This window comes from Protopterus annectens, chromosome 1.part2 (genome assembly GCF_019279795.1).
Source record: "Protopterus annectens isolate FY-2018-M chromosome 1.part2, PAN1.0, whole genome shotgun sequence".
NCBI lineage: Eukaryota > Metazoa > Chordata > Ceratodontiformes > Protopteridae > Protopterus > Protopterus annectens.
The window spans coordinates 946,996,974-947,068,874 of NC_056727.1; the positions used below are offsets into that span (position 1 = coordinate 946,996,974).

A 71,901-nucleotide genomic window follows, 5' to 3' on the forward strand; every position below is an offset into this window, starting at 1 on the left:
GGAGACATCTATGCTTCCGGCTGGGAGCCAGTCATTACCAATTCCGAGCTCTGCCCTCTGGTTTCACTACAGCCCCCAGAGTGTTTACCAAATGCATGGCAGTAGTCATGGCTCACCTGAGGCGACTAGGATTCCAGGTGTTTCCATACTTAGATGACTGGCTCCTGACCGCCACCACTGAGCATTCTGCTAACCAAAGCAAGACACATCACCATTCATCTAGGCTCGGAACTGGACATTACCATAAATTAAAAAAATCTGCCTTGTTGTCATCACAGCATATTACATTCATAGGAGCAGACTTAAACACAAAAAAAAAATGGTAGCAAAACTGCCTCACGACAGGCTACAGACACTGCACCATCAAGTGTCCATCTTGATCTTGAGAAATAAAGTACAGGTGAAGTTTGTTCTAAAGGTCTTGGGCACCATGACAGCTGCTATTCCTTTAGTACCTCTAGCACGTCTACATATGAGAGTCCTACATTGGCAACTCTTCACTCAATGGTCTATGCAGGAGCTACTCATAGGTTCATAGGTAGGTACTAGGCTATCAGCCCAAGGGCCTACATAAGCCTAGCCAACAAGGTTCCCCTAGCTTACCCCACCCAAGAAAGTTATTTTCCTGTGCCAATGTCAAGCAGACACAGAAGTGATCCCTGGGGTGCATTTCCTATTTCCCATCCACTCATCAAGATTTTTCTTGAAGAGTGCTAATAAAGAACTTTGCTTGCCATAGATGGGTAGCCTGCTCCAGAGTATGGGAAGTCTCTGGGACAGGAATCTATCCCTCTAGCATGTCCTGTTTATTGTGCTGGCAAGGTTTAGGTCCCTAGACTGTGTAGCTCGGAGGGACTGGGATTTCTTTAGGTGTAGCATGTCGAACAGCTCTGGGTTTGACATAGCTTTATATGTTAGGCAGAGATCACCTCGGAGTAGACGATATGCTACAGAGTAAATCTGGAGTTTTTTGAGACGGTCAGTGTAGGACATCTGTTTGAGGCCAGTAATCCTTGCAGATGTCTTGTGAGATACATTCCAAAAGGGGAGTTGTACTCTAGAATGGGTCTAATGAGTGTCGAGTAGAGGGGAACTATGACCTCTTTTTTTCCTGGATGAGAACCCTTTTATGATGAGGTGTGCCACGTAGAAGGACTTACTGATTACTGTGGCGATGTGGCTATCAAAGGACAGACTACTGTCCACCTGGATCCGAAGGTCTCATCACACATTCACTGTTAAATAGACTGCTTTCTATGTAGTAGTTCATGGGTACAGAGTTATTACCAAAGGGGATGACAATGCATGTTTTGGCATTGAGCTTGAGGCGATGGCTCTGACACCAAGCATCTGTCTCAGCGAGGCCCTTCTGTAGGATTTCCACATCATTTGGGAACTCGACTATGGTTCCTACTTTGCAGTCATCTGCAAACTTCGCTAGTCAGTGACCTTCTGTGTTAGCCTGTACTCAGAGAAGTAGATACCAAACAGGAATGGTCCTAGGACTGAACCCTGTGGTACTCCACTTGTCACTGGTTTGAGGTCAGATTTGGAGTGTGCAGCTTTTACAGTGTGGATTCTGGCAGTGAGCTAGTTGGCAACCCATCTTGTGATGTAGGGATTTATACCTAGTTTAATGAGTTTAGCTATAATTCCAGAATGGGGGATGGTGCCGAAAGCCTTGGTGAGGTCAATAGGCTGTGTGAACCACCTTACACTCATCTACGGTTTTGGTGACTGCCTCAAAGAAGTCAATCAAGTTCAGGAGGCATGATCTGCCTTTCACAAACCCGAACTGGGTGGGATCCAGAGTTTGGAGGTTACCAATGTCTTTAGGAGTTCAATGATGATACATTCCATGGCCTTGTAGACCAGACTCGTCAGGCTAATAGGGTGATTGTTCCAGGGATCAGTGGTGGCTCCCCCTTTGTGGAGTGGGATAACTGTTGTGGTACACCATTCAGTGGGCACAAAGCCTGATGTGAGGCTATGATTGAACATGGTGCTTAGGTGGGGAGCCAGTTCATTCTGAAGTTCATGTAAAATGCAGCCTGGGATGTTGTCCGGTCCCATGGATGCTGTGTTTTTGGCTTTAGAGTGCAGCTTTTACCTGCGTAGTTGTGATTACAGGGACTCTGCATTCTTCCTGTATAGATATGGGCGCTTTAGGGGGTGGGGGTTAAAGTTAGTACTGAACCTATCTGCCAGGATGTTGGCAATATCAGTTGGTTCTGTAATTTTCGTGCCATTGTGCTGTACCTCAGAGCAGATCTGGGTGTTGCCATTGAGATTCTTGATATAGCTGTATAATGCTTTGTGGTTGTCCTTAGAATCAGTGGCGATTTTGTTTGTCCCACAAGATCTTCATTACAGACTCCTGCAAGAAAGACCTATGCTAATGGCTTCAATCCACTCTGGGCAGGCCGTTCACTCTCTCTCAAACAGTAGCCACAGTGACCATGGACGCTTCCCAGATAGGGTGGGGGGGCATTGTCTTGGAAAGACCTCCAGGGAACTTGGCAAGAACATGAGTACCACTTTCACATCAATGTCCTAGAGATGAGAGAGGTGCTTCCGGCGTTATAGGCATTCCAGAACTCTCTTCCTCCAGGTATGATTGCAATACGGACAGACAATATGTCAGTAGTGTGGTATATCAACAAACAAGGTGGAACCAGATCCTACTCCCTGTGTCGAGAGGCTCAAAGATATAGCAATGGGCAGTCTCTTCTCAACGTTTTCTGATTGCGGGGCATATTCTGGGGAAATCCAACCTGATAGAGGAAAAATTGAGCAGGGCAATTCTAATGCCTCATGAGTGGCCCCTAAAACAGGAAATTGTGAACCAGATTTTTCGCAAATGGGGCCAGCCTTGCTGCGACCTTTTTGCCACGTCCATGAACACCAAATGCAGCAGCTACCTTACCCTAATCCCCCCTGCCGGGGGACTCACCAAGGGATACACTCATTCATGATTGGCCCCCCGAGACTCCTTTATGCCTTTCTCACATTTCCACTAATCCCCCAAAGTTCTACAGAAAGCCAAATCATTGAGTTGCAGGTTAATACTGATCGCTCCATACTGGCCTCATCAAATCTGGTTTCCTTTCCTATAGCCCCATATCCTAGAAGAGCAGTGGAGTCTGGACCTGCTACCAGATCTTCGGACTCATCAGTCAGGAACACTCCATCTCTCTATCCAAACCCTAAAACTGATAGCTTGGCTGCTCCACTTCCAATCTTAGCCAGGCCTCCAGACATATCCCCTGCAGTGAGACACATTCTAGTTTCATCTCATAAGACAACTAGAAAGCTTTATGTTAGCAAATAGAAAAGGTTTTCTTGTTGGGCTTCTAAGAATCACATAGACCCCTTCACAGCCCCCTAAGTACAAGTTTAGATTTCTTAGCAGAAATTTTTAATGAAGGCGCAGCAGCAGCTACCATAAGAGTACAATTAGCCACCATATATAACTACCACATAGGCGACATGGGTTCAAAAATAATGTCTCACAGATTGTGCAAAGCTTTTCTGAGGTACATTTTTACTAAGGCCTCCAATAAGGGAACCACCACCTTCTTTCTTGGGACCTCAATTTGGTACTGTCTACTCTGATTCTCCCACCACATGAACCATCTTCCTCTTGCCAACTAAAATGTCTAACCTGGAAAACAGCCTTTTTGATAGCCATTACTTCAGCTACGAGGGTTTCAGAACTTCAAGCTCTGGCCATACGCCCTCCCTATTTAGTTTTTCACAAAGACAGTCTCTCTCTCTTAGAATGAATCCTTCATTCCTTCCCAAAGTATGTTCTGAGACCACCTTGACTCAATCCATTGACCTGCCTATTTTCTTTCCAAACTATGGCAACAAGGCAGAATATACACTACACCAACTGGATGTCCACAGGCAGTTACACTTCTACTTACATAGAACAAATGAATTTAGAAAATCTGACCAGTTATTCATCTCCTTCTCAGATAACAGAAAAGGTGACCAATATCAAAAATTACATTGTCAGAATGACTTACTGACACTATTACCCACACATATAATTCTCAAAATAAACAATTGCCAAGAAAGTTTGGAGGCCACTCAACAAGAGCTATGTCAACTTTGGCCACCTTTCAGGCCAGATTACCTATGGACTCAATTTGTGCTGCAGCCACGTGGGTCAAACCTCATACCTTTATTACTCATTACAAAGTAGACGTGGTCTCCCAGAACAGAGCTTCCTTTGGTTCCACTGTTCTGAAGAGTTTATTCCCTTGGGCCACCCAAGAAAGAAGATGCTAGTGACTCTGTCCCAACCAGCATGAATGAAAGCGAAATTGGACAACGTAACAATAAAAAATTTACTCACCATAACGTTCCATATTTGCTGTCCATAATCTCACCTTCATTCTTGTGTCCCACCCTCCTTCCCCCAAATCTTCGCTCCTGTAGGATCGAGCAGAACTTTTTATTGGTTGTGAATTGTGTTTTCTGCTTCCCTTCTTGCCTCTTGAGACATAGGCTAATAATAACTATTACCATTAGGGTTTTGTATATGATTTCAAATGTGTTAGTATTTTGCAAACAAGATCTGGATTGTCTTCCCTAAGCATGATGGGTTAGGGTATAGCCTTGAGCCAGTGGAAGCTCTCGACTCGAGCTTTAGTAATTGGCCGAGTCAGAACTGATAGCGAGATTATGGACAGCAAACATAGAACGTTACGGTGAGTACATAACTTCTTATTTTTGTCTCATTTCCCTCCCTTTATTTTTTATCTTGACTGACTGCATGTCATCTACTGAGAATTTTCTGAGATTACAATAAACTGTCTGAAAGAAAATGTATTTGGATTGTCATTTTGTTAATTGCGTTCGTTAACTGAACTGGGTTAAATAAGTTTGCGCCCACGTAATAATAACCAGATATTCAACTAATTTCGTCATTAGGAAAACCGGTGACAAGGCTAGACATAAGGGGCGGTCCCAAACTGGCGGCAAGTTTGAAATGTGTAGTAACCACTTTTGAAGCAAATGACAGCTCCTATTTCTTCATTTTCTTGCACAATATTATTTCAGTATTGTAAGTATAACATGCTAAATGTAATTTGAAAATAATCCCGAAATCAGTTTTGCATCACTAGTACATAATCTATGAAAGGGAAAGGTGATGCCGTACTGCCCTACGTTTGTTGGTTCCTAAGCAGAACGAATCAACTTACGACATGGACTGTAGCTCATTTCAGTAAAAAGATGCGTACAGTAGAAATATTACTGTTTTATTAGTCAGGCAGCATAACTGCACGTATTATGAACCATTACGAAGAAATTCTCTCTCTTCAGAAAGAAGAAAAACAGGAGGAGCAATGTGTAAAGGAACAAAGGTTTCAACGTTTCGCCAGCCCTTTTTCTTTGTAACGTAAGCCAGTCTGTCCGTTGATTGGTTATTATGCAACAGCGCGCGGAACTCAAGTCCTTTATAATGCTGCCTGTGCTGTCAATACATTACTTTTTTTCTTTTCCCTCTTATTATTCTTTGCCATCGAGCAGTCCCCGTAATCTGTCTTGTATTTCCGTAGTTTGTTGTAGTGTTTTCATTTACGCGGGAAAGTTTCACCTTATAAGTTGTATTTTTAAATACAAGTATTTGTGTGCAACTTTTCGTCTAGATCTATCTGTTTTCATTCATCATTATTATACAGTTTTGCTCGGCATTAGCTTCCTCTGTCGCTTTCTCTCGCCCAAAACAATCATGACTCTTCGCACACCCCTAGGAACAAAAGATATAAACGTTATGTCTGCAGTCTCCGCTGATGAAAATACGGTAAGTCTTCATTATTACTATTTATACACAATTTACATCATTTAAATACATGTTTGCTAAGCTATCATGTTGGCTCTTCGTAGTTTAGCGAGTACTGTTTTTTAGTTTTGGCACTAAATCTGAATAATTTGTATTGGATTATTGTCAACTTTATATAGCTTTTTCTGAAACGTTGAATTCTAGACATCTGGCTAGAGTTGCTGTATACAAGACTGTACAAATGAATAATTTTGTTTTGCAGCCTCCATTTATGAGTATGACACGAACACTTGCCCTGAAAACGTCCCGTCGGATTCTAAAAGAAGCGGTGAGTGTTAGCATTTAGGCTACTATAGCGATTAAAATAGGTAGTGTTAATCGATAATGTTTTATTGTGGTAACCTAACCTAATCATATCACTTTATTTTCTTTCAGGACTCTCCTAAAAAAAAACAAAAAGAGTTAGCTGAAAAGGTAGGCTTAATTTATTTACAAAACAGTCTTAATTTAGGATGACTTGTCTCCTAGTCCCACAGCATAGGTAGCATTTGTGCATTTGAGTAATGGTACAAATTTGGTAACAGCTATATTTGAGTGAATTTTACTCTGGCAGTTGATTTGTGTGCATTACCACATATATTTGAGCAACCGGTATCTTTCGCTATTTGTCTATAAAAAAAATCTATGCAGTGATCTGTTTCAGGCGATTGACTGCTCACAGTAGGCCAGCTTTTCGCGCGGAGTGGGCGGGGTTTGGTAACTGACAGGGTTGGTAGTCTTAAAGAACTGCTATAAGCCACCTTCCCCACCATACTTCCCGGGTATCCTCTAGTTTGACTGCATCTTTAATTCCATCTTCAGCGGTGATATATAAAATGGTGCAGGGAGTGCCACGTCTACTTTCGTGCACCTCTGGATATGTATTGCACGATGTCATATACGAACGCCTGTCATTTTGACATTGTCACATTCAGCGCGCGCAGTTCCGAAGCTGGTGACCTTTCCGGGGTACCAGTGTTGGAGTCCGCTCTGACCGCGCACCTTAGGTCTGACCGAAACGCAGCTTCAGGCAATTCTTACTTATAACAAGTATGGAAATGCGCGCTGAATTTTATAACCTCTGTAATTTTTTTTTTGGGGGGGGGGGGTGCGCAGCTGCTTTTACAAGGCTATTAATTACAGTATAACTTGTTCTGTGTTCTTGCTAGTTATTGTTTCTTTTTAGTAATGGGGGGGAAAAAGTGTTACAAATGTCTGTGTGGAAATATGGGCCACGACATTTTGGCATTATTTAACGTACAGTTACCAAAAGGTGCAGTGTTAACACTGGCGTGGTATTCCTACCTTTTTGTGATTGCCCTGGCGCGTTTTTTAACGCACCAATAACACTTCACTGGTGTGTTGCTGACTTCAACCTTTGGGCGGTACAGTGGGTGGGATTTACTGCTGCTCGTCTTTCGGTGGGTCTTTAATACTGTATCCTTTTGGTAATGGGCTGGGAAGCTTTCAGATGTACGCAGTTTTTCTTTCACTGGTTATGCCCCACTAGACTGAAGTGCACGTAGCCACCCGGGCGTTATCTTATAGTTTCTCTGTCATAATTTGTCTACTGTGAGGTTTAGTTACTACAGCTTTAAAATCAGTATTTTTTATGCTCGCTACAGGAAATTAAGTAACTCATTGAACTCTAGGGTTGCCACCTTTTCAAATGGCCAAAGTGGGACATTTTCAGAACACACATCAGATTTTATAGGCCGACACATACCCACTGTCAGTACAAAGGATAGAACTTTACTTTTTTGCCTAAATAAAAGCTTATTCTTGTAGCAGTTTAGTTGCTTTTTCTGTTTCTTGTAACATTTAGGTATTTTAGATACAGAAATAATTATTTTATGCAACTATTACATAACATATGGGACATAATTACGTCCTACAATCGCAGGACATTTGCCATTTTTTATATTTTTTGTCAGGACACAACTGCCCAAAGAGGGACTGTCCCTCGCAAAGTGGGACAGGTGGTAACCCTATTGAACTCGAGTATTTTGTTTTGCCGGGTGTGCAGCTGTACAAAAATGGTACCCTCTTTCTTGAATGGGGGTACTTATTTACGCTCGAGGATGGGTATAACAGCCTGCTAGAAATATATAAATGTAATGATACTATGGACATGTATAATCCGGGTGTTTTAACTTTATGGGAGTTGTGTGGGTGCTTAGTGCTCTGAACGCCTCTCGTTTAATTGGGTTTTTTAAAGTACTTCTATGGGATGAAAACAAAACAAATGAATTTGTCTTGGATTGCTAGAGTGATTGCCTCCCCCATACGTGGCAAATGACAAACTGCTAAAATAGTTTTTTCCGCAGATGGGTGACTTCTTTATATGAGTACCATTAAAATAAGTGCACTTTTCACCCTTCTGTAACTACAGCCATTGTACTAGGTGGCAAACAATAGCCTGTCCTACCATGAGTAGGAGCTGGTCTTGCACAAAAAGCTGTAAAACTTGTCAGCCGTTCTTGCACTAGGTTTGGGTGCACTACTACATCTGTTTGTAGTTCACACTGTAGCCTTGTGTTTTAGGCACACTGTAGCCTTGTGTTTTAAGGTAGTCTATGTTGTGACTGTACATCGTAATTCTCAGCAAGTGAAATGCACAGTTATTTACAGAAAATAAGAGTATGGGTAGAGCAAGACTACACAGTGGTTAATGAGCTAGGGAAAAGACCTGACAGAGAAATACACAAGTATTCTAAACTTGTCCATGGCATTGTGTAACTCATTCAAGTTTGCTGGGATTGGTCACCCATCCTAGTATGCAGAGTACAACTATTGATAGGTGACCTTTTGTACTAAACACCCCACTTGGTCTAGGTCAAATGTACCCAGTCAGTAACGATGAAGGTAAGAGTAGGGCTACCTCTAACCAGCCATAGATGTTTCTTTCTGTTCTGAAGCAAGTTATGGATGTGTAGCACTTTTTTTAGCAGTGCACCAGTGCTAATCTGTTTTAACACTATCTTTTGTTAGCATCCTGTCCCGTGTATGAGGAATGTATTGCGCACCCAAGAACTGAGGACCGTGAAGTACTTATCTCCTCTCAATCTTGACAAAGGCCCATGAAAAAAATTAACCGCTTCTACATTAATATTACATAACTCAAAATATAACTTGAACAAAACTGTGAACATTTGGACTTGTATAAAATATTCAACTTTTAGAAAACTAAAATGCAATTTTCTTTTTTGAGAGAGGTGTGAGCCTGCAAGAATAGAAGCAGTTTGCGGCGTTATAAGGAACCAAAATTTCCCTTTATAATTTTGGATTCATTCTATATTTAGGTTATGAGGCCCTTTCCTGCCAGAAAAAATCTATACCTGATAATTCAGAAGCGGAGTTCTGATCCAGTGATCAACTTTAGCTAAAGTGAAGGACCTGAGCACATACTGCACAGTTAACCAGTTTGTCCATTGTGGCATGCCAGCCTGTAAAACAGTTGCATTGAGCTGGGTTGCAAACACAGAGCACTGTTAGTCTGAGAACTTTCTGTTGCAGGAAGCTTAAGAAACAACTTTATGTGATAACAGAAAATTATTCTAAGAGACTACTTTTTCTTGACTGGAACTTTTATAAGCAAGCCCTTCTCTATTTAAATAGTGCACAAAATGTGTACACAAGAGTACCCTCCCTCAGTTCTACCTTTTCTCTTGTGTCTCCCTCACAAAATCAGACACATGGGTCCCTCCATACACCCCCCCCCCCCCCCATCTGCAGCGATTCCAGTATTCCGTTGATTGGCTATTTCATTTACCATAAACACGTGCATACTGCTTTACTTCTACAGTAATTATTTGGATTTCATTTAAAGCTTGCACAAACACTAATGCACATCTGCTAAACAAAGCAATTATATATGGTAATAACAGATTTAGCATTAAAACTGTCCTTGAAACTCTCATTCATTGAAACCCATGTTCAAAGAAAAGGCACCTGGATAGTGGCGGATAAAGGTTATATTTGGACTGTTTTCAAATCCTAGGCCACTTGCACATGTACTTAGGACCATGTAAACATACATGCGTTTTCACTTTCTTGATTGTATTAAATTATATTCCTCGTAGTACAGCACAGTTGTTTTGAACATTTTTCCAGTAAATGTATGAACTGACAAACTGCCCAATTCAGACCATTTCCACCCAATTCAGACCATTTCCATCATAAGCTTCTGTCATTGCTAGCAAACAACTTTATTTGTAGATGAAACAATGAAATATAAGGCCTCTTGCCCTTGAATTGCCTGTTACGTGGCTAGTAATATTACAATAGAGGCCTCTTGCCCTTGAATTGCCTGCTACGTGGCTAGTAATATTACAATAGAGAGTGGCTGGCAATCTGACAGTTTCATAGTTACTAGGTAGGTATCCCCTCCAAAGGAGAACATTCTCAGGACTGCAGCAAGTACAACACAGTACATTATCAGCAACCCATCTACATACAGAGTGGAATCCACAGACTTCTGAATCGGTCTACTACCTGTTGTGCTGATAATGCAAACAGACTTGTGTAATCTTAAAGAAAATAGAATTACATGCGTTTCGGAAGACCAACTTAAATGGGTATAATTTAGTGAATTCAGTTCTCGCTAATTTGCAGAAAATATTTTGAGGAATGGACCAAAAGTATGAGCCAAACTGTCTTGACAATCTGGACAGTTGAGGGATATGGACTGTATGGGTAGAGAATTCAGGCTCTTGCTTCTACCAAAGGTACAAAGTTTTGAGCCTGAGTAACCCTAACTGAAGCATTCTTGCAAACTGCAGTAAAAACTTTAATCTCTCTTGGCAGCAACAGTCAAGGCAGTGTACATTTGCTTACTTTATTGGAACACTCATTGCTGCCAAAGAAAATTGCTGTATTTAAAATTATGTGGGTCGCGGGTGGACAGGATGTGCGTGCTTGATGTGATTCTACTGGAAAAAATTGGAAGGGGCTGTTGCCTACACAGCGCGCTCTAAGGTAACAGCTTTTTTTATTAATCCAAAAGTGCAAACTACAAGCACAGTAAATTGGCAGGTCCTGGTCATATTTTTAATTTTAGTATTATACAACATTTAACATCTAATTATAGAGGAGGTGATTTAATCAACCGGACCCTGGAATGTGAACTCAGGTGGATCATCAGATGGAGAGCTGATGACCCACCGGGCCTTAATGATAAAGTTCACATTAAACCTTTTTTGAAGGGTAGAAGGATCCCTAGACCAAGATAATAATTTTTTTAAATATTAATACACTACTGTAAAGGTAGTTATTTATAAATGAGCTGTAACATGTCTATAAGCTTGTTAAAATTTTATATGCTACATTTTAGTATAGTTTATTTATTAATATGGTTTTAGATATTTATCAGTTTGTTATTCATGTTTGTTGGGGCGCTTTAAAGCTTCAATTAGTGTCCACCTATCATTGAATAGGGCGGACTATTTAAATGACTGCTACTGAATGTAATTTGTAAAGTCTGATGAAGCCTAACGGCGAAAGCGCTCACTTTTTTATGTATCCTGTGAATAAAGCTGTGTTCTTTATACTCGACTTGGATTATTGACTACCATTTCCTGGATGGGAGTAGTATTGACTGATTGTATTCCATTTTTGTATTGCTGACTACGATTTCCTTTATTGGGAGTAGTATCTGTGACATCTGGAACAATATACTAAGCCTTCCTGAACTGTGACTACAAGGTGTAGCCGCTTGCGACAGTGTTTTATGGTAACTGAATTCCTGTATCTTGCTTTTTTTTTTCCTTCAAGCTGCTCATCTCATCTGATATCAATCTCTTGCAATTGGGGAAAATTCTGTCCTGTGTTAGTAGCCTAGATCATGGGACTTCTGTCTGACTTGTAATATTTTCAAGCATTTACTTATCCCCTTACTGTAGACATTGTCGCCCTGAATTATTTTAAATTTTGCTTCTGGTATGTGTATACATCATTGTTTTAAATATTTCTACACTTGGTGTGTCTCTCTAGTTCCAACAAACTTCTGTCTGTCCTTTTGATTTTTTTTTTTTTTTTCCCCTCAAAATTGCCAGTCTTTAAAAGTGCTTTCTTCTTTGCTGCTTCCCTTGCCGTGATGAGCTTCCTACCAAGTTGTACCCCCCTTCCTCTAAAAGTTTGTGATCTGATGTTGCATTTCCTGTATGGGCAGTGTTTTTTCTTTCTTGCCCTTAACATTTTTTATGGCCTTGACACTATCTTACCCATGTTTGGCCTGTACATCAGTTTTCTCTTTGTGCTTTTTGAATTTCCTGTAACCCCCTCACCTGTGTTTTCTCATCACACCCCCACAATTCATAGGTTCATACTAGGCTATCTGCCCTAGGGCATTTATAAGCCTAGCCAGAATGTGTTTGGCTTTCGCCACCCATATTTATTTTGCTATGCCCTTTTTCGAGGTTAGTATACTGTGCCTCTAACAGTATCACAGAAGTGATACCCGGGGTAAACCTACAATCTCCCATCCACTCAAGATGAGAGTCAATGAGGGACTCTGGAATAAAATCCCAGTCCAGGTTAGGCAGAGTGAAGGGAGCCTCTGGGTTAGGAATCTGTCCCTCCAGCATGTCCTATTTATTTCAGTGCTGAGGTTCAAGTCTCTCTAGTGCGTAGCTCAATGGGATTTGGATTTTCTGAGGTGCAGCATGTCCATTAATTCCGGGTTGGACATGGCTTTATACATCAGGCACAGATCGCCTCTGAACAGGCGGTATGCCCCTGAGAAGAGCTGGAGTTTCTTTAAATGGGCAGCATATGGCATCTGTTTGAGCCCTTTGATCCTCTTGGTGAGGTACTTTTGGGGTCTTTCCAGTTGCTGCAGGTGTCTGGTAAGGTACATCCCAAAAGGGGCATTGTACTGAATTATGGGCCTGATGAGGGATGAGTAAAGAGGCACGATGACGTCCCCTGATCTAGATGTGAATCCCTTCATGATTAGGTGGGCTATATAAAATGTTTTTCTAACCACTGGCCACGTGGTTGTCAAATGAGAGATTACCATCAACTTGGGTCCCCAATTACTTCTGTACTTAATGGATTACCACCTATGTGGTAATTTGTGGGCGCTTTGTTTTTGCCAAAGGGGATGACTGTACACTTTTTGGCATTTAGCTTGAGGCCATGGCTCTGGCACCAGTTGTCTGTTTCTATGAGGCCCTTTTGGAGGATGCTTGTGTCGGCTGGAGAGATTATCGCGCCCAGTTTGCAGTCATCTGCGAACTTGGTCAGCCACAGTCCTTCCGTGTTGGCCTGTATCTCCGAGAAATATATACCTTCTAACCATGTGGGTTCTGTCCTTGAGCCAGTTTGCAATCCATCTAGTGACATAGGGGTTTATATTTAAGCTGGTGAGCTTATCTATAACGCCCGAGTGGGGTATCGTATCGAAGGCTTTTGCGAGGTCCAGGTAGGCTGTGTGGACCACCTTCCCATAGTCAATGGCCTTGGTGACTGTTTCAAAGAAATCAACCAGGTTTAAGAGGCAGGATCTGCCCTTAACAAAGCTGAACTGGGTAGGATCCAGTGCTTGTAGGTCCCCAATATCTTTGAGGTCCATGATGATCCTTTCCATAGCTTTGCAGACCAAGCTAGTTGGGCTTATGGGGCGATAGTTTCCAGGATCTGTTGAGGCACCACCTTTATGGAGAGGGACCACTGTTACTGTACGCCACTCTTTGGGCACATATCCTGTAGTAAGGCTGAGATTGAACAGTAGTTTTATGTTTGGGTTTAGCTCTTCTTTGAGTTCATGTAGGATGCAGCCCGGGACACAGTCTGGTCCCGTTGATGCTGTGTTTTTCCCTTTGGAGAGGGCGGCTCTTAGCTGAGCATCTGAGATGTCAGGGTGGCAGCACTCTGCTGGGATAGATATTTGCCCTTTTGGTGGGGAGGGGGGAGAAGTTTGCGCTGAACCTGTCAGCTAGGATGTTGGCAATGTCTGTGGGTTTGGTGTATTTTTTGTCATTTTGGACTAATTCTGAGCATATCTGGGAATTACCACCCAGGTTCCTAACTAAAGAAAGCCTTGTGATTATCCTTCGTGTCTTGTGCAATCTTTCTCTCTAAGCTGGCCTTAAAACAATTTTGTGTGCCCGTAGTTTTTTGCTAATACTGATCAGTGATGCCTTCCCTTTTTGGGATTTGCTCTATTATTTAGTAGCTTCCTCCTTCTATTGTATAGTTTGTTTATGGCTGGGGTTCACCAGACAGGATGTCTGCCTTTGGAGGATTGGGTCTTGGTTTTATCTGGGATCGCATGATCCATGCATTCCTGAAGGTGTAAGGATTCTGTGGTCTGGGCCGTATTTTCCACAGGCCCGGGGGCTTTGAAGGATTCCACCTCAGTTTTGAGGAGTGTGAAATTTGCTTTAGAGAAGTTTTTCACTGGCTTTCTGGGCAGGGGGTGGGGTCGGGATGTGAATATCCAGTGAGATTAGTTTATGGTCTGATCTTACCAGTGAGGTATACACTTCTGGTCTGCAGCATAGAGTCCCCATGTTGGCTATTATCAGGTCCAGTATGTTTTCCCCTCTTGTGGGAGTGGTAACAAGTTGTTCCATAGCATGTGAGTTTATAAATTCTAGGAACCTTTGGGCTAGGGTGTTGGAGCTAGAGTAATGCTCCCAGTCTGTTTGGGTAGTTGAAGTCTCCCAATATAATTGTGTTTGGAGAGACCTTCATATTTTCCAGTGTTCTCAGGAAGGCCGAGTGGGGTTCCTGGGTTTGGGAGGGTGGTCTGTAGCAGGCTATAAACTGGAAAGCAGTTTTACCCACTGTTAGTTGCACATGGATAGTCTCTGATGCTTCGTGCTTTGCCACCAGCCTGGAGGTGTGAGTATCTTTGAATATTGATACTCCCCCTCCTTCTGTGGTTCGGTCCAAGTTTTGGGGGCCGAAATGCATGGTATGAGGTATAACCTGGTAGTGCTGGGGTGCTCTCGGGAGCCCTGAACCAGGTTTCTGTTACTGCACAGATATCTATGTTCTCCATGGGTTTCTGTTACTGCACAGATATCTATGTTCTCCATGCTAAGGAGAGTTTCGAGTGAGTGCATCTTGAGGTTTAGACTTCTGGCGTTGAGTAGCATTACTCTTAGTTTCTTATCCCTTGTGATACATATGGAAGTGGGTTTGTCTTTTGAGCCTTGCCTAAAAAAGGCACTATGGGGGTAGCAAGAGCCTTTGCCAATATCTGAAAGCCCAGGGGTGACTGGCGCAAGCCGTCCCTAGCGAAGCATCATGGCTTGTCGAGCATATCGTCCCAAGCTGACAGGCATTGGATCCCCTTTGAATGACACCAGTACTTAAGCCAATTGTTGAAATTGATCATCTTGTCTTCATATTGTGGCATCATTCTTGGTGAGGGTAAGATGCTACTCAAGGTCAGGGTCATACCGGCCTGGGCTACATGTTCAGAGAGCTTCTTTATGTCTCTCTTCATGTAGTCCAGGGAGGTACGTCTCGGGTCATTCACACCAGCATGGACAATGACGGAGTCATATTTGTACTTGCCTTGGAGTGACCCGAGTGCTTGTGTTATGTGGCGGATCCTAGCACCTGACAGGCTGCTCACCGTGACCCTTTCCTTGTTCAGCCTGGTGAGCGGGGCGTCAGTGTGCTTGACGATAGTCCACCTATTACAAGTGTATCAGGTGTGTTTAGTCCTAAGGGCTGTGACTGTCCGGCACACTGGCTTTGTGAGATGTGTTGCACGTGTTTTGTTTTGGGGTAGCGGCTGCTTGGGTGTCTGCTTTGGAGGTCTCTGCTGCTTCGGCAGATCTTTATTTAGAGCCTCCGAGTATGTTTTTGTGTGATTTGTGTTTGGTTTGCTGTCGTGGTAGTTAGGTCTATGGAATTGTAGTGTGTGTGGTTTCCTTTTCCTCCTGACTGGTTACGCCAGTACTGAGGTTGAGAGAGCTTAGCCTCCAGTTTGGCTATATGGTTGCATCTCTCACGTGTTGGAATTTGTTGGGAGGAGAAGGTTGTCTGTGTACATGAGGCAGTTGTAACATTGCCTCAAGACTCCCAGATTCACCAGCTGGACCAGAGAGGAGATTGACAACTGACCTTTGGACATGCTAGAATAATGTTGGGAATTCCTTAATTGAAAACCAGGGCCAGTGGGGAGTGAGGGTGTAGTGTTTTTAATTTTTAGTGCTGACTTATATAATTGCTTTAGTGAGCAAGTGCCAGGTTAAGTGCAATGTGTTACTGGTAACTTAAATGAAAAAAACGACACAGTAACTTTCAAGTGAAACAAGGAAATAAGTACAGTAAGCAATGCAGATATCACTAGCGCTCCACAGAAGCGCTGAGAAGCCGTGTATTAGGTGGAATTAGCGTTCCAGGGAAATAACAAGCAAACAACAAGCATATAAACAAAGCTAGGTTCAGCAGGCCTGGATCTAGTCTATGCTACAGCAAACAAGGTGTACCAATTTCAGTAAGATACAGTTCAAATATTCAGGCACTATAAGTCTTTAACCAGAAATTCCCAGCTCAGAAGGGCAGAGTCCAGCCTCTTGATTATGTTTTATACATATTTTACAAGTGTCTTATTTTTTTCTTGCGGTGCATGGCCTTACATTTAACCCCTCTTCTGTCATTGAATCCGTGTGCTTCTCTGCACCTACACTAGATATTTCTCTGTGCCTACTGTATATTTATAACTGTCAACCAGCACACAAGCCAAAGCTGGAAATAAAACTGTAAAATACAGCAAAAACCAGCAAGGCTACCATGAGTATGAGCATATACTTATGAAATCCAGTAAAATGGATAAGTGCTTTCATGTAACTTTCTCTTTATCGGATCCATACATAATATTGCTATTTTTTTTTTTTTAATTGACAGTCTCATTAGCAATTCAATTTACACCCTTTCATATGTATGGCCACATAAATGTGTAGTTTTAAGAATTGTAATCTTTGTAACTTAAGACAACTGCAACCTCCTTGAGAGGGTAGTTACTTTCCCTTGGGCATGTAGAGCCTTTTTAGTAATATTGAAACTTGTCAACATCTACTGTAATTTTATTTTTAAACTTAGCAGTGCATGTTTTCTACTTGGCTAATTGTGACTGTTGTGGTGAAAGACTGAATTTAAGGCATATTTGACATAAAACTCAAAATATGAAGAATGCACTGGCTAAACATATACACGTGAAAATTTAAGATCCTGCAGTGTGTGAGAAAATATTGGGGGAGGTAACCTAAATAACCATATAGAGAGGGCTGAATTGCAAGTATATGCTCATGGTTGTGGGTAGCCTTGCTGGAATTTTTACTGTAAACCTAATTTACAAAGGTTCTCTCCCTTGGTGTCCATGCTCCCGAATGGCATAAGATTGAACATTGTACTTTTCCTATCCTCTCGGAGCTCTCTCATATTTTTATTTGGGATTCTTTTAATATTTACTACTGGTTCAAACCCATAAGGTCAACGTTTTTTTAGACTTGTATTTTTGTCTGTGTATCCCAGACTATCTCTGCTATATGCACCTTCTGTATATGTCGGAACCTATGTCTGTATTCCTTAAACATAAGGGAATGTTCTTTGTTGTGCTACTGTCTCTTTCTTCTCTTCTCTTCTGTGCTGCTACCTCTCCTGTCTATGCAATGGTTTGCAGGCTTCTATAGCCATGCCTCTTATAGGTTCATAGGTAGGTACTAGGCTAATGTACCCTGGCTCTTGCCACCCACGAAAATTATTTTCATGTGCCCCTGTCTAGCAGAGCCACAGAAGCGATCCCTGTAGTGAATTTCCCATCCAATCCTCAAGATTTTTCTTGAGTGCTAATGAGGAGCTCTGTTACATAGGTAGTCTGTTCCAGAGTATGGGAACTCTCTGGGACAGGACTCTATCCCTCCAGTATGTTCTGTTTATTGTGGTGACAAGGTTTAGGTCCCTAGAGTGTGTAGCTCGAAGGGAATGGGATTTCTTTAAGTGGAGCATGTGCAACAGCTCTGGGTTTGACATAGTTAGGCGGAGATCGCCCCTGAGTAGGCGATATGCAATTGAGTAAAGTTGTAGTTTTTTGAGACTGTCTGCATAGGGCATCTGTTTGAGGCCAGTAATCCTTTTTGAGGTATTTCTGTGGTCTTTCCAGTTGTAGATGTCTTGTGAGGTACATACCAAGTGGGGCGTTGTACTCATTATATAATGGGTCTAATGAGTAGAGGGGAACAATTACCTTTTTTCTGGATGAGAATCCTTTTGTGATGAGCCACGTAGAAGGATTTCCTGACCACTGTGGCGATGTGATTATAACTCGGAGCAGATCTGAGTGTTCCCATTTAGATTTTTGACTTGGCTATAGAATGCTTTGTGGTTGTCTTTAGTCAATGGCAATTTTGTTTTCATAACTAGCTTTGGAGTTTTTTTTTTGAGGATAACATCTTGGTTCTATTAGGGATAGCATGATCCATGCACTCGTAAGTGCTTATAAAGTGCATTTGTGTAGGATTCGGCAGTCCTACCTCTATTGTCAGTCTGCATGGGTGTCGTGAAGTTTGCCACTTCTGTCTTAAGTGTGAAGTTGGCTTTGTAGAAGTTTTTTTACGATGTTTCCCTAATTAGGGATGGATGTGGATGTCTAGGCTGATTAGCTTGTGGTAGAATCTGACCAATGAGAATTGACCTCTGGTGTGGAACACCAGTTTCCCATGTTGGTAATGACCAGGTCTAGGATATTGCTGTCCTTGGTGGGGGTGTGAATAAGTTGATCCAAGGCATTGGAATTTATGAAGTCTAGAAAACGTTGTGCAAAAGAGTTGGTACATGAGTAGTTTTCCCAGTTAATGGTGGGGTAGTTGAAATTGCCCATTATTAGGGTGTTGGGTTGTACCCTAATACTTTCAGTGCATCAAGAAATTGAGTGAATCCTGGGTCATGGTGGGGGGGTCTGTAGCAAGCTACAATTTGGATTACGGTCTTGCCCAGAGTTGGTTGCACTTGGATAATCTTAGATGCATTATGCTGTGCAACTAGCCTGGAGGTGTGGATATCCTTAATGAATATGGACACGCCTCCACCTTTAGTGCTTCTTTCTGGGTTAGGTGGCTGAAAGGTGTGGTATGAATTGAAGCCTGGTAATGCAGGGGTGCTTGAATTGAAGCCTGGTAATGCAGGGGTGCTCTCGAGCTTTAAACCAGGTCTCTGTCACTGCACAGATGTCTATGTTCTCCATTTTAAGGAGTGCCTCGAGTGAGTGCATTTTGAGGTTTAGACATAAGAGTAGCATTACCCTCAGATTTTGCTTGCTTGTACCTGTTACGGTGGTGAATTTGCCATTTGAAGCTTGCCTAAAAAAGGCACTATATGGGGTGGCAAGAACCTTGGCCAGTATCAGGAATCCTAAGGGCGACAGGTGCAGGCCATCTCTGGCAAAGCATCGTGTCATGTCTTCCCAGGAATACAAATACTAGATCCCCTTAGAATGACACCAGAAGCTTAGCCAATTGATGTCAATCATTTTGTTCTTGTACTGTGGTATCATTCTGGGTGATGGCAGGATGCTACTCGGGGTTAGTCATAGCTGCCTGGGATACAAGATCGGAGAGCTCCTCCCTGTCTCTTCATGTAGTCCAGGGCGGTACGTCTCAGGTCATTCACACCAACATGGACAATGACAGTGTCATATTTGTGCTTATTGTGGAGTGAACTGAGTGCATGCGTTATGTTGTGGATCCTGGCACCTGACGGGCAGCTGACAGTAACTTTCTCCTAGTTTAGTCTAGTGAGTGGAACATCAGTGTGCCTGACTAGTCACCTATGACTAGAGTGTTGCGTACGTTGTGCCTTGTGGGCTGTGGTTGAGTGGCACGAGTTGTGGGCTATGTGTCATTTTGGGTTGTGTTGGGGGGTGGAGTTTGCTTGTGTTTATGCTTTGGATGCCCCTGATGCTTGGACAGGTTTTTATTGAGAGCCTCCACGAATGTAGGTGTGTTTGTTGTGTTTCTCTGTGTGTTTGGTGGTGTAGGTGTTTACCTTCTCTTGACTGTCTAGTCCAGTCCTGGGTGAAGAGAGCTTTGCTTCCAGTTTGGCTATAAGTGCATCTCTCACAGGTTGTAGTGTTGGGTGGTAGGAGGAGAGGGTTTGTCTGTGTACATGCAGCAATTGCTGCATGCCCCAAGATGCCCAAATTCATCAGGTAGATGGGAGAAATCACTGGGAGCTGACCCTTAGACATGCCTAGATAAGTGCTTATTTATTAAGTACTAAAAACTGCTTTCCACTAGACAAGTAAGGAAAGTTGAGTGCTGTAGTATTTGCAGCGTATGTAGTGCTTACAATGAGTTCTGAACAAGTGCTGAGTTTAAATGAAACTAAGCTAGGCTTCCCTCCAACACAGAAGGGCTTGGGGGCTCAGAAGCCTACAAACAGTCTAGACCACTTAACAGGAAAGGCAGGAAACGAGCTTAAATTTTTTGTTCTCTTTCCCAGATGCTCTCTCTTTGTACGCAGTAGGAGTACCTGAAATTGGAATATGATCTCACTGCACTCAGTTGAGTGAGCAAATGAGATGGGCCCAGAAAGTTACTGTCCCTTGGGCATGTATTTGGCAAGCTAGATTATGACACCACACCCTGTTTGCATTAGTTCTTCCTTGACTGCAAGTCTCTTCATTTTCCTTTATAAAGTTTTGCAAAATATGCTTGGTCCTAGTAAAGTATTCGCCTGAATAACTTGCATCACCTACCTACTCTGACATGGCAGTAGGGTTGAGCTTTTGAGTCTAATAGAACTGGCTTGCTGTTAAGAGAGTCCATGTCATTACTCTTGTGCTGTGGTACATTGGTTGAATTTAACTCCACCCCATTCACTTAACTTATCCACTGGAGGACTGACTGTTGCAAGAATTGGGCTGGAAACAGACTTGCATTTTTCTGTGGAATAGTGTGTCCTGCCCTTGATGGCCTACTTTTAAGGAGGTTGCTCCAGTTGAAATGGTATTTCTGTCCCCTTGTTGCATGTTATGGGGTTCTTAAATTGTGCAGAAAGCTTGGTATCCTTGAAGATAACTGAAGTATATAAAGTGACCACTATAGAATGATCAAAGAAAATAAGATTTCAAGGTTTGCACCACCGTTCCACCAAGTGGATAAAGTAGAATTGGAGGAGGTTCTCAAGATCTAGAGGAAGTAAAACTGCAGGAGGGTCAAAGTGAATGGTGGAGAGGCTCTTTGATAGGTGGGATGTTGATTTATCCTTGGCTGCAATGAAGGAAACTAGGCAGCTAAATAGTGGCTCTAAAAATGCACTGTCTGTCTTAATGTTTATTAACAGTAAGTGAAAATGTTTAATCTACATTTCCTCCCTTAGAAAAAGGAAGTAAATGGTGTACAGGATGAGCCGCTGTTGCGGGACAACCCTCGTCGTTTTGTCATCTTCCCCATCCAGTATGAAGATATTTGGCAGATGTACAAGAAAGCAGAGGCATCCTTTTGGACGGCAGAAGAGGTTTGTTCTAAATAGACTTCGTGATGTCTCATTGGCTATTGTGGGTCTTCCAGTGGTGTATCTCGCCCCCCCCCCCCCACCTTTCTCCATTTACCACTGTACTTTTGATTAGAAGCAAAAAGGGATAGCTAGCGTTTACATTTTTTGTAATGTAGATGTGCTACAACAGAGTGGACTTGCATAACAGTGCAGTGACTGCAACCCTGTGGATGGGCAGATCACTAGTGTCTGGTGTTCTCTGTTGGTCTGCACTGGTGTTCTGACACTTCTGAATCTTGATATGAATCAGACTCATTCTGTTTCCAATGGTGGGGTGTTTTGGAGGAAGGCTTGCAGCATGAGCAAGGTGGTTTGCACCACGTGCCGTAGCGTGGAAACTTGACTGTTATTACTCTGTGGCATTGGTGAATCACACTTGCCTCACATTTGTTAGAGGATTGCATTGCAGGTGGGTTTAGACTTGCATAAATTGTGGAGCTTTTATTATACTGTAATATGCCATATACACTTGTAGAGCTTTGAAAAGGTAGAGGCAATTTATTGTAGATTTGTGGAGGAAGGGTTCTAATGACTGCTTATGTAAGGCATGCATTGTAGTATAGCATCTTGACCTAATGCCTCCTTTTTGCACTCTGCCCTTTTCAGGTTGATTTGTCCAAGGATGTCCAGCAATGGGAGACTCTGAAAGACGAAGAACGTTATTTTCTGTCACATGTTTTGGCTTTCTTCGCTGCTAGTGATGGCATAGTAAATGAGAATCTGGTATGTTATTGTGAAGTGTGCCATTGCCCAGATAAATGGACTTCTAGGCTTTCACTTTTTTCCCCCACCATATGAGCTCAAGTTTCTAGTGTTTGCTTCACAAAAATTTGTGAAGCAGGCTGTGATTTTTCTTTTGTAGAATACATGAGTATGAAAGTAGAATATAGCAGGGAGTAGTATAATTAACTGCTAAAGTCCTAAACGCCTGTTGAGGCTCTTTACTTTGAAAAGATCACTGCAAGTTAAAACCGGGGGTATTTGCAAACAAGCCAAACTTGTAATCTTTTTACCCAGTTGCCTTCATAGGCTGCATAATGTGCTGTGAAGCCACAACTATGATGCTTTCAGATCAGTCCTATCCATGTAAACTGGAAGCAGTGATGCTGGCATTTTTACTGAGAGTGCTCTATGTAAGAGGAGAAGTGGAAGTGTGGGGGTGAAGTGACAGTTGTCCTAGCCCCGCAAGGAAGTTGGTTGGGTGCTGTTGCTTTTTGTGGCATAATTCACACCCACTCCACTCTGAACCCCCAAAAGGTCCTTTGTGTTGGACCATGTTGCAAAAGATTGGAGGCTAATTGAATTTGTTCTGTTTTATCCTTCGGCTAGAAATGAAGCAGAAGTTATTGGTATTTAATGCTTAGTGTTGCAATAAAGGCAAATGTCTGACACTAGATGTGCTGCAGTATAGAGAAGGTGAAAGTGACTTAACATTCTCTCACACTTTAACATGACTTCTGGATTTAATTTTTTTTTAAACTAATCTGTAATGAGTTCGTAATTGCATCGGAAACTTTCAGGGTGCTTGTTGGAATGTGCCTTTCTTTTTAAGAAGGACTTTTACTGCGATTCTTATTGCAGGTGGAACGCTTCAGCCAGGAGGTTCAAGTAACAGAGGCCCGTTGTTTCTATGGGTTCCAGATTGCAATGGAGAACATTCATTCTGAAATGTACAGCTTACTGATTGACACTTACATCAAGAATCCTACAGAAAGGTAATTTTGTGGCAGTGACATCAGCATTATATAGTGCGTTGCTCTGCAGTGTTTACCAACTGCAGTGTAGCATAAGGTGATTGCATGCTTCTGCACTCCTGGGTGTGCAGTCATTTCAGATGTGACTTAACATGCCTAAATTGGTCATTGCTCAAGTGGATGCAAAAGATCCTTTGGCATTTACCAAAGCAGTGAAGTTTCCTGGTGCCCTGGGTAAATTTTCCCCGAGTACAAGTGCCACCTTGGGTCTTGCCTGACAAGGGGCGGTTGGCCTAGTGAGACTAACCTGCCTAAAGTGCTTGGCAGTGGGTAAACGTGTCTGGGTCTCTAAATCTACATGTAAAGACATTTTAACCACATCAAATCATGGTAACTTTATTTTTTTTTTCCTCCCTCCAGAGAATTTCTATTTAATGCGATTGAAACTTTGCCATGTGTCAAGAAGAAGGCTGAATGGGCACTACGGTGGATTTCTGATAGAGATGCTACATTTGGTAAGTGTCTAGTGCTAAAGTCATAAATACTTTGACTCATGTAATTCACAGCCATGCAATAACTTGCTACATTTGGTAAGTGTCTAGTGCTCAAGTCATAAATACTTTGACTCATGTAATTCACAGCCATGCAATAACTTGCATACTGTATTTTCTTTGAAAGGTAGGGTGGCATTCTGAATTCCTTAACTTGATATCGACGTTCCTGGAATATTTTAGTATGCTATTCAAGTCTGAACCTGTTTTTCTTCATCTTGTAAAAAATTCTCACTGTGCATAGTGCACATCTTGTAATAAAATGAGTTTCCTGCTTAGGAATAAAGGTTTCTGGTTTAGGTTGCTTCTGGCAGTTTATCTAGAATGCTGTATCCTTTCAGCACCCTGTATGTCCAGGCTTATAGCTACCACAGTTATACACAAGGATTTATTCTTGCAGGGTTGCTACTACTGCATCCATTGTCAGATGGATTTTGGGCCCAACCTTGGCAGTACAAATAGGTTTCTATTCAAATTAAAAGGCATAGCACTGATTTTTTTTATCAACTGTGCAAAGGTGCCAGAAAAAAATCTCAAAACAAAAAGCGATGGATTCCATGAGAGGAGCATATAAAAATTGGTGCATTCTCTGTGAGGGAAAAACTTGATGTGCATCATAGTTTGTTTTGAATCTGACCTTAATATCATTGGATTTGACCTTTTTAAAAATTGTGTTGCCAATCATTTGCTATTGCCTGCAAGGTCACATGCTGGTGTGGTGGGGATTAAATCAAGTTCTTCCACTTTACATTTCAGTACTGTAACATCCTGTAGTGCTGCCTTGTATGAAGTGTACTTTAACGGACCCCTCCTGCATAAAAGGCTCAGTTAAGGGAAAGTCCACATTAGAGCTAAAAATGTTCTATCTGTGTTGTCCATTTTTCAACATAATGGGTTAAATTCCGATGTCTAATCTGACTCTGCTCTTCTACAGCTTGTGGAAACCACAAACACTGTAGCTTCTCACCCATAACGTTGTAGCCCCCCCCCCCCCCCCCGTCCAGATCTCGTTTGCAGCTCCTTACAGTAAACCATTGCTATATTTTAATAGTATGGAAAATCACTTCCTGGAACTGAAAGGAAAAACTTGGTTCCTCAGGCACTTTCCCACTATACCAGAAGTCCTCAAACATGGTAGAGGCTGGAGAGGGGAGTTGAAGAATTCAGAGAACAATGATGGAAATGTTGTCTGTCAGTTATCATTCCTCAACATGTGGGAATGTCTCCAGCTACCTGAATCCTAGGTAGATTCTAAGGAAGGATATTCCCGAGTATTGTAGAGCAGAAGGCTGCTTTTCCCTCAATTCTAGATCCAATTTGTAATGAGTTATAAAGTTTGCCATTGACCTGGATGAATAAGCTTTAAAGGGTTTAGGAAGGACCAAATCCAGCTTGTTACAAAGGAAATAGTGTAGCCATTTTGATATTTCTAGAGTGGTTGACCCAATTTCATTTATGAAGAGGATGCAAATAACTGGTCAGATTCCTAAGATTTCTCCGATCTGTGTAGATAATACTCAATGTTATAGACATCAATAAATGGTGTGTGTATGCCTTTCTTGGAGAGATTTGGAAAGAATACCTGAAGACTAATGGCTTGATTTTAATGTTGGATGCTGTCACCACTTTAGAAGGAAGGTACAGCTGGCTCTTAGACACAGTATCCTTGTGAAAAAGTAAATAAGGAGGCTTAGAGAAGGCTTGCAGTGTGTGTGTGTGTGTGTGTGTGTGTGTGTGTGTATTAATTTATTCATACATATATATATATATATATATATATATATATATATATATATATATATATATATATTAGTGTGTGTATACATGTTTGTAGTGTGTGTGTATATATGTACAAGTGTGTGTGTGTATGTGTGTGTGAAGATGTTAGGGTAGACTTGTACACTCAATGAAAATTGGAGATGGCAGCTAACTGTATGAGGACTAGCCCCTCATTTGAAAATGGAAGTCAGGAGCTCTAGGATCTTGTACTGGTGCTGAAAAGAGTCCATGTCATGTAGTTGTGCCCAAAGACTAAATCTTATTCCATTTTCTCTTGTAGATGTCCCTAGTGGAAGCCTTGAGAGAAGATGAAAGGAATATGGTGGACTGGGGATGAGAGCTTTGGCTGTCTGCCTGTCAATGGAATTGGAGAAGCCATGTGGTTAATTTTGAGGCAGTAAATATAGGGATGACTTCTGTCAGATGAGACGGGAGGTCTGGAATTGGATCTAGAATACAAGGAGGGTAAACTAGACTAGGTCAAAGGAAGGGTAACCAAATCTGTCAAGACCAATAAGAGCAATGAGGATTACCTTTGTTCTTCGATAGAGATGCTTTCTGTGGGAATTTGGGGATTAATGGGGTTGGGAGATGAGCATAGAGGAGACCAGTCGGAGAGCATTTGACTCTTAGTGGAGGGATTAGGGCAAAGATCCTGGTGCATTTTATTTCAGGGGAAATGCAAATGGGCCACAGCGTGGCTGGACCCATTGGCGTAATATAATTTCTGCCACTTAGACCACTCATGAGGTAATATGGTCGTCCTCAACTTGTGTGCAATCACAGTGGATTTTCCTGGTATATGCGTTGCTGTCAAATCAATTTTGGGGCTTCTCAACATAAGGAGTAAATCTGGGTCTTGTTTTGATCTACCAAACTCTGGATGTTGTCTGAATTGCTGTAGTCCCAGAAGGGGGAGAGTCTGCTAGGGTGTAATGTCTGTCTGCAGGTAGTAATGAACTCTGAATTATCCTGCCAATTTGAAAATGAATGGTTTGAACCCTCGGCAAGGGCAGAGATGCTGTCGTAATATGTTGTGCTATGAATTCAACAGACTGAGCAGGTTGAGAATTGTGTAAGATTCCCAGATTGGAATGTCTGGAGTATATAGTCTCTAGCTGTTAGCAGTAGATGCTTGGTTGAGGAGGTAAGGAGCCAGTCGTATAGGTATGGAAAACATTTGGAATTCTGCAGTCAAGTGAGATGCTACCACTGCCATGCATTTGTTAAACACCCTGGGGACTGTGGTGAGGCCAAAGGGCAGTGTTCTGAACTGGTAGTGACCAGCTTCCAGCCAGAAGTGCAGGTATCTCGTGGACCGTCTGGATGTGCTCTCACACACAAGTGAACAGTCTCTCCTTGTGCAGTAAAGACCAAATGCCGTGGGAAAAGCCCACTGTAGTGCGACCTCTGAGTTGATATATAATTTGAGGGGGGCTTGCCCCCCTGCTTCAACGTAGCAAACAGTGGGTGGGGTCTTATTTATAGTTGCTTTTGTAGTTTTTAATGTTGAGATTCTATGTTGGGAGTTAGATGTGGATTTTCGATCTTTTGGTCTTGCTGTTTTGAATTTAGATGTTATATGAGCTTTCGATCATATGAAGTGGAACCTGGATGACTTATTCTAGCAGCTTATTTTCTAAGCTGCTTTTTTCTTTGGGTGGGACGTCTGGAGAATTTTGTTCTCGGCAGTGGTGGTGGTGGTAGGGAAAAGGGATTTGCATAGCCTCTGGAAATAAGATACTTGGGTGTAGACAGTTGGGCTCTCTGCAGGGATAAGCAACCCCTGACCTCTTTCCAAGTAGGAAAATTGGGGCTGTCTTTCAGCATCCCTGATGGGGCTTGTAGAATCTCCAGATGCTTGGATCTGCACGCCTCCTGTGCCTCATGGAGAGTGCCCCCCCATTTATCATGGAAAGGACCCTAGGATTTTCTGAACCACATCTTTTCAACTATCTTGCCAGTTCCTGGAAAAGGTTCTCTAGGAGTTAACACCAACAGCAGACTGTCTCCTCACACCTGGACGGTCTCTAATATTGGGGCCAATTAATGAACTTCAGTCAAAAGGAGCTTTGACCAAGGATGACTTAAAGCTCTGCAAAATCACACAGGTGTGTCCAGGCATGCCTTCTAATGGAAGTGGCTGAGCCCAACTCGAGCCTGGAAGACCAGGCTTCTAACTTTTCCCTCCAGCCTGAAGATGCCACCCCAGAGGTGAGTGTCTGAGCAGAGCTATTGAATACTGAGGCTCCAAGGGGAAAAGATGTCTTCAATTTTGGAATCTCCTCCCAACTGGATCTGACAACTAAGCATCAGCTCGGGGAACCCTCCAATTCTGACGCTCAGTTGGAGCCAGTAGAGAAACTCCAAATACTTGGATCAGAGGGCTCCAAAGCCGAGGGACTGATTGGAGTAGGAGCAAAAAATAGTCGCGAGTCAATGCCTCCAACCGCCGCAGGGGCTGGAAAAACTCCCATCTGAATTTGTCAACATTCTATTCATGTCCAGTTCTGTGAGGTGACTTTGGCCAAAATCGAAGAGGTGATAGAGGGAGAGGGGCATCTTTTCAAGGAAGAGTAATGGGAGCAGAGAGAGAACTGGATCCAGGGATGATGTTATCTGGTCCTGGGTAATTTTGGCTCTGGTGTCTGATCTGAAGATCCTTTTTTTTTTTTTTTTTTTTTTTTCTCCAGCTTGGAGGAATGAGATCCTGGAAGTTGATTTCTCCAAAGGCCTATGGAATGAGGCCTTAAGTTTATTCCAGTCCCCAAGGGGTCTCTGATTACATGACTTGCATGTAGGACAGTTGGCCTGTAAATGTTCAGGTCTAAGTAATATGAGCATCAGGGGAATCTTATGCCCGCATTGACTACACATCTGCCATGACTTGTCTAGCAATAACACAGCAACTCAACAAAACACTAAGAAAGAGGGAATGTTTATTTTTTGACCACATCTGTTGCCAGTGCTGGCAAACAAAATCTAGTGAAGGAGGGAGACTGTGGCATTATGGGTAAGGGAGGAGCTAGAGTTTGTGGTTTCTATGAGCTGTAGCTGCCAGGTCTGATTAGATCCGAACCCATATGTTGAATGAAAAATGACATCCGATCTTTCACTCTTCCTCTTATAGAATTTCTTTTCCCCTATTCAAAATGGCGGTCAGTGGGGCTTGACATATCAATAAGTATGCTTTGAGTCATGACAGACACAAGGAACTTCTGGTGTATTCCCATCCCGTTAACATAATGGGATTATACAGTTTTTATTATAGGTTTATACTAGGCTATCTGCCCTAAGGCATTTATAAGCCTAGCCCAAAGTTTTGTGGCTTACGCCACCCCTTATGTTAAATACTGTGCCCATTGTTTGTGTCTCTGTCCAGCAGTGACAGAGATGATTCCCGGGGTAAACCTATGATCTCCCATCCACCGGTCAAGATTTCTCTTGAACAGAGCCAGCGAGGTGCTCTGCCTCACATGGACCAGGATTTTATTCCACAGCATAGGGAGTCTCTGGGTGACAAATCTATCCCTCCAGCATGTCCTATTTATATCCGTGCTAAGGTTTAAGTCGTTTGCTCTAGTGGATCTGGTAGACGTGGATTTTTTGAGGTGGAGCATGTCCATTAATTCCGGGTTGGACATGGCCTTGTATGTCAGGCACAGGTCACCTCTGAGCAGACTGTATGCAACTGAATAGAGCTGGAGTTTCTTCAGTCTGGCAGCATGACAGATTTTGGTGTCCCTTTATCCTTTTGGTGAGGAACATTTGGGGTCTCTCCAATTGCTGCAGGTGTCTGGTGAGATGCATCCCGAATGGAGCATTGTACTCTATCATTGGTCTGATAAGTGAAGAGTACAGGGGAACAATGACCTCACTTGATCTGGATGTGAATCCCTTCATGATCAGGTGGGCAATGTAGAAGGTCTTTCTAACCACCACTTTAGCAAAAGAAAGGCCACTGTCAACCTGGGTCCCCAGGTCCCTGATGACCTCTTCTGTGCTTAGTGGATTGAGACCTATATGGTAGCTTGGGGTTACCTTGTTTTTCCCGAAGGGTATGACTGTACATTTTTTGGCATTTAACTTCAGGCCATGGCTCTGGCACCAGCTATCCGTTTCCGTGAGACCCCTCTGAAGGATATCTGTGTCCGATGTACTTTCCACTATGGCGCCCAGTTTGCAGTCATCTGCAAACCTTGTCAGCCATAGTCCTCCTATGTTTGCCTCTACTTCTGAGAAGTAGATGCTGAACAACAGGGGGCCAAGGACTGAGCCCTGTGGGACACCACTTGTGACCAGCTTGGAGTCTGACATGGCGCCAGCAACTCTAACCCTGTGGGTTCTGTCCTTTAGCCAGTTTGCAACCCATCTTGTGACATATGGGTTTACATTTAAGCTGGTAAGTTTCTCTAATACCCGAGTGGGGTATTGTGTCGAAAGCTTTTGCAAGGTCAAGGTAGGCTGTATGGACTGCCTTTCCCTCATCAATGGCCTTGGTGACTGTTTCGAAGAAGTCGACCACGTTCAAAAGGCATGATCTGCCCTTGACGAAGCCAAACTGGGTCTGGTCCAATGTCTACAAGTCCCCTATGTCTTTGTTTATGAGTTCCATTATGATCCTTTCCATAGCTTTGCAGACCAGGCTTGTTAAGCTTATGGGGCGGTAATTACCAGGGTCTGTAGAGGCACCGCCTTTGTGGAGTGGGACCACAGTTGCCGTACGCCACTCCTTGGGCACGTATCCTGTGGCAAGGCTAAGATTAAACAGCTGCCTTATGTGCAGGTTTAGTTCCTCGTTGAGTTCGTGTAGCATACAGCCGGGGACACCGGTCCCATTGATGCTGTGTTTTTAGCTTTAGAGAGAGCAGCTTTCACCTGCGTATTTGAGATGTCTGGGAGGCTACACTCTGCTGGGATAGTTCTCCCCTTTTGGGGGGGGGGAGAGGGGGGTGAAGTTTGCACTGAACCTGTCTGCCAGTATGTTGGCAATGTCTGTGGGTTCAGTGATTTTTTTTTTTTTTTTTTGTATCATTTTGCACTAATTCTGAGTGTATCTGGGAGTTTCCTCCCAGGTTTCTAACATAGCTGAAGAAGGCCTTATGATTGTCTTTTGAAACTATGGCAATTTTTCTCTCCAAGTTTGCCTTGGATGATTTGAGTGCTCGTATTTTTTTTTTACTAATAATGGTCAAGGGTGTCTTCTGTCTTATGGAATTTGCTCTATCATGTAACAGCTTTCTCCTCTTATTGTAAAGTTTGTTTATGGCTGGGGTCCACCAGACTGGACGTTTGCCCTTGGTGGAAAGAGTCTTGGTTTTATTAGGGATTGCCTGATCCATGCAGTCCTGGAGGTGTTCATAGAAGGCATTTGTAAGGGCTTCCGCAGCTTGGGTTGTGGTTTCCACTGGCTCGAGGGCCTTGAAGGATACCACACCAGTCTTGAGTAGTGTGAAGTTTGCTTTAGAGAAGTTCTTCACTGTGGTCTTTTTAGTTTGGGTGGGGGCGGGATGTGGATTTCCAGTGAGATTAGTTTGTGATCTGATCTTACCAATGAGGGATATACTTCCGGTGTGGAGCATTTTGTCCCCATGTTTGTGATGATGAGATCTAGTATATTTTCTCCTCTTGTGGGAACGGTGATTAGTTCCATGGCATTTGAATTTATGAACTCCAGGAACCTTTGGGCTAGAAAGTTGGGGCTTTAGTAATGTTCCCAGTCTATATTCGGGTAGTTGAAGTCGCCCAATATAATGGTGTTTGGAGATACATTTATACCCTCCAGTGTCTTCAGGAAGGCTGTGTGGGGTTCCTGAGTTTGAAAGGGTGGCCTGTAGCATGCTACAAATTGTAGAGCAGTTTTGCCTATGGTTAATTGCACCTGGATGGTTTCCGATGCTTCGTGCGTTGCCACCAACCTGGAGGTGTGGGTATCCTTGATGAATATGGATACACCCCCTCCTTTTCTGGTGTGGTCCGGGTTTTGGGGCCAGAACGCATGATATGAGGTAAAACCTGATGGTGCCGGGGTGCTGTCAGGAGCCTTGAACCAGGTTTCAGTCACAGCACAGACATCAATGTTCTCCATACTGAGAAGGGCCTCGAGTGTGTGCATTTTGAGATTTAGACTTCTGGCATTGAGCAGCATTACCCTTAGTTTCTTCCCATTTTTATTTTCTAGGGTGGTAGGTTTAGAATTTAAGCCTTGCCAAAAAAAAGGCACTATGGGGGTGGCAAGAGCCTTGGCCAATATCCGGAATCCCAGGGGTGACAGGTGCAAGCCGTCCCTTGCGAAGCAGCGTAGCTTGTCAAGCATGTCATCCCAGGCAGACAGACACTGGATCCCCTTTGAATGACACCAGAAATTAAGCCAATTGTTAAAGCTGATCATCTTGTCTCTATGTTGTGGCATCCTTCTTGAAGGAAGGATACTGGTCAGGGTCATACCTCCCTGGGCTACATAATCAGAGAGCTCCTCTGTCTCCATGTAGTCGAGGTATGTCTCAGGTCGTTCACACCAGCATGGACAATGACTGTCATATTTGTACTTGCTGTGGAGTGACCCGAGTGCTTGTGTTGTGGCGGATTCTAGCACCCGATAGGCAGCTTACTGTGACCCTCTCCTTGTTCAGTCTGGTGAGTGGGACGTATGGAGTCACCTATGACAAGTATGTTTGGTGTTGTATTTGGCCTTAAGGGCTGTGACTGCTTTGCACACTGATTTTGTGGTTTGTGTTGCCTGTGGTGTGTCATGAGGTGGCAGTTGCTTGGGTGTCTGCTTTGGAGGCCTCTGCTGTTTAGGTAAATTTTTGCTCTTTATTCTCTTGCATACCTTCTGTAACAGGACTGCTTTTGGTTTCACGTTTGTCAGACCTTGTTTTACAGTATACTAAGGAATTGTACAGCTGCAACCAAAAAAGTAGCTGAATAGCTGAATTGCAGGCCTTTGTTCACCCCCCCCCCCCCCCCCCCCCCCCACACACACACACACACACACACACACACACACATACAACCTTTTGTAAATGTTAATACTTAGATTATGGAATATTAAAGATGTCTACATGTTGGAAACTTAAACTTGTTCTTGCAAAGTTGCAACAAATGTGTTAATTTTAAAGCTTATTTCAGTACAGTGGTGCTGTATGTGGCAACTGCTTTTGAACCATTGTCTGATCTCCAAGTGCTCTGCTTTGCTATGAAAGGCATAGCTACATTGGAAGTAGCTGTGAACCCGTGAATTTTCTCTCTGCAAAAAGACTCGGGGGAACTGGCTTTACATATATGTATAATGCACACCGTAACTACTGCCTGGCATCGGGACTGATTACTATATTGTGTGGTCTTTGCCTTTTTTCTGATCGCAAGGAGAGGGAAAAGTGCAAGCATGTTACTGGTATCGACACAATACTGGAACCGTAGATAGAAAAAGTGAAACTGTAGAAGGTTGAGTTTTCTTAAATTCATTGTCCTCCTATAATCTTTCATCTAGCCTGTCTTACAGGCCTATCTTTGGTGTTTATAACATTCGTATACACGTCTGATTCTGTGAAGATGGGTACAATATGCTTCTCGGCCAGTGTTGAAGCATGGTACTGAAATTGATGTCATCATGCACAACTAGCTCCTGTGGTACCTTTCAATAACATTTTGCCTTTCAATAACATTTTGGTGTGTCCAACTAATTTTGATATGGAACACCTAGCGAGGTGAATCTCTTCCTGCTGTGAGAGCACTGTCTTGGAAGTTCTCTTTGCAGGAGCAGTGACATGCTGTTAACAATGGAGTAGTTGCCAGATAAGTTGGTTTAGGGTAGCTGCTTCTAGAGAGTAGTTGGAACTGCTAGTGAAAATGCAACACTAATATAGTTTGTTGGTACTCTGAGATGCCTGTAAAATACCCAAACTTGCCACCCAAGATTATCTCTTGCTGCAAAATGTCTGGCACTGTTGGAAGTCAGCTTTTCATGTTGCAGGGATGGGGTGGTGGCTGCCGTTTTGGAAGGTGAACAAATGTAACCTTAAAATTTTAAAGCCTTGATAAGGTGCTTTCCTAAAAGCTGGTATGACAGTCCTATACATCCTCACCCTTCTGTGGCTTTAGAAGGATGGTGTGGCTTTGACTTATTTGTAACACTGTTTGGTAACTTTTACTATATTTACCAGGCTTCTGCCAGTTAAGTTACTGGCTTCTTGGGTAAAGTTTGTGCCTATCATAGGCACTCTTGTTGGTTCCTGTGGCTTGCTGTTTTGAGGTTTGTGATTTTAATACATGGGTACATTTTTGAAGAAACTGGTAATGTAAACTTGACTGGTTAAGTTCCACACTTTGTGTGTAGTGCAAGGTGAAGTTCTAGGATGTTCAATATATCTGCTTTGCCTTGAAACGAGCGCTTTTTAGTTTATTTTTAAACTAGTTACAGTTGAATGCACCTCTGGGCGTTTGTTACCTCCTGTAGCACTTTTAGGCATCAAATATTGCTTTGATCATATTTGCACCAATAATTCCAGTGGAGACGAGTCACTCCACTGGGAGTTAAAGGTACACACTCTGTACTGAAGGGAATGCGTTACAGGAGGTAGCTTGGAGGGCAGGAAGCTAATCTCAGATTTGGAAATGGCATTGAATGCATTGGGGCGTTTGGAGCTTTTACATGGCTAAAAGTAGAGTTCAGGAAGGTGTGTTTTTCTTGCCAGTGAGATCTAAAATTGAGGCTGGTTAAAGTGATTGAACTTGAAAGCCAACAGGAAGCTTGTCACGTTTGAGGGGAAATGTCCCCTCTGAGATGAGCGCAACAGGCCTTAACTTTTTTTGTTTACTCTTGATCACTTATCTAGGAATTTGTCCTTTGTCCTTTTCAGAAGTACTTTAGATTTAAAGGTTAGAATAATGGTTATTCTGCTATTCTAAAGGTTTGTGCATTTTTCTTGCACTTGTTTTTTTAATATTAATTCTGTTTTATGTTCCTTTAGTGTTAACTTTACCTGACTTCTCATTGCAGGAGAGCGTATTGTGGCCTTTGCTGCTGTGGAGGGGATCTTTTTCTCTGGTTCTTTTGCTTCTATCTTCTGGCTTAAGAAACGTGGTCTCATGCCTGGTCTAACCTTCTCCAATGAACTAATCAGCAGAGATGAGGTAGGTTAATGCGATTAATATTCTTGTGTTGTGTTGGCAACTAAAATGCAGCTGTAATTTGCCACTTTCATCTCTCATTGAGTTCATGATGTTGTATGCCATACTTGAATCTAGTACTCTCTTTCTGCAGCTATTTGACAGTATCTTGTCTGAAAAGATTTGCGATCTTTAATATTGCCTGTGCAGGTACACCTTGTAGCATCTCTCTTGCATGACACCACAGCTGCTGTTTTTCGAGGTTCCACAAGTCTGACACTTGTATTTGCATGAGACTTCAAAATTCTTGTTCTTGCCGGCCTTTCGTTCCATACTGATTTTAAGCATGATCAGTGGCTACTTTATCGAGTTGATTGCATTAGAGGAAATATTTTTTTCTACATACATACATACTCTGCCCCCGAAGCCTACAAGAATTGCAGATGCTTGAGGGAACTGAAATTCATGTGTGAGCAGTTCATATAACCCCATGCTTATTAAATACTCTACTTGGGTAGCTAATCTCCTAAATCAGCATAGGTACTGTGGACTGGACATCTTTTTGGGTAGCTAATCTCCTAAATCAGCATAGGTACTGTGGACTGGACATCTTTGCATCTGAAGTAGCTTAAAGTCAACATGGAAAGGGCCTAGAAAACATTAATAGCTTCTGGGTGTTGCCCTTGTTTCTACAGGAGGGACTATAATTGATATAGTTATGGGGCTATAATTGATATAGGTATGTCACAGGAAAGTTAAATAGCTGGGTGTGCCAATCTCAGGATATAACTGGTTCCAGGACGTGGGGGTGGGGGGTGGTAGCATAGAATTCTGAGGACAAGGAAATATTCCTACAATAGGGTTAGGCTAGGTTCAGGGGCAGTAGTCCACAAACACAGCTGATGAGGTAAAAAGCCATAAAGATGACAAAGTGGACTATTAACAGGTACAGATGAATTACTGTTTAAGAAACCTGGACTTTCCAGATAGGTCAGGAGAAAATTAAATATTTGCACAATAAACTAACAAAAAAGCTTCAAATTTTTCATTTAATGCAACAAATTAAACTTTATAGATGAAGATACTTGGGCTGTTGGGGCTGGGGGCACAGGAATTGTGTGAAAGGCTTTTTTAAAAAAGGGGGGGGTCTGGTTTGGTAGCTAAACTAATCAATACAGAAAAGCAGCTTTAAAGATGTATAGAGTAAAAGTGAGGCAATAGCACCTGGATATGGAAAATTTCACAGTACAAAAATAATATAGAAGAGGATTAGCAAAGTAGAAACTGAAGATTTGTCACATGCCCTGGAGCCTTCTGTAGGAGATGGGTGCAAAAGTCCATTTGACGTTGCACAGCAAGGGAAGGACCAGGAAACTGGCAACTCTTTGACATTGGTAGTATTGTAAAGTGGTGGGTTGGTGAAGCAGGGCGCATAGAGTATAGTGATGTTCTGGAACTTTATCTAAAATCCTCTTAGAACCTGGGTAAACACATTAAATCCAGAAGAAAACTGTTTTAAGGCAGGACCTCCTGCTTGATTTAAGAGATACTTTCTGTACGCTTCTCTCTCATTTATGTAACACCCAATATGTTGGTAAAACCAACACAGTTAGTAATTGGACTAAAACTTTGTATCACAGGAAAAATTAATCTGCACAGTGATATTCTAATGGTGGATAGTGTTGCCACAAATGTGTAGTACCTTGTTAAAGGCCACAATGGCCGCACTAAACAGAGAACTAAAGCAAGTTTAATAAGTGTCCTTGTTTTAAAAAAAAATGATCAACAGTACCTGGAAAGATGGACAATAAAAGATGATTAATTGTACATTACTGCCAGTAATAATATTAAGGCGGTTGGGCGGCACAGTGGTGCAGTGGTTAACATTGTCACCTCACAGCAAGAGGTTCTCCGGTTCGATTCTCGGCTGGGGTGCCTTCTGTGTGGAGTTTGCATGTTCTCCCTGTGTTCGCGTGGGTTTCCTCCGGGTACTCAGGTTTCCTCCCACATTCCAAAAACATGCATCTGGAGAATTTCTCCCCGGGCCTCTGCTGAAAACAGGCTCTGTGGAACCTAGTCGGACATTCCCGGTCAACAAATGATAAATAAAATAAATAAATAAAAAATAAATTAAGATATCAGCACAAACAGAAAAAATAGGATGGTATGCCTAAGTTCTTTGACCCAAGAATTGGGGAAAACAAGTAATGGGAATAGAAGCAACAAAAAATATGCGTACAAGTATTCTTGAAGACCCTGCTGAACATAAAGATGCTGAAACTGCAAGATGCTCTGGTGTAGATATGAAAGAGTAGCTGCCAGAGAAATTAATATCGAATCTGGTGGTAGCCAGGCACACACTTACAAAATTTAGCCCTGAGCAAAAACTGTATGTGCATTCCTAATTTGCACCAACTTGGTTAAAGGAGGGGGGTACTGGCTCCTCCAATAAACCTACAAACCATCCTAAGAATTAATAAACTGATAACTTGCCTCCTGACAATTCGCTCCCTTTTTTTACATAGGGTTATGGTGTTGTCACTTGTCAGCATCTCCCTATTCAGTGCCACTCCTATTGATACACGTCTTGACTGTCGCAGGCCTTCTCTCACAATCCATCCGCCTCTTTGCTGGACGACCTTGTTGCCTCTGGCTGCCTTCCTGTGTGTCACAAATCTTCACCAGATTGTCCTCTGCTTTCCTCCACATGTCCAAACCACCATAATCCGTTCTTTGACCTCTTATTGTTTGACCTTTTGTCCCAGTGTCCCCTATCTAACTCTTAATCTCACTCGCCTAGATTCCTCAACTGTTCTGCCTTTAACTGTCCAAGTTTCTGTACTATTACAGTAGTGTTGGTTGCACCACTGTTTTTTGTACACCTTGCTTTGCTTTTCAGCTTCTTGGGCATTTTGTCATATACACAACCCATGGCACTGCCAGTCTGGCTGCAGTCCATCTGATTCTAAGTTCGATCTCCTTATTCAGGCATCCTCTCTCAGATGCTTGAAGCTGTTTAACCTGTTCCACTGTTTTCATTTCTATTTTGCCTGCTACTCATTTTCCCAGTTGCTACCGTATCTGTACTCCATCTCACCCCATGTGCCCTTAAGTTTCCCCTACCCTTCATTTCTTGCTCAGTCTGCCTGTAATCCCATTGTCTGCATATAGCAGCTTTGTGTCCCCTCTGACCTGTGCCATTGTCCATCACCAGTATGATTAGTAGGATCCAAGCTGAATTCTGCATACCCACTCCACTGTGAATCTCTAGTCCTTGTTCTCAGTTGTCTTCATACCTATCCCTATGTAATATGTTGCCAATATCCTATAGCATAAGCCATTTCAGTCATTGTGGCAATGACTACATCTTGTCCATAAAGACCTGCTAAGCATAATTCTACTTTGTCATTCATGTTTTGACATTGTAAACTGATCTCTCTTGTAAATGTTCATTTATTGTGTGGGTCCTATTAACCTGGGCTTTGCCTGCTAATGGTCCACTTAGGGCCATATCAAAAGAAGTGCATGGGGCTATGAGGAGGGCCTAATTCCTAGCAAGGCAAAGGAAAATTATACCTGTGATTGTTCAAAAGGGTGTTACAGGGGGACTTATACCTGTGATTGTTCAAAAGGGTGTTACAGGGGGACTCTGTCACCACTGCTATTTTGTTTTGTCCTTAACCTATACAGGCTATAAGAATAAGCTACAATTTTGCTTGCCTGAAAACAACCTTGTTTAAATTTCCCATCTATGTTTGAAAAGTTAAACATGGCTACAATGGCTTTCTCTGACTTCTTTTGAAAGTGCAAAAGCAATATTTAAAATGGGGAAAGCTGCTGCAACAAGAGCATATACTTGTGACAAGACTGTGATGTGAAGAAACTTGGAGTACATATTTGGGACTAGGAGGATCTACGTTAAAATGTCTGGGCAGAGCACCTTTTCCAAAGTGGCCTGGGGGGAACTCCATGTTTCAATTCTTTCATATTGAAACATTCAATATTTAGAAACGTGATCTATGATTACAATTTTTAAACTATGCAAAGAGGGTTTGAGAAATGTAGAGCTTCAGAAACATACATTGGCATGAACAAAAGAAATGACCTACATATGATGTACAAAAATGGGGGGGGGGGGGGGCAGACATTCGCATATTGGCTATATGCACATAGAGAGTGGTTAAAATATATACAGTTGGTAATTGGGTGTTATGATTATCCAGGTGCAGCAGCATAACAAAGAGTTGGGTCACTACTGTTTTGAGCCTTGGCTTTAAAGAATTTCTATTGGTATGTTCTACAGTGTACTGATGACTTGTAAAGGGAGCCACCAGCTATGGTTTTAGATCTAGAAATTGGGAGAGCATTTCCTGGGTACATTCACCTTGTAGGTGAGCAGTGTTGGAGAATGGTTAAAGATGGACAATTGGGCTCCTAAATGAGCTTGTGTGGACAATTGGGCTCCTAAATGAGCTTGTCTGGTGATGTGTATAGCCGAGAGGTGTAGAAGCTAAATCTAGTGCAACTGCTAAGGGCACCACTGTGTTCTGGGTTGAAGGGTAGTTGCAAGTTTATCTTGTAGCATACATTGGTTTCTTCATGGATATAGGGTGCAGACTGGCAAGAATGTGAGCACACAAAAGTAATGGGAAAAGATGGGATGAAGCTCTGGTTTTCCTAACATTCTGAGATGGACTAGCTCACAAGTGCATCAGGCTTTTTAGTGGTGTGAATGGTCAAACTTTGGGTTTTCATCTCTAACTAAAACAATTCTGTTTTTGTGATACTGTTTTTCTATTACAGTTTTGGCAAAAATGGCTAACTTTTGTTTCCTTTCAGATTTAAGATTTGGTTGCAGGTGTCTGACTTTAACTCTATAATTAGACTAGAGTGCCCTGAATATGTAGTATATTTAGCCAAGCTGATGGGGAGGGGGGTAGAGGCATTTGCGTATCACACTATGCTGGCATGCTTGGCCCCAGTGTGGAGGTACATTTTTTAAACATGTCAAATATCTTACCAACAGGGATGGGATGAAGTGTATTCGTTTTTGCTAGTTTGAGCCTTTTGAGAGCACTTGAACGGTTTGGTTAGTAATGAGGAGTCCAAGAAAGGCAGCTTCCTGTTTCTGTGAAAGTTTATGGTGTTGCTAAACTTGAGGGCAGTGTTCTTTCCTCCTAAGAACCTTGAAGATGGGAAGGTCTGTAGTTGGACAGTTTGGAATTTCCATCTGCTTGTAGGGGAATGAGCGAGTAGCCTCTGGGTTTAACTTTCATCTTAGGCATAAAAGAATTGTAAATGCTGCTCTGCTTCCTTGTCTGTGGCTACAAGATTTTGGCTTGCTTCTAAACCATCTGGAAATACAAAGCTGATAAGTGTGTAACTTGCATTTGCTTAGTTTCAGTGATAACTTTGCTGCATTTATTTATTATCTTTTTTTTTTATGCTTGTTGCTGTACTGTTAGGTTGCTTGCTTTGCTTCTGTTCAGATATGTCTCCATTTTTTTCCCACCCACCTGCAACTTGGTGGCTTTTGAGTTCCCTGCTTCTACTCCACTTGAAATTGGATACTCTTCCCAGTCCTATTGCATCATCTCATTCTGAGTGATCATTTGGCCCCCACACCCTTGGTTTCTTAACCTTTACTTTAATCTTCTGTTTCCTCCCTTACTACTAAAAAAAAAATTTGGCTCCTCTGACTACATTTGTCTTCCTGCTTTGCTGCATTGAAGTACCTTGCACTCAGTTCTGTGCAGAAGTGGGTGTAGAAACTGCCAATAACTGCTGATTTCAGTTTGACATGCACACACTGGTTGTACCTCTTGCATATTGATAGTTGAAAGCACTCGTCTCAAGTTTCATTCATTAACTGCACAAAGGAATAAACTTTTAGTGTGGTGGTTTTAGAAACTCATGGAATGTTATCTGTAGCTTTCCCGTGTGACATGCATAAGTGTTCTAAATACGTAGAAATGCTGTAAAAACATGCACATGAGAAATGTGTGTGCACACATTCAACCTACTTGGACTACTCTCCTGTTGGAAATCTTTTTTCCAAGATTTCCTCCAAAACAGAAGCAAAAACTGAAGGTCTGTGGCTGACAAGTTTGTGATGACAGCAAACTGGGGAGCGGTCATAGACTCTCCAAATGATGTGTACAATCCTACAAGAGGGTCTTGCACACATGATTGGTGCCAAAAGTCATTGCCTTAAAATCAAGACCTTTTGCATAATCCCTTTTGGTAAGAGCGATGTTACTGCCAACTAACCCATCAGTAGTACCCTAGGTATGCACTCAGTTGTGAGACCTGGGCACACAGGGTGACTGTGATCTTGCCTTTGATCACCATGTCTCCACAGTGGGTAAGAAGGGCATTATGTATTGCTCATCTCGTACACAAGGACATTGCCACCAGAAAAAAAGTTATGATTCCTGTACTCTTCGTCTGCAGGCCAATAATTGAGTACAGCACCTCTTTGTACGCTCCTGCAGAAATTTGGAGAAACCACAAAGGTTCCTCGCAAGGAAAATGCAAGGTCTTCATGTGTCCTATGTGATCTTCTGAAACAGCTGTCACTTTATTCTGTTTTCATACAGACTACTCTGAAGTGATCTCTGCCTAAAACTTAAGACCTTAACCTGGTATGTGACTCCCAGAAGTTGCCGCACCTTTGGAACAAACTCCCACTTTGTCAGAGCATCCCATTGGCCTTCTTCAACAGATTCTGTACGATTGGCTGGGTAACTGTAAATTCACCCTGGGGGTTCCACCTGTGTCCCTTTTGGACATGGGGAATTGGGTGCTAATCGTGTAACATGGCTAGGCTTGTAAGGGCTAAACTTTAAGATCTAAGTTTTCTCCAGAATGAGGATACAGTTCTGCTTGGCCTTTCGGGATTGAAAAAGTTGCCAAAACATTTTGTCGAAGTTTCAGGTGCCGTCCTAAAAAAAAAAAAAAAAGAAGAGAACCCAGGGCAGGACACAATGTCAGTCAGCCAATTTGTTATGGATGCTTTATGCTTGTATGTTTAAAACTGTAAACTAGATATCTGTGAAGGGAGGGAAATTGGATAACTTGGAGAGTTGGGTTTTGTTCTGGAATAGGATGGATGTCTTAATGTTTGGTGGCTTTAGGAAATTAAGTGTAGCCATTTAAATGTTACATGAGTTTTGGAATAAGAGGTGTGGTGATGGTGCTGTTTTTGTTTGCTCCTGGGAGAAATAACATGGAAGTAGTGGGAGGATGTTGGGTGGCATAGTAGTGACTGGGAAGAGAAAGGTAATGCAAAAGTTTGTTTTGCAAAGGGCAATAGAACGAGATGATGGAATGTAACTTGGTAGAGTTCTGTAAATGGAAAGTGGAGGGTGTGGTAGGGAGGGGAGAGGTGGAGAAGCTGATTTTGAGTAGCACAGGTGTTGGGAGTGCTGCACTTTTTTTTTTTTTTTTTTTTTTTTTTAAGACTTGGAGATAAGTAACTAGGGTGGTAATAGGGGTAGGGGAGTTAACTAGGGTGGTAATAGGGGTAGGGGAGTGGAGTGATGGTGAACTGCTAGCACAGTGTTACCAGTGCCTTGTAAACTTTCAGTATGGGAAAGAACTGTATAGGGCAGTCTTTACTGAAAAGAACGGTAGTGGGACAGTTAAATTAATTTTTTCAAAAGGAAGACTTGCTGCTTCTGGGAAAGAGAAATTCACATCTTCAAAAGTTCAGAGGTATGTACTAGGCTAATGGCCCTGGAGCCTTTACAAGCCTAGCCCATAGGATTACCCTGGCATTGTGCCACCCGACCTCAATTCCCAGTGCCACTGTCAAGTAGAGCCACTGGAGTGATCCCCGGGGTGAAATTTCGATTTCCCATCCACTCAAGATTTCTCTTGAGGGCCAGTGAGGCACTCCACTTGACATGTATGGGAAGTCTATTCCATAATATGGGCAGTTTTCAGGTTATGAACCTGTCCCTCCAGCTTGTTGTGGTAATGAGGTTGAGGTCTCTGGAGCATGTAGTGCGGAGAGATTGGAATTTCTTTTAGATGTAGCATTTCTAATTGAGCTGGGTCAGACATGGCTTTGTAAGTCTAGCAGAGATCGCCTCTATGTAGGTGATATGAGACTGAGAATAGTTGTCTGTCCATATTGGGCAAGTGTGTAAGGCCTAGGATCCTCTTTGTGGTATTTTTGTGGCCTCTCCAGTTGTAGGTGTCTAATGAGGTACATGCCAAATGGAGCAGTGTACTCATAATTGGCCTAATGAAAGAGTAGAGGGAGACTACTAAGGGTTTTGCATCCAGGAAGAAAAAGTATGAGAGATGTCACATTAGCACTGTGGTCAAAGTCCTGTGTGGTGGTCAAATGAGGTTGCTGTCAACCTGTTCCCAGATCTCTTATGACACCTTCTGTGTTTAGTGGACTACCACCTGTGGTAATTTATGGGAACTGGGTTTTTCCCAAAGGGGGTGATGCATTTTTTGGCCTTTAGCATAAGGCCATGGTTCTGACACCAGTCATTGGTCTTAGTGAGGCCTTTCTGTAGGATGTCAACATCACTTGGAGTTGATTATGGCTCCCAACTTGCAGTCTGAAATTTGTTAGCCAGAGTCCCTTTGTGTTGGCCTGGAAGTAGATACCAAACAGTGGATCCAGGACCAAACCCTGTGGGACTCTACTCGTGACCGACTTGGGAGTCTGCTACTTTCACACTGTGGGTTCTATCTGTGAGCCACTTTGCAACCCACCTAGTAATTTATAGGGGTTGATGCCTGTCTTGGTTTTTCTATGATTCCTGAGGTGGGGAATGGTATCAAAGGCCTTGACCAGATCAAAGTAGGTATGAACCACCTTGCCTTCATCCACAGCTCTGGTGACCTGACTCCCAAGAAGTCGACCAGGTTGAGCAGGCATGATCTACCCTTCACAAAACCAAACTGTGAGATCCAGAGTTTGGAGGTTCCCTATGTCTTTGTTTATTAGGTCCATGATGATGCGTTCCATAGCTTTGCACATCAGACTTGGGCTAATGGGGTGATAGTTCCCAGGGTCTGTAGTCCTCTCCTCTGTGGAGAGGGATGAGTGTAGCAGTGTGCCATTTGGTAGGGACAAAGTCTGAGGTGAGGCTGTGATTGAACAGGGCACACTGGTGAGGTGCCAGTTCACTCTGTAGTTCATGTAGAACACAGCAAGGGATATTGTTAGGTCCCATAGAAGCTATATTCTTGGCCTTGGACAGTGCTGTTTAACCTATGCAGCAGTAATACTCGGTGCCTGGCAATCTATTGATATTGTGAATTGGTCCTTTTTAGTGCAGGAGAGAAGGGTAAAGTTGGCACTGAATCTGTCGGCTCTGTATAGGAGGTCCTGTGTGTCTGAAAGATGTAATGTGGCAAGACTGCATTGGGAGTTGTGCAAATAGTACAATACAAAAGTAGCTGAAGCATTGCAAACCTGACATACAAATCCAACAGGATTGCCCATTAGCAACAAAGTCAAGGCAACGGTAAAGGCAACGGTAACCTTAATCATTGAAAGTGCTCCTACAAAGTTGGTGTCAAGAGACTATCGGATTTGCTGGCAGAAATGAGGGATGTGGAAGAAAAATGATACTTTGACAGTTTCAGTGTAAGAGCAGTGGATCTAATGTACTTGAATATACAACCAATGTTTGTAACACATGAATTACAGGAGGTGGCAATTCCAGCTACAGTGTTGTGTTCTCAGCATACACAAACAGTACATCTTTCACAAACTCCATTTGTGCCTTGACTTGAGAATGGGGTCCATTCCTGTCATGGTTTTGGAAAATGAAATGCTTGGAAATTAAGCAAAGGGTCAGTTTGAGTAAAGCTACTAGTCTCCATGTTTAAACATTTTTTTTTTTTTTATTTATTTTTTTTTTTGTCAAGCTAAAATGCTGATTAGAGCCCTAGGCTTTTAGTTCCTTAAGCTGGGCTGTGTATGTAGTCATCGCCACCCCCCCCCCCCCCCAAAAAACAAAAAAAAAAGCATCCTCCATCCTAGCATCTAAATTTCTAAATTGTGGGACTCAATTCCTCTGTCAATTCAAGACGTTCAAAGTGATCTTGAGAGCAACTCTAGCAACACTTCGAGTGCAGCTGCTCTCACTTGGGTCACGTGAACCCTGAAGCTGTTTCACACACCCCTCATCCCTTTTTCGTCCTTATCTTGTCATCCCCTTACTGCCTCTTATTCTACTCTTCTCTTCATCCCTGTCTCCTTTATAGTGTCTTCATACCTATAACTGTACAATCAGTTTCTGATGCACTGCTATCCCTGTAGTTTAAGCAATCTGTCATTATGGCTACATATTGTCCATAAAGCTCTGTCAAGCATAATCCCATGTTGCACTATGTGATATGCAATCATTTTTTCTGCTTAACAGTCTGTAAATGTGCAAATTAACCCATGGTTATGCCTGCAAATGGTCATCTAGATTGGTGCTCTGCCCTGGTAAACATAAGTTGGTTCCTTTTTTAGATGTACCTATAGGGAGGGCCTAACTCTAGCAGGATTTCTTTCCATGGGAGCTACCCCTCCCCAGTGCCAATTTCCTCCTGCCACTAAGTTTAGGTGTCCCCCCTTTAGAAGTGATGGGGGGGGCAACGGCAAAGCAAATGTGGGATTGAAGTGAGGGTGGGCAGTCCAAAGCATGAAAAGCTGGCCCATCTGAAAGTTGCATTGGGTGGGCCTAAACAAATGTCACCCAATTTCTTGCAGTTGGGCTCTGCCAGCCAGGTCCACCTTGCTTGTAAGCTAATCTGGGCAGTTTCTGGTCCTACCATCCCTGTGCTATCCTAAGTCAGAGTTGTTTCTATACAGCTTGGGATTGTTGGTAGTATCTGTGAGGTTCCTGGAAAGTTTGAGCAAAAATTGTACTAGTCTACACTAGCTTTTGCTTGTGTCTGGGAGGGGTGCGGCTTAAAATACAGTGGATGTCGTTGACATTCACTGTTACAGTATTCCTTACTAATGGGATTCCCTGCCGTGAAGCCCTCCATCTGGCCAGTTTTACAAAAGATTTCTGTTGCTTTTAAGGTGCACTGAATGTCACCTGCTTACTCCTGATGTAAAGTAGAGCATAAAGGAAGGTGATCAGGCGAGCCATCCTCCACTTTTTGCCGCCAGTCCAAACACTACCGCCAGTCTGTATACATCCATTTTTCTGTTTGACTTTCTGTGCTTGCTCCTGTTTGCTGGAGTCCTCTCTGTTGCAGATAAGTACCCATTTGGGTTTTTGGTTACTTTTCTGTTTTGGTTAGTGCTGTTTGGAGTTGTTATCCAGGAAGGGTAAATGACAAGAGTAGGAGACTGATTTTCCCCATACAGACCATCCATAAGTGGCTTTTGCCTTGGTGCTGCTCATGACCATACGTCTTGTTTAGTTTCAGACGTTTGTCCCCCAAAACTCGTCTTGGTAAGCTTTCTTCCCTTTCCTTGTACCTTGAGAATTGGTGACTTAAGCTTCTTGCTGCGGGTACTATGGATGGAGCTTCCTGCTCTGAGGGTCAGCCATCTGGGAAGAAGGTGCATAAGGTAAGGCCGGAATCTTCCACGGTCTACCTCTGCTGGGTGTTTTCTCCTGAGGTTATGTACCAGGAGGCTCACCCAATTAGTTATTTTCAGATTATTCTACCACGTCTGGGTAGGAGGCCGGTGAGGATTTGGTAGGCAGCATGTCGGATTAGGCTTGGAGTCCATTTTGGGCATTAAGAGGGAACCACAGTTGGCTGTTTCTGATGGGTCTAATATGGCTCCACAGTTTCTTTTGGGAAGAGGTTCCTACTGCAGTTGAGGAATGCTGTCCTGAGTTTGGGCCTTCTTGGGTTTCCAGGATGGCAGTCACTTAACAAAACTAGACATGCCTAATCTCCTCCTAGGGACTCGCAAAGTGAGTGGCAGGCCTTTACTTGGGGGGGGGGGGGGGTATTCTCAAAGGGTTTCAGTTCCTGCTCCTCCTTGGTCCGCCTCTTTCCCTGAAAGGCCCAGAGAATTCTTGAGTGGATTCTGACTCCCTTGCTTATTGTGCCCAGATTCCTTCTTTAGATTACAGGTCTGAGGAGGATTCTCATACTCTTGATGATCCCTCTGAGGAAATTTTCCTTTGGGGGACATTTATCTCTAGGATGATGGACCTAGTAGGATTGTGCCCAGGTTTCGGATATCCATAAGTGATGCTATTGAGTTATTACAAATGGAATCTCTTAACCTGCAGCCATTCCTTCTGTCTTGCCTGCTTTATTGGTAGTTTTTTCCACTGCCACTATGTGCCAGATTCTGCCCCCTGCTCCCAGGAAGTCTGATGGGTTTTACAGGGTGCCCGAGGATTGTTCCTGATCCCTCTGTCTGTAGCCTCTGGTAAGCAGTCTCAATTGCTTCCTATATCCAAGTTACTGCCTTCTGCCAAGGACAGTAGGACTATGGATAGGCTGGGTAAGGTTTATACTTCCTTTACCCTGGCTTTTGGGGCTATTAATTATCAGACCTGTATGTCTTGGCTCTTCGTTCTCAGGCCTGTCGGGTTCTTCTAGACTGAGGGCAAGTCTTCTGCTCTTTCCTTGCTTGGGGACTTTCTCTCGGGTAGTTCGTCATTACATCAAGTGTAGTTATGATGCTGCAGATGTCTCCAAGGGCTACTGCTTCTGGCTCTGTTCTGAGGAGGTATTCCTGACTTCGGCTTCAACCTTTGCCTGATATTGAGTCTCTTCAGGACAAGGGGAAGGCTTTACAGTAGCTTAAGCATGTCTTTCTCCTGTGCCTAAATATTAATGGAAGTACCCTTCTAAGCCAGCCTTTGTTTGTTTGTAGGCAGTCTTGCCCTCTAGGTAAAAAGGGTAGTAAGTAGACTCCTCCTGCTGAAGCCACTCAGACTGCAGGGATTCTTAAGCCTTCCTTTCCTGGCAAACCAGCTAGTGTCTCCACCCATTCCTAGCCACATTCTGCTCTTTGGCTCTTGTCAGTTATTCATGAAGGGTACTCTCTTTTTTTTTTTTTTTTTTTTTTTTTTGTCTATTTCCTGCCCTCCTTTTATGGGCATTCCTCAGCCTCTTCAGGAACGGTTCCCCCCCCCCCCCCCCCCAGAGTTTCTTCAGAACCTCTTGTCTCTGGGTACTATTAACGTGCCTGTGTCCCAAAGGGGGACAGGTTTATTCCAGAATGTTTCTAGTGCCCAGCAAAGAAGGTACTTGGGAGACCTATTCTAGACCTCTCCAACCTGAGCATCTTTCTGAAGGTGCCTTCCTTTTGTATGTCCCTTTAGTCCCCCTCTCCTCTCACTCCTCAGGCCTTTCTGGTGTCTCTGGACCTCCAAGAATGCTTATCTCCATATTCCAATCCATCCTCTCTTCAGGAGATTTGTTTCTCTGCTTCGTGCCATTTTCAGTGTGCTTTGCCCTTTGGCCTTTCTATTGCCCAAAGGGTGATCACCAAATGCCTATTTCTTGTGATTGCCTTTTTTGCAGTCTTCAAGGGATCCAAATCTTTCCTTTATTTGGACAACCTGCTGTTTCAGGAGTCTTCTCCAAAGGTCCTTTTGCAAAATCTTCCAGGTCTCCTTCAGAGCCTGGAGTTAACAATAAACTGTCTTCCCTGACCCCTCCTCAGGATCATGTCTGTTGTAGGTTTCAAACTGTGCCAATGCTGGCTTCCCTGCCTCCTCGAGAGGCATTTGACTAATTTTCTTTTTTCCACCTCTTCTCTGGCCTCCATCTCTGCCAGGGAGTTTGAGATCTCTGGGGTTCATGGCTTCCATCATTCTGATGCTTTCTCTGGCCAGGCTCCACATGAGGAAGTTGGTTTCTGAAGTCTGTGTGACTTCAGCATGCGCATCCTCTAGACTTTCCTGTTCTCCAGTGTCTCGAGGTCAAACTTCTGTGGTGGATTCAGCAGTTTTATCTTAATCCAGGACTCCCATTTCAGCCTCCGCTACCTTCTCAGGATCTGTTCACAGACTTAGATGTGGGATGGGGAGCAACGTTTGGCTCCCTGAAGGTTCAGGGAGTGGTCGCCTTGTCAGCAGGAGCAGCACACCAACATCAAAGAGAAGGGTGCTCTTGTGGATCTTCAGGCCTTTCATCCTCTCCTCTCAAGGTTTTCATGGAAAATACCACAATGTGGTATATCAACAAACGAGGGGGGGGGGGTACGAGATCTACAGTCTGCTGGCTGGCACTACTGGTGTGGATTCCCAATATCTCGTGACTCTTCAGGCAGTTTACATTCCTTCAGAACATTGTGGCAGACCATCTAAGCAGGTCCTATCAATTGGGATGTTTTTCTGGACATTATTCAACAGTAGGGTACTCTAGTAGCTCTTTGGCCTCCCCTTTGAACAAGCAACTCTTGTTTCCTGCCAGACTCCCAGGTCTTCTGGTCTGGATGGTGGATGCGGTCTCATTTTTCTTTGAAGGGGATGTTTCTTTATGCATTCCTTCCCCTTCCTCTCATTCCTGGAGTCCTGTTCCAAGACTCGACGAGATGCTCCCAAAATCTTTTGGCCACAGCACTGGTTCTATCTGCTTCTGCATCCTGCCAGGGCCAGTATCGCAAGTTACCTCGTAGGGTGGATCTCTTCACACAAGACAAGGGGTCTCTCATCCATTCCCACCTGTCCACACACTGAGGCTTTGATTCCTCATGGACACCTTTTTTTTTTTTTTTTTTTTTTTTGTGAGCTGCTCCAATGTTGGTTTGCCCTAAGGCCCACTTATCAGATTTTTCTGCTAGTCTGCCTTTAACTCCCCCGTTAGCTTCTAGATTTGAGGCTAAGCAGTTTCTTAAAGACGTTCTTAATATTGGACCTCCCAGGAAGCCTGTTCCTCCTCCCTGGGATCTTTAATTTTGTTCTGGAAAAATTGATCCTTTTGAGACTGCTGTTTTAGCTTCCTTGCAACATTGTTCTTGGAAGACTTCTTTTGTTGGCTCTTATTCTGCCAGATGGGTGAGTTGCAAGCCTTATGGCTTGTCTATCTTTTTTGATATTTCATGAGGGCTGGTGTCCTTGCGTAATACTTTTTATATGCCCAAGGTGGTTTGTCACTTGGTCTATTAATTTACCTATCTCTTTTCCCTTCACTGCAGTCCTGACAGAGGGTGCTGCATACCCATAATTTTATTTTGATAAAGATATCGGGAATGATAAGTTACTTTTCCTTTTATCCTATCTCTAGGTTTGGCTGTTTCCAAGCAAATTATTTTTCCACTTGGCTTTCAAAGGCTATTCCCTTTTGTTGCACTTTTTCATGGCGAGAGCCTTCCTTCTATAAAGGCTCACTCCTACAGCTGTGGCTTCTCCTGGTGCTCTTCTCAAAGGCTTTGCCAATTCTATTCTTGAAGCTGCTACCTGGACTTCTGTGCATACCTTTACCAACATTACCTTTACCAACATTACCAGTTGGATGGCATCTCCAGAGCTGGTTTTGTTGCTGATGTTCTTCATGGCTTCTTGGAGGGCTCTGCTGTTTCCTTCTCCCAGGGTGCTTGAGCTTTGGCGCACTCCCATTTATAAGGAATACTGCAGCAGTGAATGTGAGGACATAGTACAGATGTGTAAAATCTTACCATAACTGCTGTTCCTACTAGGGTAATGTGAGGATGGTGTTGCTGAATGTCCCCTCTATGCCCTAACTTACACAAGAAGTAAGCAGGTGATCAGTGTACCTTAAAGCAATAGAAATCTTGTAAACTGGCCAGACAGAGGGCTTCACGGCAGGGAATCCCATTAGTAAGGAATACTGTAGCGGTGAAGGTAGGGACGGGGACATCTACAGTTATTGGCAAGATTTTACACAACTATATTTCTGTTATGTTGTACCTCAATTTCCCCTCTCAGGAGGTTCACTTTTAGATTCAACTTGCAGCTTATGTGTTCTTGTGACTAGTCCTGTAGGAGCATTCTGTGGCAGGAGCTTCAGAATTTGACATCAAAGCAAATCTCAAGACAAGATGCAACAAAACGGACTCCTCTTCAAGGGGGAGGAATTGGTGCTGTGCCATGTGTTTTTCTTTGCTATTACAAAATACCAGAGGTGTTGTCAAAATAGTTTTACTGGTCAGATTTCTCTTGTTTTTCTTTTTGAAAGATGCATTTAACTGGTTCACCTCTATTCTGTCTACAGGGTCTGCATTGCGACTTTGCTTGTCTTATGTTTAAACATCTGGTTCATCGCCCTAGTGAGGAAAGGGTGAAGGAGATTATTATGGATGCAGTAATAATTGAACAAGAATTCCTTACTGGTGCCCTGCCTGTCAACCTCATAGGAATGAATTGTGTTTTAATGGAACGTTACATAGAATTCGTAGCGGATAGACTGCTCTTGGAACTTGGCTTCAGCAAGGTATGAATTTTTATATGTGTAATAATTTTTAATCCTGGGCAGGTCTTTGTATCTTGCAAGTCTGCTATGACTGGTATAACATCTATTCTAAATGTAACTGATGTAAAGCGTTTGGACTTTTCACTATAGAGTGATTAAAGACCAAGCTATTTTTCTAATGCATCTTGTAGTGCAAATTTTGCTTTTGTTTACTGGGAAAGTCTGACTAAGCAGTTGACCCTTTTGCCCTTTGAACTGCTGCTATCCCACACATTGCATAGTTTTCAGGTGGTGTCTTAATAGTCTGCTCCCATACTGCTGTGCTAGGAGCATCCTTTACCCTCTGTTGTGGTATCAAACCTGTTAAGACATTCTAGTCTGCAGCTTCCTTCAAAGACCAGATTAATGCCTAGGATGTTGCTTTTACTGCTGTTGGCCTTGGTGTGTTCTTGGTGCAATTGTTTTCAGTTCAGGGATTTGGTTGGTTTCGGCTCCTGATGGTCTGTATTGACCTTTTGTAGACCGTTCAAAAATTTCTACATCTCCAGACTTTGCAAGTTGTTGCACCACAAGCTTTTGCACGTGAATCTTCAAAGTTTTCATCCAGCTGAGTTGTACTGGATCTGGCATTTAGACTAGTATTTTCAGTTGTCCTTTTCCTCTTTTATAGCGGTAAATTTCAGTGATCAGCTCTCCACTGGCACTAATTTCTTTTGTGCAGCTTCTGCACAGCTGTTACCACAGTCCTCAGCACAAGCAAATATTGGTGCATATATGACGTCCGTTTAGCTGCGGATGTGAAACCTAATTGAAGAAACTTCAGACCAGCCAAGTTATATCGCTTACATTAGATTGAGGGAAGTCTACTGTAGATTCCAGAGGTCTTGTCTGTCCCACTCTGGTGGCTGAGTTGTTTATCCCTTCACACATGTGATGGCATCCTGTGACAGCAGGTGAAATCCTTTTGGCTGTGCTACACTACATTTCACCAGCTCAGCTGCAGTTACTTCCTGATGTGGCAGCTATTGCATGAAGTGGCAGCTATTGCAGAGATTTTGAGATGTCTGGAAAACTGTCCTGGTTGTACAGATTCGGAAGTACCTCAAGCTGATAAATACCAGGTTTGTGGTCTAAACTATTTTTCATCTAAAACTGATGATGGTGTCACGAGAGGGGAAGTCTGTGTGGGATTTCCATGCCCAGCACATTCTGACAAAGGTATTAAGAAAATGTTCCCCAATGGGGTACTTCAGTCTGCCAAACCCCAAGACTGAGGAAAATCATCAGTGCTGGTACTGCAAGAAAGAATGGAGAAATAGTGCTAGTCAGTCCTTTAAACCCCTAGTCTCCTGTTTGAGAGGGCATTCTTTGGGCAGCCTAGTTTAAGTCTCTGGTATTCAGGTCAGTATTTTTGCTTCCAAAGGACAGGAAATTGTAATTTATTGCAACAGTGAGGACACTTCTATTTTATGGCAAGTAGATGCAGTACTTTTCAGATGTTCACTGGGCAGTTATTTCTTCCTCCCCTATCAAGGAGAGGGTGGTTATGGTGTTTGGCTGCAATGATGCATGCCTGCACACAGATTAATCTGAAGTTCTTCAGTTCCAGACACTTCAGCACCACCCTTGATGACCTGAAGTCTGTAGTGTTTGGTCAGTTTACAACTTCCCCAAGGATGTAAGGCATTTCCATATCTGGAAGAACTGCTTCTTGTTGCAGTGCCCCTAGAACAGACTTCTGAAAGTTAACAGTCTTGTGTCATGGTGTCAAATGCATCATCTCACCATCTCTGTCTTGGGCAGCCTTCTGCAGAGACGTGACATAACTCTAAAATTTTAGGCCATGGTTCCAGCTCTTCTCAGATTTTTACTCTAGTAGGCCATGGTTCCAGCTCTTCTCAGATTTTTACTCTAGTCTGAACTAATTAATTATTTTAATGGTATGTCTGGAGTATGTGGCCCAGTGGCTTTTGATACCCAGCACCCACCCCAGTCATTTCGACTTCCAAATCACTTGACTATTTGCTTTACCACTAGGGTGGGGGTTAAGGAGTGGCTTACACAAGAGCTGTAAGAAAATATTGCATGCGGTGGAGCTGATACAGAAGACATTGTTCATGCTGAATAAACTTGGGTAGCATCACACTTTGTGTTGAGACAAAGGTGATTTGCCCCTCTTCATTCTGAATTGAGGGTAGCTACTCCCTGACAGTGTCAATCTCCACTGACCAGTATGGTAGTGGTCTGCTCATGCTTGCCCCCTTTTGTTTGAAGGTATGAGGATGGGATGTCTGTTTACATTTTTGTCAGAGGCCAGATCCCAATGGTTACCAGCTTGGAAAGACTTTTCTCACACAAGGAATCCACAGTGACAGCTGAAGTGTGTTGTGATGCGTCTGTGCTGCATCAGTCCCCTAGTTAGTATAAATGCAGCATTCACCCAGTCATTGAAATTATCCTTAAGCATTGCGTTGGTATATTTCAACAGCCAGCAACATTACTTTTTGGTTCACGCACCATAGCTGAGCAGAGTTCAGCATAAAATGGTGATGTGGCTCTTGGAGTTGGTTAGAGTTGTAATTTGCCATAATGCTAGACCCTTAAGGATAGGAATAGTTTTATGTTGTGTCTTGGCATAGATTGTACAAGGTTTTCATTCAGCTAGTAGAGGTACTTTGGCAGGCCACTCTTCATGCCAGTTCTGACTAGTTTGGAGAGGGGTCACTAGTGAGATGAGAAAGGTTAGCATAATGGCCAAGGTGTTTTAATGGACACAAGGGGCAGGGTTTGATTCTCACATTAGGTAACTGACTAGGGTTAAAATGGCCCAGCCTGGTAGTGAACTGTGGAACTATGAACTAGGGGTGTCTCGCTACATTTATCTCCCCTGGGCCACTGCCCAAGGGCTAAATTACTTGAGTCGGTCCATTTTGTTCTGCAGGGATGTGAGCCAGACATCCCAGGTTGGGTCCTACAACTGATTTGCTCCTGCTTAAGAAACCTTGCTGGTGTATCGGCATCCTCAATGGTGAGAATCTGGCAGTAGGGAGCAGGCCAGATGCAGAGCCTGTAGATTGCCTGTGGGCTGTCTATCACTGCTATAAGGAGATGAGGCACGCTTGCTCCCACATACCTGGCTTGGATGGGAAGTTCTTGCCTTGTGTATTGCATGCTAACATGGCTTGACAAAACACCCTTAATGTGCGCCAGCGTCTGGTTTTGAACTCCTCCTAACCTATTTGATGCCTCTACTGCTAATAGAACGTTATCTGGTTAATCATTGAAGGTTTATTCCTTTACTTGGGATTGGGATCAGGCCAGTTTCCCTTTTGTCTCTACTAGCAAAAGGCTAATAGGTCTGTAATGTGCTGGACAGTGAGTGTAACAAAGGGAAAACCTTGCATGTGGTCCTTCAGGTTGTCAAATACAGTTTTATTGCTGGAGGAAGCTTTGTTGTGAACTCCATACGTAAAAGTAATTCATGGTATATGTAAATGTGAAATGTCATAGGTGACTTGAAATCAAAACCCTAAAACCACTTTTACAATACAATGTCATTTCAGGTGTACGGCTCTGAAAATCCTTTTGACTTCATGGAGAACATTTCGCTACAAGGCAAAACCAACTTTTTTGAAAAAAGGGTGGCAGAATACCAGAAGATGGGAGTAATGACCAAAATGATGGATCACAAATTTTCTCTAGAGGAAGATTTTTAACTTGTGGTGCACCTGGTTGGCTGCCATTGCTTGGATTGTGGCTTGGCACATGGGGCTGTATACTAGTACTGTTGTTGCTGGATTATGCTCTGAATGGGATCAAGAACTCTTTAGCCCTAGAAACTACTAAGGACAGGCAAATTTCATCTTGTATATGCAAGTACAGTGATTCTTTGTTCTAGATTTCAAAACTACTTTATTACATTACTCTAGTTTGACTTTTCCTAAGCAGATAAATCTGACTGAGCACTGAAACAGCACGCTTGCATAACAAATCAGAAATATAGGTCATATGACCCCTGTAGCCCTTAAGTTGTACAAACACTTCAGTTAAGCCTTGTATTTGTAGCTTAGTTAATTCTGGCAAGGTCGTACTCTTCCCGTAAATATGGTCGATTTTCCAGACTGCACTTGATTTCTGGACATTACTCCAATCCTAATTTTTCAAAACACTGTGGACACTGTTCTCAGTGGAACTGTCATGAGCTCTGGGAGGAATGCTGAGACTAATCTGTAGAAACAGAGCTCTTAAGTGTGCATGGGAAGGGAACAATTCAACATTGTAGTGAATGCTTAATGGAACTATATCCACCTCAAGCAAAGTGGGAAAACTAGCAGATTCCTGCTGTACCCTAAGAAGCGCGCTGGAAAGTTTGCATACATGTGTAATGCTCTTCCCTGTATGTTGTGGTTCTTAGTTTGGGCTTTCAAGAAGCTCCTCTGTTGGGGTAGTATATTGTTACTCCAAGACATTTAGTCAGGTGGCACTTTTTTATTCATATCTGCTATGTTTACATGTCTGTCTATTTCTGGTCTGTACTGTACAATGCTAGAGATGGGTAAAAACTGCAGTAGGTTGTCTTAACTGAATAATTAAAGCACAGACCTTTTGTGCTGATTTGGCATTCACTGCTTTTACTGAAACAATGTATTTTTTTAATTTGTTATACTTTAGTATAACTGCTTTTAAACAGAGTAAACTTTTTTTGTTTTGTACATTGTGTGTGCAGTTTTCTTGCAGGCAAAACAAGGAAGTGGTGCCTGAACTCGCCTCTAATCTCAAAGATTTCAGTATTAAGAATTCATTGTCATGTCTGCTTGCTTTTTCCTGCTATCTTTGCTTTGAATATCCCTCCTTTTTTACATAATATTCTGTGTCCTTTGCTGAATGTCTCTGGTGCTAATCAGGTTTTTCCTTTGTCTTGTGTGCTCAAAACTCTTGCATACCAGTTCAAAAGTCCCAGTAAGACCACTTCATTTGGCAAACCATTGTCCTTTGAGGTGTTTTAACCTAACCACAAAATACAGGCTTGAACGGTCCTGCTTATGATTCTGTCCTAAATGCTGAGGAAAGTATTGCACCTTTTTGAGTTCTTCAGTGTTGTAAATTTAACCCATTTGGTCTCCATTTAGAAAACCTACTGTTGTAATTGATGCTATAGTATTTAAGATAATGGGCAACCGTTGGACTTTTTTTAAATGTAGTCCACCTTCCAGAAGATTAACAGTCTGGGGGAAAAAGGTACGAGTTTAACAGTAACCCGAGCCATAGCTGAACCTGGAACAGTAACAGATGGGGGTAAAGGACATTCAAGAAGGGCAGTATGGGCCATGCTACTACAAAGGTGAGCAGTTAAAGGTCTTTTGAATCTCTTCCTTGGGTCTTTGCAATATTCAGCTATTGTATTCTTAAAACTTTTCTTGCCCACTATGTGCAAAGTTTCTACCATGAAATTGGACATTGCCTGCACTGTTGGACCTGCAGTATTCCCCCTGCAAGATCTGGAGTAGCCTACCGCAACTCTGGAAGAGTGTGGTGGATAGACATTTTTGAACAGGGTCGAGCCTTGACAAAGCTGTACATAAGGAAAAGTCTTAGTGACAGTCATGTTAATGGGCTCATCAAATGACATAAAGGGTGCCCATTGTGGCACACAGTGCTTTGGACTTGGGCTCACTAGCTGCCACAAAGTACTGGAAGTGATCTGCTGTTGTCCTGGAGGCTTACAAAATGTTGTGGTGCTGTTAAACCAAGCTTTAGACAATGTCACAGTAGTGTGTCTGTGTGTGTGTGTCTGTGTGTGTGTGTCTGTGTGTGTGTGTCTGTGTGTGTGTGTGTGTGTCTGTGTGTGTGTGTCTGTGTGTGTGTGTCTGTGTGTGTGTGTGTGTGTGTGTGTGTGTCTGTGTGTGTGTGTCTGTGTGTGTGTGTCTGTGTGTGTGTCTGTGTGTGTCTGTGTGTGTGTCTGTGTGTGTGTCTGTGTGTGTGTCTGTGTGTCTGTGTGTCTGTGTGTCTGTGTGTCTGTGTGTCTGTGTGTCTGTGTGTCTGTGTGTCTGTGTGTCTGTGTGTCTGTGTGTCTGTGTGTCTGTGTGTCTGTGTGTCTGTGTGTCTGTGTGTCTGTGTGTCTGTGTGTCTGTGTGTCTGTGTGTCTGTGTGTCTGTGTGTCTGTGTGTCTGTGTGTCTGTGTGTCTGTGTGTCTGTGTGTCTGTGTGTCTGTGTGTCTGTGTGTCTGTGTGTCTGTGTGTCTGTGTGTCTGTGTGTGGTAATTGGAACTGGGCTGGGAAACATCCCGAACTATGCATTTTTTTAAGATGAGCAGAAGTCCACTTAACTGCGACTACTAAGCTGCAGCCAGAGGCTGCTTGATATAGGACTTTGATCAAGCTCTGCAGCTTTTCTGGGTCATTCCCTGTCAAATGTTTTCCAGTTAGGGGGGCCTGAAGCCTCAAGTTTCTTTCAGAAAGTGTCTTCTGTTTCTCTGTCTAAAGTGGGCAAAACTTATCTTCAAATTTTCACCATGGTCCTCAGTTCACATTGATCGGGAAAGATGCTGCTTACTCGTCGGAAGTGGGTGTCTTGTCTTGCTTTAGTCTGTGATGAGGACCCCATCCTTCTGCTTTTGCTCCTTCCTTGTGCCCCATCTCACCACATACTTTGGAGCTGATATGCTTCTGTCTCTTGCACTTGTATCCTTAACCTTGCTACCCTACAGTTGCATCAGTATGGCTGCTTGGGTTAATCTGGAATTTGCCTTTGCTCCAAAGCCAGCTTTGGTACCAGCTGGTTTTGGTGCTGGAAAATCCCAGGTAAAGGACACTGGTGCAGCAGCAACCCCAAAAGTTGGCCGAGACTTTGAGTTGGTACTGTCATTACCACATACTAAGCATTATCTCCAGGAGAGGCATAAGTGTAAAGTTGCAACTGGGACAGAGCAGTGGTATTAGGGGATTAGTCCTCAATTCTGACACTTGTATTGCACTCTGGGATTCTCCCACCCTGGGCACTTCATTAATTTTGCCCGAAGAATTTCAAGGTTTCAGCTAGTCTCCCAACGAGACAGCAGAGGTCATGGTCACCTAACCTAGTTTCCTCAGATTTGATTGGTTCCTCATGCAGAGAACATGGTTTCATTTGATCATGCAGAGGTTAGCGCCAGATGTATCGACACCCAAGGAGACCAGAAAATATCCCTCCTACCCCAAGGATATGAATGTTGACTCCATTGTAGTGGCCTGTGTCAGAGGCCAGCAATTTAACCCCTAAATGTGAGGTCTAATCTGCTTCAGAAAGCATGTGCATGCATTAGTCTTTGTATTGGGCTGTGAATTAGCATGTGGCTTTCTTTTTTTCTTTTAAGACCTTCAGCCATGTGAAGTTGCCTCCTTGTAGCCATGTGAAGTTGCTTCCTTGTAGCCAAAGTGGTGCATGGCTATTATGGGTGAGAAGCAGCATTCTGCTTAAACTGCATGTAAATCTCCAGACTAGATACTGTCCTAGAGACAGAAGTCCGGAAATCCTGCAGCCCTTAGCAGTCTGGGTCAGTATCCCTACACTTTCTATCCAGTCTACAACTTGCCTTTTGTTAACCCCACCAAAACCAGCACTCATGTTTTGAGGTCCACCCAATCAACAAACTTGCAACCAAACTAAAGGAATAAAGGCCAAGGTACTGGAAGTGATGCTCTCTTGCCCTGGAGGCTTCCAAAATTGTCTGATTTACAATGTCACAGTAGTGTGGTGCATGGAAAACAAACTACTCCATTGTTTAGCCCTAGGCATGGAACCCGAATTGGCTGTTGAGGTGGAGCTACCTATAAAGGCCAGGGTTACAGCCGCTGCCCCTCAGACTTCAGACATCCTGCCCAGCTACAGGTCGAGGAGCTGAGGAACGTCCAGATTGACTGCAGCTTTGGTGGGTACCTTGATGGAAACAGTCCTTGAATCTGTTTATTGGAGATTACTTGCTGATGGCTGCTTACGGTGTCAGAACTAGGCTCTGCTCCTTCGGGCCTGACATCTGATCCTAGGCCCTCTCCTTCACAAACTGTCACTAAGACTACTCCTCTAAAGAGGAAACTTAAACTAAACCACTTAACATATATCTACCAATACTAAAAACCGCTAGACTGGCAAGCCTTTGCCAATCCTTGGCTCAGGCATTTATGGCACTCGGGCCCACTGTTTCACTTACTCCAGCCTTGTCTACCATTAGACTTAGGCCAGCTTCTGTTTCCTCCATTCCCCCTGTTCAGATTCAAGAGGAAGAGTCCTCTGAATCTTGCATACTGCTCCACCAGATGAGGACTCCTTGGAAGGAAACTCCCCACCTGAAGATATTGCCTTTGGGGAAGCCATCTCCAAAATGAGGGAGTACTTCAAGTGAGATGCCACTCAGATGACAAGGTGCAAAAGCGAGAGAGAACTTAGATGGAGTCACCCTCTGCTATTCTCAATGTAATTGCCTGATGGCCACAAGTACCTCTAAGCCACAGATGGCAGACCCAGCTGTGATTTTGTAGTGGCTCCAGATAAGCAATCCAGACAGATCCCTTTGCTATCTGACTAGGACAGTAAAGTCCTGGACAGACTGGGGAAAAGATTTATACTACTTCCACCCTTTCCTTTTAGGGCCATTTGCTATCAAACCCACGTGTCTAAATACTCCTCAGACTTGGTCTCCCAGGCAACTTCTTGCTTTCTTCTTTGCCTGATTCACCTACCAAACTTCGGGTTGCATCTAAGCGGTCTATCGGCACAAGTTGCCAGACATTCTATAAAATGCAGCTGCTATGCTGCTGAGGCACTGCTTTGCCTTCTCTACTGTGCAGATATTCCTGGCTTAGATTGCAGCCACTCCCTGATGTCTTGGATGCACCCCTAGACAAATTCCCATTTGTCCGGAGGGCTCCTACCCCTTCCTCAAAACACAGGAAAGGGCCTAGAAAAATATCTCCCTGGACTGCTTCCTCACAACCCACCCCCAGGCAGCCCTTTCCAGATGGAACCAACAATGAGTGACTGCCTAAACAACCTTCCCCTCTCGCTGTCTACCCATGTGCCAAGATATTGCTTCAGACTGCTGGGTTATATCAGTAGTGGAAAAAGGGTACTTCAGGAAAAACCCTTACCACAAGGCATACCCCCCGTCCCAAAAAAAAAACCACCTGGATCATCCAAGATTTTCTTTCACAAGAAACCGTAGAAATGATTCCCTCTGGCCAGGAAGGGCAGGGGTTCTACTGAAGGCTTTTCCTAGTACCAAAAAAGTATGGCCCTTGGAGGCCCATTTTGGACCTGTCCCTCCCTTCTGCAGGTTCACTTCTACATGCTATCCCTTCAAACCCTTCTTCCACTACTGCCACCCAGTGAATTCATGGCCACCTTGAACCTGAGGGAGGCATACCTCCATATCTCCTTGCATCCAGACTATAGGAGGTTTTTACGCTTTGCTGTGCCATCACTGTTTACTGCCTTGCCCTCCATCTACTGCATCAGGGGTCTTAGTGTCTAGTCCCAGCAGTAGCCTACTGCTGAACAAAAGGCATTCAAATCTACCCTTCTGCCAAAATCCTTCCTCACTCCAGCCCAAGACCAAACATTCCTGGGCTGCAGTATATGGACGGACCTGATGAAGACCTGCCTTAAGACAGTCTCCTCCCTAAGCAGTTTCTTCCAGAAGTTTGTTGTCATCCACATCTTGGCCAGGCAATTTCTTAATCTCCTAGGTCTCATGGCAGCTACCCTTCCCATGTTGCCCCTGGCCAGACTGCACATGACGCTCCAATGGTACTTGAAAAATGTTAGGTCCAAACTCTGTCACCCCTTGGAATTCATGGTGCCCTTCCTACCCTGCCTAAAGACAGTTGAGGTGGTGGATCCAACAAATGCACCAGAATCCAGGCCTTCCTCTGCAACCCACCAGATCAGTGCAATGTATGCATACAGATGCCTTGGATCTAGGGTGGGGGGCCAGTGTGAACTGTTTCTAGGTACAGGTTTAATGGGAGTAATGGGAGCCCTCCCTCCAGAGGAAGTGTATCAATGTGAGGGAAATGACTGAGCTCCTAGCTGTAAAGACCTTCCTTCCTCTAATGCAGGCTCCTGACAAATCGTCAGACTACTGTGATGTGGGAAATCAAGCAGCAGGGGGGACCAGATCCTATTTACTGTTCAGGCTTGCAACACAGGCACGGGAGTTGGCCACCCAGCACAATGTCACACTGCAGGCGGCTTACATTCCATCTCTGGACAACCACCAGGCAGATGCCCTCGGCAGATACTTCTCTCTAACAAGTGAATGTTAAGAGTTGTGCTCTTAGACATTGTCCATCGATGGGGTACCCCACAAATGTCTCTCCTCCAAAACAGGCAACTTTGGCTTTTCTGCTCTCGAAGTCCCTCCCCACTAGCTTGGAATGTGGATGATTTCTGGGAAGGGGCTGTTCCTTTATGCCCCCCTCCCTCCCACACATTCAGAAGGTCCTGGTAAAAATCCAAAAGGACAAGCCAAAACTCTTGCTGGTGACTCCCTGTTGGCCCCCATCACCACAACTTGCCTCTGCTCACAACAGAAGATCTCTCATTCATCCCCACCTGAAAACCCTCAACTTGTAACCTAAAATCGGAACTTTCATCCATCTGCCATTTCAGCCTGCTTACCTATAGATCCACCCCTTCTTTCCAGGTTGGAAGTCAGACCTATTCCTGAAGGGGGTCCTCCACATCAGACCACCTAGAAAACCAGTTTCCCAATCTTCCACAAAGACAGGTAACTCCGTACCAGCCCCTCCATCCCCAAAGTGGTCAGTGAACTGTCCTCAAGTCTGTTCACTTGCCCACCTTTTTCCCTTCTCAAAATGGACTGCTCCACTCCCTTGATGAACAGAGGCAACTAAGATTATCTGGACAAGACCATTAGAAGGTCCAATCAGCTCTTTGTATATTTCTACCCCAGGGCCCTGGGGAAAACTGTATCCAAACAGACTATCTTCCTGCATTTGCAAAACCAACTTCTGTTGCTCTTTCCATGGAAAAGACTTGCCACTCTATGAAAGCACATATTTTACCAGAGCAGGGGCTTTCCTCAAAGGTCTGGATAAGGCTACCATTCTAGCATTACAAGTTGAACAGCATCTCCAGAGCCAGGGCAGGATTTGCTGGAGCCATCCTCCATGGTTTCCTGGAAACTACTGCCATCCTCCACCCTTTCTTCTGCTTGAGCTGTGGTACTCTCCCACAAGTGCGAATACTACAACATGGAAGATGACATCTATGCCTATTGTAAGATTTTACACTGCTAGTATTTTGCCATATGGTGTCACTGTCTGTGGGACTAGACCCAGTAAGAGCTATTTGCACCAGCAGGTTCCAGATGTCTTTGCACCAGAGGTTTTAGGGGTTATTGGAGTATGATGCCTCCTGGAATCCTGCTTCTAGCTCCTTGTTTCCAAAGGCCAGATATTTTGCAAGTTACAGTTCAGGAAACTATTCTATTACGAGGATACATTGGCAAAGTCCACACACACTACAGAAAGATGCTGTATGGCGCTAACAACCTTGTACCTTTGCTAATTTATAAGCACTGAACTGCCATGCCCATATCCCCAAGTTCTAGGACCATATACTGAAATCCAGTTTGTCAGTGCTTCAGAAAAGGCAAAAGTTGAGCTAGGTTAGTTTTATCCCAGTGTTCATTCAGTTCAGCAGACAAAGCTGCTGCCTGTAGTACAGTATTGAGACACAATTGGCTCGGCACATAAACCTTTATCTGAATACATAAAAGCCAGTCCTCTTAATGCCCCTGTGGCCCAGGATTCTCTTTTTGGACCACAAGCGTAAGGTATCGGAAGTGCCATGTTATGGATATGGCTTGTGTAATCTCAGAGTGGGGACAGAGAAATACAAATGGTATTGGATCAAAATACGGGCTAGAATTCATAGATCATAGGAAGTTACTGGGCTGTTGGCCCTGAGCCCCTTTATAAGCCTAGCCAAGAGTTTAACCCATGTTTAGACAAGTCAGCACCCAATGCCCCTGTCCATAAGGGCCACAGGTGGAATCCCTGGGATGTATTTTCTTTCCCATCCAGTTATCCAGGTTGCACTTAAACAAGGGGTAAAGAGGTACTCTGCTTGACGTGGACAGGGAGTCTCTGGAAAGCACCTGTCCCACCAAGTCCTATTGATTCCACAGACCAGGTTGAGGTTTCGCGTGGGTTACTAGAGTGGAGCTTGGCTTGCAGATATGCAGCAGTCCCATCAAATTGGGGTACAATGTGATCAAATTGGGGTACAAGATCACCTTGTATGCCAGAGGTCACCTCAGGGGTGGGGCTTTTAACCTCGGTGTATGGTAGATGTTTGAGGCCCTGGATTCTCCTGATGGAGAGCCTCCTGATCTCTCCAGCTACTGCATGTGCTTTGCGAGGTACATGCCGAAAGGGGCATTGTGTACTCAATGATTCTTGTAAGGGAAGAATACAGGGATGTTATGACCTTGTTCCTGGATGAGATAACCGTACTTACGAGGTGGGCAATGTAGAAGACTTTCCATACAACAGAAGCAACATGGTAAAGTCAGGTTGCTATCCAACCTGTGTTCCAAATCCTTCAGGACTGATTGCGTGCTTAGGACGTTGTTTAATTTGATTTGTGGGGACGTTACTCTTCGTCAAAGGGGATAATGCATTTTTTGGTATTCAGCTTGAAGCCATCTTTGTGGCATCAGTTATTTGTTTGGCTAAGACCCTCTCGGAGGATGTCCACATCCCTAGGGAAATTGACAGCACCCAGCTTGCAGTAATCTGCAAATAGCCTACTGTTCTTGGCCTGTACCTCTATATCCCAAATAAGAGGCCAAGACTGATCCGTGGGGTATGAAGTTTGTTACAGGTCTATTGCTTGAGGTGGCTTCCCTTATTTTGACTTGTGGGTTCTGTCAGTTAACCGGTTTGCTACCCATCTGGTAAATGCCTAGTTGAGAGTTCATCTGTTATGCCAGAGTGGGGAATAGTGTCAAAGGGTTTGGCCAGGTCAAGGTAGGCAGTGTGCTGTCTTCCCTTGTCCATGGTTTTGGTGACTGTCTCGGAGAAGTTAACCAAGTTTAATGGACATGACCCCTTGACAAAGCCAAGCTCTGTGGGATAGTGTATGGAGGTTGCCAGTGTCCTTGTTAATGAGATCTATGATCCTTTCCATGGCCTTGCAGATCAGGCTAGTTAGGCTGATGGTCTATAATTCCCTGGATTTGTGGATGCTCCACCTTTGTGCAAAGGGATAATAATGGCTGTCCTCCACTCGGCTAGGACTAAGCTGGTACTCTGGTTTTGGTTGAATAGGGTGTCTAATGGTGCTGCTAGTTCCTGCCAGAGTTCATGTAGGATGCATAAATCCAAACAAAATCCACGCACTTTACCAGTTGCCTTTTATTAAATGATCTGGTACCTTGGCCTTTCACCTTCAATGATCCATTGAAGGCGAAAGGCCGAGGTACCAGATCGTTTAATAAAAGGCAACTGGTAAAGTGTGTGGATTTTGTTTGGACTTATTTTCTCTGTGCTGGTGTTGTTGGATTCATGTAGGATACAGCCTGGGACGCTGGGTCCCATGGAGGCTGTATTTATTGCCTTTGAGAAATCGGTGATCTGTTCCTAGATGTAAGGGGATGGGGTCAGGTACTGGTGATGTCCTGAGTTACTGATTTGGGAGAGGGAGGCAGAGGGGCGAAGTTTTCGTTGAATGTCAGCTAACAAGTCAACTATATTTGTGTGTGGTGTCCTTTACCACCATTTCTGAGCAAATTTGTGTGCTTCCTTTGAGACTGTGGATGTATGTGAAGAAGGCCTTATGATTTTATCTAGTAGATGTGGCCAACTTGGACTCCAAAGCTTGCTTTGGAGGGTGTCACAAGTGCTCTTCTATGCTTGTTGTGCACCTGCTGCTCCTTGGTCCTGGACAGCAATATTTTTTTCCTTTTGTCTATTGCAGATGTCCACCAGACAGGTTTACTCTTGTGGAGGAGGATTTTGTCCCATCAATATTCTTGATTCCATGCATCTGTATAAGTGGCGCTCATGTAGAGCGTTGGTGTAATTTTGGATATTGGTGCCAGTTTGGGCAGGGGGGGGTGTCTATGAAAATGTTTATACCATCCCTCAGTAGGTTGTAATCAAGTTTTTGGGGTCGGGGGAAATGGTGACTTCGAACGTGACCACTTTATGGTTGGATCTTACCAGGGAGGACGATACTATAGGGATATTGCATTGGTAACTCATGTTGGTTAATACTAAGCCCACGATATCCCTTCTTGTGGGGGTATCGACTAGCTGTTCCAAGGCATTTGCATTGACAAAATCAAATCTCTGGGAATTTGTGTTCTGGCATGTAGTTCTTCCAGTTTGTTTGCAGTCGCCCAGGATCAGGGGAAAAAGGACTGAATCTTGATGGATTCAAAGAGGTCTAGGTAGGTGGAGTGGTCATCTCAAGTCGAATTTGGGGACTGGTAGCTATGAATTTGAATAGAGTTTTTGTCTGGTTAACTGCACCTGGAGTGTCTCATGTGCACCGTACTGTTTGACCAGCCCAGAGGTGTGTACGTTTTCAGGATATATATTGAAACCCCACCACCTTTGGCTTTACTGCCCACAGTTTGAGGTCTGAATGTATGATGGGTTGAGTAACCAGGTAAGGCTGGGTGCTTTCTGCAGCTTTGAACCGGACTTTTGTGGCTGCACAGGTGTCTGCATCTTCAGGGCTAAGAATGCTTGCAATGAGTGCCATTTCATGTTGCCTTTAATTTGCGTTAATATCTTTGTTTATAGTTTCAAACTAATCACTTTTTTTTGAAAAGCCCTTTGTAGAAGGCAACAGCCTTTGCCTGAAGCCAATGTGAACAGATCCAGGCAGTCTGTGGCAAAGCATTGTGGTCTGTCAATCATGTATTCCCAGGTTATCTGGTACTGGATCCCCCTGGAATGACACCAGAAACTAAACCAGTTAATCTGTCATTTTCTGTTTGCACTGAGGCATCCTTCTGGGTGAATGTAGAATGCTGCTTAAGGCTAGGGACACAACTGCCTGGGACACTCATTACAACACCACAGTGATGTACATAAACAGTGGGGTTCCAAATCTGGATTGGCCTGAGATATTTTACAGTCTCTGCCTACAGCATCTTATATTTTGTTAGCAAAATATTGTGGCAGACAAGTTGATCTTCACAAATAGAAATTGATTCACGGGGTCTTTTTTTGATCTGTGGGGAACTCCTATCTGCTGGCCTTCATATACATCAAACTGATAAAAAACTGATAAAATTCTGCTCCAGGACTCCTTGTAAGCAGGCCTGGAAGACAAATGCATTCTCATTTCCTTGTTCGGATATGCTCCTGTGTCTTTCCACTGATAGCCAAGGTAATTTTGGAGATTCTGAAGGATAAAGATCATTGCTGAGAGTCCCTTCTGGCCTAGGCAGCAGTGGTTTCTTTCTTTTGGAAATTGCCTTATGAGCTGTCCTACCTACTTCTGGCAAACATGGCACAAAAGTGCTGGTGGGAGGGGATAATGTTAGCAAAATGCACCCTCTCTGAAGAGACTCCTGTAATCTATTTTTCCCTTCCCCCTCCTGATTATATCTCTTGCTCTATCCAGACCAGGACCTCGGTCTCCCTTTGCAGTCCTAAGATAACCCTCCAAATATCAGATCAGGACCTTTAGGCCACAGAGCCAAAGATATTTGTCTTGAGATTGGTCCAGCTCTACCTGCCTTTACCAAAATAGCAAGCCACTAACCATACTTGGCTAAATGCCTTACCTTGACCATTGATGCAACACAGGATGTCAGGTCATGTACCACACTTGTATAGAACATTGTATATAATTTATCTTTTGATAATTTATATAGTTGCCATTGAACCACATTCATAAAGCCAGTTCCATACATTGTAAATCTTTTTGCATCACTTGTCATATCTGTATCAAAGTTGCATATTTAATAAAAACGGAGGCATTAGGTGGATTAAATGGCCACAGCCATGTTTATTGCAAATTAATTTGAGATGTGCACAAGGCAGCAATGTCAGGAAGGCTATTTATTTCATAACATTGCCCTAAACCTACAGGACAACCGACAGCAGTGTCGATATCCAGCTTTTCTGATTTATCATACCCATATAACTTTCACAATTCTTCACACAGTTCCTCTGGGCTGCCTTAAAATCTACCAAGGAGCCATTGCCGGGCTAAAAGTCCTATGGCAACAATCCCTCTGGGCTGTCTGGTCTGTGGAAGCTAGTCCTGAGACCTCCCCACTTACTTGGCCTCCCCTTACCTTTCCTACCTTCTGCCATAGAATTGAGTATTCCTCCTTTCCGCCAAGCCCTTCACTGCTAAACCTGCTCCTTATTTAAAAAAAAAAAAAAAAAAAAAAAAACTGCATACCATTGTCAGACAAATGAACCCCATCCCTGTCATACCTGTTTGACCACCAGACCCAAATGCCAGGATGAGCAATGTACAACCCGTTAATGTCCCTTAGCAACTTATCCATGGTGGTATTCTCTCTCGATCTTTGCACTGCTTCAATGGACCTAGCCCCCTCCACCTTCTCTGCATCACTTCTGACCAGCGTTCATGCATGCAGTTTACCTCTTGTGCCATCAAATCAACTCCCATCTTTTGATGGATGCTGGCAAATATTGCCCCTTAAAGGTCAACACGGTGGCTGTAAGAGGTTTACCACTACTTGCTGCTTGTTGTAATACTACACTAAGTTGATGCTACTACATTCCTGAAACCCAAATCAGAAAGCCTCAAACTCAATTTCATCTTAGGAAGGATGAAACCAACTCCTGGACCCAGTGATGGAGCCTCTGAATAAAATGACCAACTAACCAAATCTACTGCTGATCCAATGATGTGTGGGCTGAAATTTTTTTATTTTACATTTGTTGACTGGGATGGTTCCACTGGGCACAGGCCCATTTTTAGTGGAGTCCCGGGGAGAAAAGCTCCATGGTGAGTAAAAGGTTTTAATATAAAAATTAGTGTGAAAAAAAATGTACAGTGTATAGGATGAAGTAACAGTATATACATAGATATAAGATGGGCATAATTAATAATTCAATAGGTATGCAGTTTCAGACGGCAGACTAGTAGCCTAGATTGTACAAAGCAAATACAATAGGTTAGTACTAGGCTATTGACCCTAGGGCCTATACAAGCCTAGCCATAATTCCCTGGCTATTTCTTCCCACACTATTTACTTCCCTGGACCCCTGTCTAGCAGGGCGACTGACGTGATCCCGGGGTGAATTTCCTTTCTCCCATGCAATCGTCAAGGTTCCTTTTGAAGAGTGCTAAAGAGGCGCTCTGCTTGATCTATTCCAGAGTCTGGGGAGTCTCTGGGTCAGGAACCTATCCCTCCAGCATGTTTTGTTTATTGCAATGACCAGGTTTAGATCCCTGGAGCGTGTGGCTCTGAGGGATTGGGATTTAATTGTGTAACATGTCCAACAGCTCTGTGTTGACATGGCCTTGTATGTTAAGCAGAGATTGCCTCTGAGTAAACAATATGCGACAAAGCATAGATGGAGTTTTTTTACGGCTGTCGGCGTAGGGCATCTGCTTAGGCCTGTGATTCTTTTAGTGAGGTGAAATTGGGCGGTAAGGTATATATAGAGTGGGAGAAAGTTGTGATGCATGGGCATAGCCAGTTCTTCGATAGGTGTAACTTAAGTGAGTTTTTCTAAAGAGTAGAAGTAGAGGCTTTAATCAGGGTAAGTAGGTAGATTATTCCAATGTTTAGCTATGCTGTGAGAACAGAGATTTTCCTGCTGTATTGTTGGCCCTTGTGATACTAAGGAGGGGTTTGTCAGAGGACCAAAGGGGACTATTTGTGCAAGTTGGCTTAGTGCCGGGTTTTTTCATGTGATCTTACAACCTTGTAGGCAATGAGTAGCTGATAGTTTATTAGTTGAAGTTCTAGCCACTGCAGTTCCCTCCGAGCTTGGCAGTGGTGGGTTCTAAAGGTGGAGTTATTGGCAAATTTGGCAATTTTATTGTAGCACGACTCGTTTTACAAGGTCAGGTTTTCTTAGCTTGGTAATTGGTGAGACATACAGTAGCATGGATAGGAGGCGAGTTTGGGCAAGGGTGATCTGTACTTGATTAGTGAGGAAATTCCTGTCTCTATATAATGTTCCCATTTTTTTATGGACCTTTGTAATAGTGAGATGTGGACATCGAAGAGTAAGTTTATCAATTTCGATGCTTTGGAGGTTTGAATGATCAGAGGGAGAGCTCATAGTGCCATTTTTGGAGGAGATGGTGAAAAATAGGGGGTTAGATATGGTTTTGTTGGGAGTGAAAAGTAGCAGTTTGGTTTTGTTGGGGTTTAGGATAAGTTGGATCTCTGTAATCCATCTTTCCACAGAGCTAAAGGATTCTTGGGTGAGTGTTTTGTAGAGTGGCTAATGATGGAGCAGAAGAGTGGAATTGTCAGCGTATTGTATGTGTGACGCATGCTGTGTGGATGAATGGAGATTGTATGTATGGTAGTTGGGAATGAAGGCTAGAGCACCTTGCCATTGGACAGATTGCTACCTACCTGAGAGAGCTTTTAAACCAGGCTAACATGGAAGGGGCAAAGGATAGGGAGGCCAGGGTCTGTAGTAGTAAGGGATGTGAGACCATATCAAATGCTTTTGCGAGGTCTAAAATATTGCAGACAAAGTTTTTATTTTGTTGTTGATTAACAAGACTGGTGAAAGAGAGCAGAGCAGTTGTGCAATGGTGTTGCCGGAAGCAGTGCTGTGGTAAGCAGTGCTGTGGTAGAGAGGAGATTGTGTGCTACCTGGAAATGTATGTGTTTCTGGAGTATTTTAAATAAGGGGGATGATGGCAATGGGGTGATAAGAGTATTTATAAGAGTTTCCGCCTTTATGTAGTGGAATATATGCCGTCCATAGTTTAGGAATGCTTGGATCGGGTGGTTAAGAATAACAGCAGAGAATTAATGATAGATGTTGTTAATGCTTAGGGTTGAACCTAAGGTTTCGGCATTCTGGAATTTGGGTATTGGGGTTTGTAGAGATTTGGTGAGTATTTCTAAAGAGGATAGCAGCCCCTCCCCCTTTTTCTGTCCAGTCTTAGGATGTTATATCCAGGTGGGATAATTTCTTCATTTAGGGTATTGGGTTTTAGCCATGTTTCAGTTATAGTTAGTATGTCAGGGGAGTAGTGAGCTGTAAATGCATGTAGGTTGGGAAGCTTATTAGAGATCCTTCTAATGCTGACATTAATCAAGAGGTAAGAGGTTTACCTAGTTGATAGTCTTCTGGTCCTGGGTTTGGGTGTACATCTCCTGATATAAGCAGACTTTTTGTGATAAATGTGTTTATGTGCAATATGTCTATGCAGGATCTTGGTGTTTTTCTAGTGTAAGATGACGTTATGTGGTTCTTGTCTTGTAAATAGTGTTGGAGATGGGAAAATTTATGTATGAAAATATTTGTTTGGGTGAGTGTTGTATGGAATGATGTATTTTCTAGTGATTGATTGTATTGATGTGGCGATTTAAGCATGTGAGTGCAAGGAGGAGGTAAACAGACACGGAGTCTTTTTTTTATGGAATAAGTTGATTAGGGGTTTGGACAGAAAGGAAGTGTTGAAGATCTTTGGGAGGTATGGTCAGGTGGTAAGGGTTTGAGAATAAATGTAAATGCAGTGGGGACTAATAGTCACAATAAGGGGTTACGATGTTTCCAGCTTCACTATAAGGGAGTACAGCATTTGTTCAATGGTATTGTCTACTTGCGAGTGCATATTTAAATTAATCCTCTCAATTTTATGTGCACATTTGAGGATGAGTAATTTCCTAAGTATTTCTTCGGCAACTATGCAACATTTAAAGTATTATGCCACGCTTCTCTATGTACACAGTGATTGTTACATTAGGCCATGCATCTCTCTGCACACTATGGGTGGATGTAAACCTTTGCTTTTATGTGGTTCAGTTAGATTCTTTTCTAAAGCTAGTGTTTGCCCACAACGATCGGCTAGGTAGTTTATATTGGCCACACTTCTCAGTGCACACTGGATGAATGTAGGTCTTTCTCGTTCCTGTGGTGCTGTGCGTTTGAGGGTGTGAGTAGAAAATCTGCTTTACCATATAGCACCATACACCATTAAAAAGCTTAATTACACAAGCACAGAAAGCTCAATTTCCCTTAATGCACAAAGCAGTTTACAAGCAATGTAATAGTGGTTGCTGCTATCATATATTGCTCTTATGACACTTTTAAATCCAACACTGCTGAACTCATTTAAATACATAACGTTTGCAGTTTTTTATGAGACGGTATTCCCTTACAGCCACCAACAGGTTCCGCGAGCACTAGCTTTGAAAATGGGTGTGAGTTTTGGAGGTTATATCTTGCTTCCATGGTCCGGTAGCTAGGGGTAAGTGTTACAGTTGGATAATTTACAGGATGAGCTGTTACATAGCCTTTAACCAGTTCTCAAGAGTACCAAGACTGCAAGAACCTATCAGAGATATTGGTCAGGTCAAGAAGATGCTTTTTCAGCGAGTATACTACCAATAGTGGAAATCTTTTTCTTGTTTAAGCTTGAATTTGTTAGTAAAGGTTACAAGACTATAGCGATAAACTAGAGGGAAATGGTGCCAGTGCTGCAGATCCGTCAGCAGTAGTCTATACAATTAAGCCCACAGTTTACACTTGGAAGCAGAGATAAAGTTAATGACCTTTTTTGTTTTACAAGACAGGGTTACAAAAGTGGAGTAAGTTTAAGCCTCAATCTCTTGTTCCTAACGTTGCAAGCCTTAATACAAAAAACAGTTAAGTCATTTACCTCCCATAGCTTTTATCAGCATTGGACTTCACCTGACTAGCTTGTTAATGTAAGCCTGTGATGCCTCCATTGTGTGCATATGAAGCTGCTCCAAACTGAAAAGAATGTGATGTATATCTGTGTCATACAACTTGAAAGCCTACCCTAAAACTGCCCACACATGATACTGTGTAAGATCATCATTTTGCCAATTACAAATGAATGGGCCATCCAACATACCTCTATAGTT

At 43.2% G+C, this 71,901-nt stretch overlaps 1 protein-coding gene across 2 annotated transcripts; it reads left to right on the forward strand.

Annotated features, from left to right (window-relative positions):
- The first annotated feature begins 4,987 nt into the window (after positions 1-4,987).
- On the forward strand, positions 4,988-55,522 carry LOC122792159 (ribonucleoside-diphosphate reductase subunit M2-like). Of its 2 annotated transcripts, none has more exons than XM_044059899.1 (10): positions 4,988-5,074; positions 6,057-6,122; positions 6,230-6,268; positions 21,173-21,310; positions 21,956-22,072; positions 22,931-23,064; positions 23,464-23,558; positions 34,375-34,508; positions 50,613-50,831; positions 54,374-55,522. In XM_044059899.1, the coding sequence occupies exons 2-10, from the start codon at positions 6,066-6,068 to the stop codon at positions 54,524-54,526; spliced, it is 1,086 nt and encodes a 361-aa protein (XP_043915834.1). In that variant the 5' UTR covers positions 4,988-5,074; positions 6,057-6,065; the 3' UTR covers positions 54,527-55,522. The 2 variants fall into 2 exon arrangements, with proteins under 2 accessions (XP_043915834.1, XP_043915832.1); XM_044059897.1 differs by lacking the exon at positions 4,988-5,074 and adding an exon at positions 5,390-5,815.
- The last annotated feature ends 16,379 nt before the right edge of the window (positions 55,523-71,901 follow it).

Coding starts and splice junctions, on each gene's coding strand:
- LOC122792159 (XM_044059897.1), top strand. CDS start 5,441: ATGCAACAGCGCGCGGAACTCAAGTCCTTTATAATGCTGCCTGTGCTG. Junction 5,816..6,056: donor TCTCCGCTGATGAAAATACG/GTAAGTCTTCAT, acceptor TTTGTTTTGCAG/CCTCCATTTATGAGTATGAC. Junction 50,832..54,373: donor TGGAACTTGGCTTCAGCAAG/GTATGAATTTTT, acceptor ATGTCATTTCAG/GTGTACGGCTCTGAAAATCC.